This window comes from Choloepus didactylus, chromosome 11, assembly GCF_015220235.1.
Source record: "Choloepus didactylus isolate mChoDid1 chromosome 11, mChoDid1.pri, whole genome shotgun sequence".
Classification (NCBI taxonomy): domain Eukaryota; kingdom Metazoa; phylum Chordata; class Mammalia; order Pilosa; family Megalonychidae; genus Choloepus; species Choloepus didactylus.
Window position 1 is genome coordinate 63,081,640 of NC_051317.1, and position 60,948 is coordinate 63,142,587.

General features: G+C 40.6%; 1 protein-coding gene across 1 annotated transcript; it reads right to left on the bottom strand.

Moving 5' to 3' along the window:
- Nucleotides 1-10,701: 10,701 nt before the first annotated feature.
- LOC119506091 (UDP-glucuronosyltransferase 3A2-like) lies at nucleotides 10,702-56,345 on the bottom strand. Its single transcript, XM_037798967.1, has 7 exons — nucleotides 55,983-56,345; nucleotides 36,445-36,543; nucleotides 19,114-19,228; nucleotides 16,561-17,092; nucleotides 14,733-14,964; nucleotides 13,027-13,246; nucleotides 10,702-11,350 (listed from the first exon to the last, which is right to left on the bottom strand). The coding sequence occupies exons 1-7, from the start codon at nucleotides 56,071-56,073 to the stop codon at nucleotides 11,074-11,076; spliced, it is 1,566 nt and encodes a 521-aa protein (XP_037654895.1). The 5' UTR covers nucleotides 56,074-56,345; the 3' UTR covers nucleotides 10,702-11,073.
- Between the last annotated feature and the right edge of the window lie 4,603 nt (nucleotides 56,346-60,948).

Below are 60,948 nucleotides of genomic sequence, written 5' to 3' on the forward strand. Positions count from 1 at the left end.
TAATTGCTCCAAGTACTGTGTCTCCTCTGATCTTTTGATTCGGGTGTTTGGGTTTGGGTTATCCATATCATCTGGTTTTTTCATATGCTTTAAATTTTTCTGTTGTTTTTGGCCTCTTGGTATTTGCTTTACTTGATAGGGTTCCTATAGGATATATAGGATTATTCAAAGACTAATCTCTAATTTGACAGATCTACAGCTTGGTGGTTTACACTTTCTCTAACTAACCAGCAGATGGTGTCACCTATTCCCCTCAAGTCAGTTCTCCCCAACTTAGTCTTTGTGGTGTGTGGGGTTCTGATTCTTGTGGGGTCCAATTGGTGCATCAAGTTTAGGTGTGTTGTTGGTGCTGTCCGCCCTGAATGTGGGGTGTGTGTCTGAGCAGTTAGGGAGGGAGGGCAACTTTAATAATCAAACCTCCCAGGTGTTCCTGGAGATTAAAGGCTGTTGCAAGAGCCTAAACCTTCATTTCAGTCTCGCCATGGATTGTCTCTGTTGCTGACCCACAAGTCCTTGGTATTGGTGTATGGTCCCTGGGATTTCTGGGTGGGTCCCTCTTCCAAGCTGTGCCCTCCTAGGGCCTCTGCTGAGGGAAGGTTGTGCTACGTCACAAGTGCTCAATGTCCCTCAGAGGAAGTTCTGGGCCACCGGGCCATGTAGGTGCATTCCCAGCCTGCTGTAAGAATGGCTGTTAATTTCCCCCTTTTCACACAGCTCCGCCTTCCCAGCTCCAGGACAATTAGCTGTGGGAGCACAAAAGGCTATTGTCCACACCCAATATTGTGGTGTGTGCACATGTTGCTGGAAACACTTCTTGTCACACTGGGTTTTTTGGTGCAGCTCTGAGCTGTGGTGCCAGTGCTGGGCAGGGGTGTTTCCAGCCTGCCAGGAAGATGGCTGCAAGGAGTGTGGTATCTTCCCCTTTTGACTCACCTCTGCCTTCCTTGCTTGGAGACAATTAGCACCAGGTGCACGAAAGGCTATCTTCCATGCCAGATATTGAGGCGTTCGCATAGCCCATTCCTGCCATGCTTCACTGTGCAGTTCTCACTGCCATATCTGCAGCTGCTTTTGGGTTTTTTTTTTTAAAAAGAGCTAGTCTGCCTCCAAACACCAACCCACAGTTTCCCCACACCACAGCATGGATGCCGGGTATTCAGCGGGCTTACTCACTTGTTTCAGAACAAGTTTCACCAAGTCCACGGTCCCTGTGGATTTAGCAGACCTTGTCCAGCTGGTGCATCACTGGAACTGGCGTTCTGGGTCACTCTCTGGCTTTTATCTAGTATTTTTCATGGAGATGTTTTTTTGCCCTGTCTCTCCTAGCTGCCATCTTAGGTTCTCCCTCCACACCTTGCCTTTTAAGACATGGAACAAAACTATACCACCAGATAGGAACTCCCTCCCATCCTCCCAAAGTGATCCTCCAAATCTACAAAGGAATTTATCTCTTAGATCATCCTGACTTCACCTTCTCTTCTCCTAGAAGAAATGTCAAGCCTCCATGGCAGTCTGGCTTCCACACTGTCACTGTAATGAGCATACCCTTGATAAGTCATTGCTAAACTAATTGCCAAGTTCAACATTCATTATTAGTTACTATTTTGCTTCTCCCAACAGTTGACTCTATGAGTCATTCTTCCTTCTTGAAGTTCTTTTCTTTCTTCATGTCTGTGAATTTCACTTCCTCTGTTTCTCCTTGTTCCTCTCAAGACTTTCCTATTCATCTCCTCCTTGCCTTCTGCCTGCTTCTTAAATGCTACATTTGCCAGGCTTCATTTATCCTCTTCTCCCTCTCTCACCATCCCATAGTAATCTCAGCCACACTCATGAACACACTGATGACTCTCAAACCTTTTTTCCCACACATGCACTCTACTGAGCTCCAGAGCCAGATTTCTAATTCCCCAGAAAACATTTGATCATGGATGACCAAGAGACACTTCAATCCTAACATTCCAGAACCAAACTCATTATCCTTTCCTCTTTATTCCTTGCCTCAGGACATGGCAACATCACTTACACAGGTCATTCACTGAACAACATTCTAGATAGTCCTCCCCTTCCACCAATCAGGAGCCACTACCTAGACACTTTCTGCAACCCTGTTTCCTGGTCTCCATCACCATGGCTACTGCCTTAGTACAGGACCTGGTCATCACTCATTTCTACTACTGCAATTGTCTCCCATCTAGTTCCCTGCCTCCAGCCATGCCCCCTCCAATCCATCCCCCAAATCTGTCAGAGCCATCTTTATACTATGCAAATCTGAACTTTACACTCTAACATAAATCCCTTTGGTGGCTCCCCATTGCAGACTGGTAGCATCTAAACTCCCTAGCATTGGATTCATGCTTTTGTTCTACCTCTCCAGCTTCATCTCTAGTAATTCCCTGACCCCTTCAGAATCTTTTCAGCACCTATACCTACTTGCAGTTCCCCCAAACACACCACAGTATCCTAAACTTTTGTGCCTTTGCACATGCAGCCACTGCTTTCAGGAACACCCTAACTCCCTCACTGGCCTGGATGGATCCTGCTCATTCTTGTCTATTCACAGTGGTGAAGCCTCACATAAGATGTGGCCCAAATAGCACTCATATTACACTATGATGTACATACTCTCTGTTTTCAGATGCCTCCCCTACTAAACTATAAGGTCCTTAATTGCAAGGGCTATATACCCTTTGTGTCACCCATCAGCAGAACATAGCATGATTCCTACTGCCAAGTTAGGACTTGATAATTGCTATTAGAATATAAATATAATAAAAATGAATGTCCACAAATTAAATCACAATATTTAAAATACACAATAAAAAAACAAAGATATTTCTACAGTTATAGGATTTTAAGGGAAAAAATAAGACCTTTAAAAATAAGAAAGGAAAGAAGTTCCCTTGGCTAGTATGGTTTAACTCTGCCCAAGCTGAAGGCAAGGGGGTGGACAGCTGGGTAAATGGTGTTGCCATTTATTAAAGTGTTTCCCATCTCCATGATTAATGAAATCAACTCTCTGGTACAATTCTTAGTAAGCTCTGTCAGTGCACTTTAATAAGAATTCTGATTCAGATTGGATTCTGATTCCAAGTGGCAGTTCAGGAGGGTATGGCAGAAATAACACAAGCTTTGAATACTAGACAAACCAAGATCTGAATTCCAGCTAAATCTCTTAATTGCTGTGTGAATTGGAAATGTTTAACCTCTCTGATGCCTGGCTTTGTAAATAGTTGTACAAATAATATCAACTTCACTGGAAAGCTGTAAGAATTCACCCAAACACATCCCATTCAAGGACCCAGTACAGTGTGACTGTTCAATGCTGTTCTTTCCCCCTTACTGAATAACATTTATTTTTGTTGGTTTTTAACTGAGCATCTCTTTGCAAAGATTACAGAAGCTTCACTCACAGCCAAGCTATTTCCTCCCTAGACTGACAGCCTGATGATGACTCCCCCAATCCAAGAACTCTCACCAGATTTTAGGTTTTCTTTTTTTAGAGCATAAGTCATCTATGTCCTTTTTATAGCCAATTCAAAGCAAAATGTGGTAACAGATAAAGCATTGATTTAAATGCATCTTACCTAAAATGCATCTTACATTATAGGTGATATTCTTAGGGAAGTGGGGAAATCACTCTCTAAGATCTCTAAAATGGGGATTACATCTACCCTGTCAAATTCTTAGACTTGCTCTGAAGATTATTGGGGTGATATTCTTTGTAGATTTTACTGAAGACTGGATTTGGTTAAGATTTCCTACTGGGCATGATTTGAGGAGTAAAAAGGGACCACATGGTCAAAAATATCTCCTTGGTTGTTTTCTGGGGTTACATAAACTTTGCAGAATGCTCCTGCCTATGGTACTGACACCTACCAAGCAATCAGAAGGTGGCAACCTCCTCCCTAGGATAGCTGCGAGTGTCTTTTCCACGCGTCGTGAGCTGTTCCATCTAAAACATCCCTCTTTGCTTCAGCTGACCCAGTGGTTTTAAGCTGTTGCTCCCTTATTCAGTGAAATTACTAACCTAAACCAATTAGCTATTGAGGAGCAACCACTTACACAAGATGCACCACCAGCCACATATAAATCTGCCTTGTACAGATGTTGAATCAATGTTAGTTGATTGTTGAACTGGGTAAAGTGCATTCCTAATAAGGACATTTAAAACACAAGATTTGTTTTTTCAGAAAAAGCAACTTCCTCATACTCCATAGAAGTTTGTATAAGACCACACATATTCCTTTTACTTCTTTTTTCATGGCTAATTGGTTGACATTTAAATACATACTTTAACCTTTTCTCAATAACCCTCAAATTATGACGTGACAGGTGAAACAACAGAAGATTTAGATGGGGAATATTGCATTGGCAGAGCATTTAGGTACAAAGGTTGTCGCTGGTTATAATGTAGAAACAGATGAGCCAAAGAATAATTACATAATGAAAGGAAGTATAAATGACACATTGAACTTCATTTTAGAATCTTAAAATGTGCCATCAAATATACTTATTACATATGTAAATTCTTAGTGTACATTGCGTTTTATGCCAATTAAATATCTATGGTAAATATTTTGCCTGTGCTTACAATTTTTCAGCAAATGTGAAATTCCATGTCAGAGTTAGGTAAACACCCCAAGCCCCACTCACAGAATAAACTGAAATTAGGTCTAAGTATGAGAACTTGATCCCTAAGCCTAGTCTGTTTTTTATTAGCCCTCTGACTCCCTAGGAAATGGTTCTATTTCATGTACACACATATCTCTCCTTCCTCTTCAAAACTGTACCAGCTCTACTATTTTGGAAATTATTAAAATATATTCATATTTATAATCAAATTCATATGCCATACTAATTCACAAATACTAAATTTTCAGACACTTAATTAGAAAGGCCCTTAAAAACACATCTCATTCATAGAGATTTTTTAATCAATTTTATTAAGGGATAGTTAGCATAAAATAAACTGCATAGAGGTATGGAGACTTCCATTACCCCCATCTGCAGGCCACACTCCCTTGGCCCACGGAACTGTGCAACCATTGATCTGCTTTTTATCTCTGTAGTTCAGTTTTCATTTTCTCAAATTATATATAAGCAGAATCATCCAGGATTTACTCTTTTGTGTTGGCTTCTTTTACTCAGCATGATAATTTTGAGATTCACCTACATAGCTGTGGGTGTCAATAGTTTGCTCCTTTTTATTGTTGAACAGTAGTCCATTTTATGGATATACTATGACTTGTTTATTCCTTTACCTGTTGCTAGGCATTGATGTTTCTTTTTGTTTCCCTGTCTGGTGCTAATACAAATGAAGCCGCTGTGAACATATTTTCATTTCACTTGGGTAAACATCTAGAGGTGGAATGGCCAGGTCATATGGTAAGTATACATACTTAACTCTTTAAGAAATGCAGGCAATTTTCCGAAGTGATTGTACGCTGTCCCTCTCCCATTAGCAGCAGAGTGCATATTGTCTCAGGAGCTCTTTATCCTTGCCCACGATTGGCATGGTCTGCCTTTTCCATGTTAACCATGCTAGTGGATGCATTGTGGTAACTAATCGTGGTTTTATTTTGCAATCTCTGATAGTTAATGTTGTTGAGTATCGTTTCATGTGCGTATTGGCCATTTGTATCTCTTTTTGTGGATTGTCTATTGAAACCTTCTGGTCCGTTTTTTTTTAAATTCAGTTGTATTGAGATATATTTACATACCATACAATCATCTCTGGCCCATTTTTATATTAACAAATTATTGGGTTATTTTCTTCATATTATTAAATTATAAGAGTTACTATTCTGGAGACTATTTCTTTTTATGAGATACGTGTTACAAATATTTTCTCCCAATTTGTGGCTTGCCTTTTTGTTTTCTTAGTGGGGTCTTTAGAGGAGTGAAAGTTTTAATTTTTGATAAAATCCAATTTATTAACAGTTTTTCTTTTCTCAAAATGTTTTGAGAAAAGTTAAAAGAAAAAGGTGTTTCTTTCATCATATGTCTTTGTTTTTTAGCCTCAGGTTGCAAAGGTTTTCTCCTATGGTATGACGTTTGTTTAGAACTTTTATAGTCTCAGCTTTTACTTTAGGTCTATGATATACTGCATTAAATTTTGTGTATAGGGTACAGTAAGTGCTAATGTCCATTTTTTCTACTCAGATATCCAGTTGTTTCAGCACAATTTGCCAAAAAGACTTCCCTTTTCCCATTGAATTGCCTTAGCACCTTTGTCAAAAATCAATCGAACATATATGTGTGAGTCTATTTCAGAATTTTCAGTTCTGTTACTTTGATCTATATGTAGCTATTTTTCACAAATACCAGAAAATCTAAGTTACTATACCTTTGGAGTAAATTTTTAAATTATGTAACATAAAACCTCCAACTTTGTTCTTTTTAAAAATTGCTGTAGTTATTCTAGGTCATTTGAATCTCCATTGTATTAGTTAGGGTTCTGTAGGAAAACAGAATCAGAGAGATATCTATAAATATAAGATTTATAAAAGTGTTTCACCCAACTGTGGGTACTCATGAGTCCAAATTCCGTAGGGCAGGCAGCAAACTAGCAACTCCAGTGAAGATGTTCAATGAACTCCTAGGGCAGCAAACTGGCAACTTCAACAAACTCAGGAAACGCCTCACTGGTCAGCCAAAAAAGAAGTAAAGGTCCTCTATCTGTCTTGTTTAAAAGTCTTCAACTGATTGGATTAAATCCAGCTGACTGCATTTTTTCATTGTGGAAGACACACCCTTCACTGACGTCATCAGTCACAGCTGCAGCCAATTGACTGATGATTTAATAAACCAGCCTGTTCGTTTATTAACCAGCTACAAACGTCCTTGCAGCAATGGTTAGGCCAGGGCTTGCTTGACCAGACACCTGGGTACCATCATCACCTGGCCAAGTTTACACATGAACCTAGCCATCAAATCTATATAAATTTTGGGATCAGTTTATCAATTTCTATTAAAATTTCTGGATTTTAAAAATTGGAATTGCTTTAGATCTGCAGATTAATTTGGGGAGAGGAGCATCCTAACAATATTGAGCATTTCCATCATTGAACATGACAAACCGTCCATTGATTTAGGTTTTCTTTAATTTCTCTTACCACATCTTACAGTTTTCAGTGGAGGAATCTTGCACATCTTTTGCAAAAAACAATTGTAATCATTTTATGTTTTTTTTTTTAATTTTTCTAATGGCTACTAGTTTATAAAATTACAATTAACCTTACTGTATTATCCTTGAATCCTGAAACCTTGTTAAATTAACTTACTCTTTTGTAGATTATGTAGGATTTTGTTTCTAAATGATCAACTATAACTGGAGACAGTTTGACTTTTTCCTTGGCAATCTTTATGCCTTTATTTCTTATTTTTCCTTATTGCACCTACTGGGACCTCCAATACAATGTGTAATAGATGTGGTTAAAGCAGAAATTCTTGTCTTGTTCCCAATTTTATGGGGAAAGCCCTCATTATTTCACTTAGTTTTGATATTAAATGCAGACTTCTCTTCATAGATGCTTTATCAGATTAAGAAAGTTCTGCCTATTCCAAGTTTGCTGGTAGTTTTTATCACGAGTGAGCACTGAATTTTGTCAAATGCCTTTTCTACATGTATTGAAATAAACATGATTTCTCTTCCTTATTCTGTTAATACGATGAATTACATTGATTGATATTTTAAATGTCAAACCCACCTTGCTTTCCTGTTGTATGTTTTTTATATAGTTTTGCATTTGATTTACTAGTATCTTGTTAAGGTTTTTTGCATCTGTATTCTTGAAGGAAACTGATCTGTAATTTTATTTGTATGTAAAGATTTTTGCCCATTTTGATATTAGTGTCATGCTAGCTTCATGAATTGAGTTAGGAAATGTTTTCTCTATTTTTCTGAAAGTTTGTGTAAGACAGTTGTTACTTCTTGAATTTTGATAGAACTAACCTGTGAAACCATCTGTGCCTAGAGTTTTATTTGTCAGCAGGTTTTTGATAAACTCAATGTCTTTATTAGATAAATAGCTATTCAGATTGTCTGTTTCGTGTTATGATGATTTGAGAATTTTAACTTTCAAGGGATTTGTCCACTTTAACTAAGTTGTCAACTTTGCTGATGCAAAGTTGCTTAAAAATTTCTCTCATTTTCCTTTTAATGTCTGTAGAATCTGTAGTGATAAACCTTCTTTCATTCCAGATATTGATGGTTTGTATTCCCTCTCTCTTTTTTCTTGATCATAAGCCCTATTTCAGTTAGAATTTTATAAATTTTATTGAACTTTTCAAAGAAACAACTTTAGGTTTTATTCATTTTTCTCTTTGTCTTTCTGTATTATATTTTGTTGGTTTGGGCTCTTATGTTTATTATTTATTTCTTTCTAATTACTTTGGGTTTAATTTGCTTGTTTTTTCTACCTTCTTAAGAAGGAAAATTAGATCATTGATTTTAGACCTTATTTTTCTCATATAAGAATTAAAGCTATAAATTTCCTTCTAAACAGTGTTTTAGTTGCATCCCAAAATTTTAGATATGTTTTATTTTCATTATCATTCAGTTCAAAATTCAAAATATTTTCTAATTTCCTTTGCACTTTATTATTTGATTGATGGGTTATTTAAAAGTGTATTTGGAGTTTTATGAGCTATCATTTAGATAAATTGATATTTTAACTTACGTGATTTGATCCAGTGATTTTTTTCTTATTAACCATAAAGGACAGAAGATGTTACCATTACCTTCTAAAAAGAAAATCTCAAACTTGATGAATGCGCTTGGGTTTCAACCATCACGTGGATGTCAAACACATAAAAAAGTAGCTTGGTATTGCACAAGATTTGGTGGCCTTTACAAAGAGAGCTATGATTTTAATGTTCCAAGGTTTTTTTTTTTCATTTTGCATTTCAATAGTAAGTGATGAAAACTAAATTTCATGCAGTGAAGAGGAAGAAAATAAAAATACACTGAGAATCTCCTATCTTGGATACTTTGATGAGAAATATGTAGTTTAATTCCCACCATCAACCTGTGCCTCAGATATCAAATCCCCCATTCAACAAGTGATGTAACTGAACCTCAGAGAGGTTAAGCCTTCTGTCCAAGATGACACAGCAAAATTAAAACCTTGATCTGTTTGGCAATCACAGTTGTGGCCTTTCTTCTACACCTTGACACCAGAACTAATGCCCTTGAATCTGAATCATGACACTTGTTGAAAAAATTGCACTGACATTTTATCTTGATACATCAAATAATTGTCAAGTTGGAGGGACCATGAAGACTCATTATCAACTCCCCCCCCCCCCTCGTATTAGTCAGGATTCTCCTAAAAGTAGATTTATCATATGAATCAGTTTATGCAACTGAGGGGATTGGAAAAAACAAATTCTGTAGGGAGGGCACAAACTGGAAACTTCAGAAAAGGTGATTCTGAAATCTGGCACATCCAGACTCTGTAGGGCAGTTGCCAGCTGGAAATTCTGCTAAGTTAGTATTCCCTCACAAATGCCTAGTGACTGAAGAAGAGGCAGAAATTCTTTCTGACAGCTGAAATCCTCAGTTCTGCTCTAAGACCTTTGACTGGATGAGGAGACTCCCCTCACTGCTGAGGGCCATCTCCTTTGCTGATGATAGATGCAACTAGCCATAGATGTTATCACCTGACAATAGATATGAATCCATCTGCTAAATATGCTCACTGTAACAATAAGGCCCGTGCTTATATGACCAAACAACTGGACCCCATAACCTAGCCAAGTTGACACATGAAATTGTCCAGAACACCTTCCCTTCAATTAAGGCCAGAAACACACTATATTAAATGGATAAAAGTAGTTTCTGCCTCCAAAGTCTTTCTGTCCCCAACATTATTACAATTACAGAATATTTATTCACTTTCTTTTGAATTTTGAATATAATGACTTAAATTGTAGAACATTTTTATATTTGCCCACTGTATTAACATTTATGAAACCCCTTCTATGTTCAAAGCACTATGCCAGGTGCTCTAACAAGAAGTTAAATCAAACCTCACCTGACCTTAGGATCTTGTGATCTTAACATAACAAAGATATGTTAATGAATAATTTTTATATAGCAATTAAAAAATAGAAAAAAATATGGGATATTGATGACACAATGGAGCCAGCAAATCAGCCCCAGAGGGCCAGACTCCAGACTTTTCCACATGAAAAACATAAACAAAAAACAAAAATCAAAACAAAACCTTGAAGTGTTTTAACCACACTTTTTTGGGTTTCTGATACTAGTAGCTGAATGCAAACTCCTAAAGGTTACCGAATATAGGGATATGTAAGGATACTCTTTGGCAGGTAAAGTAGGGGAGATGGAATTTCTCCTAAATCAAGAAAGTCTTAGAAACTGCCATGGCCACTGACACCTGAGGCCTCATAGCCTACTTTTAGATTCCCAGTTATACATCTCATGTTCTCATTACTTCATTTATAAAAGTGGGAATCTTTAGAAGGGAATGTGAAGAGTGGAAGCAAAAGCAGCATCAGCCGTTGACCAACCTGCAGGCTCCAGGCCTGACCAGCCAAGAAGGTGTTCCCTGCAGGAGGGGAGTCAGGGAGGGATCAAATGTGCAGTCTTGGAAGGGGCTGTCCCTTCCCAAATGCACCTGGGAGAACAGGCTTCCTGAGCTTTGAGAAGAGCTTACAATCAAAGGGAAGTGGTCTGCCAAAAATGGAAAATTTGCCGAATATCGTATATGTTTATTAAAAGTGATGGAAGGAAAAATGGGGGGAAGAGACTGAGAAGTCACCTGCACAGAGAGGATGAGGTTGTCAGAGACCTGGGCCTAGGAAAAAGGAGAGAGGAGGAAGCCAGTGCTGGCTGATGAAGGCTTTATATTGAGTAGAGGTGGCCCAATTCCCACACGGGCAAATCAAGAAAGGGAGAGTGCAGCAAAAAGATTTCTGAACAGAGGCAGAAAAGAGTAAAGAACAATTTGTAGGAAAACCAGCAAGTGGAGATGATGGGGAGAAAGCCAGGTGCGGTCTGTGCTGGGGGAAACTGCCTGACACACCCAGCCCTCAGATGCATCCACATCACATCTGCTTCAGTTTCCTGGCCCCACACAGCCACCTGGCCACCATGCCCAGCAGCTTCCCACAAAGCCACAAGGAACCCAGAGTGACTGCCAGCAGGAACGACAAGACATCAAGCAAGTACTGCTCGTGCCACGGCTGCTGGAAGGCATAAGGCTTGAGGTGTGCCCCATCCCCTGTCTGGAGGATGTGGTTGATCCAGCCCACCAGCCGCTGGGAGGGGGTCAGTGGGTGGGAGCGCCTGATGATGCTGGCGGCCATGGCTGCAGATTTGAACCTGTTGACAGAGACAGAATGGTGGGGACATTACTGAAATGGACTCAGAAGACGTAGAGTGGGTGAGCTCAGAAAAAACTGAGTTTCAAGGAAGAGTGACCAGATTGGCCTTGCCACCCTCTAATTGGGTCCCTTGAAAGTTCAAAAAAGACACCTATATTCAAAGATCCATACTCAGTGCTAAAACTGGTAAACTATAAACAAGTGACTAAGCCAAGGAAGCTTATGATAACCCAGAAAAATATATATGATGCACTTCTTGTATTATTTATATATTGTACATCTTCTTTGTGCCAGGCACTGGGAAGAGACAAAAGTGACCCTAGGGACTCCCAGGCTCTCAGGAAGGGGCCAGCACTCCCTGCATCACCAGAGCTTCCAACTGCTGACCACAGCCAGCCTCACGAGCTGAGACCTGCACAAGGACCACTGCTTAGAAGGGCCAATTGCTTGGCCCTAATTCTCTGCTATAGCCATCTTGAAATTCTTAATAACGTTTGAACAACAGGTGTTAACATTATTTTGCATCGGGATCCTCATATTATGTAGCCAGCCCTGGTGCTGGTAAATGTCTGGTAGACCCAGACCAGAATAACTCCTTCAGGGAGGCAGTGGTCCTTTGGCCCCTTAGGATCTTAGACCCCTTTGAGGATCTGATAAAAGCTACGACCCCATTTTTCAGAAAATGAACAATGCCGAATCATGACTTAGCAAACATATATAAAATTTCCAGGGTTAACAGACCCCTGAAGTTTGACTATGATTCTCAGGCTAAGAAACCCCTGCTGTGTGGTTGTTTTTTCCATCATCCAGCAAAAAATGTTTGGGGTGTTTTCTGTATGTGAAGTAACACATGTTAAGCATTGAGGTCTTATTTATGTTTGTGCCCTTCCAACTCTAATAAGTTATTCATATTTCTAACACAAAAAATATTTTTTCTCTTCATAATAAAATCATTGTGCAGGATGAGCAATTAATTACCTTGAGGTCACCTGGCTCCTTTTATTGGCTCACTTAAGAGTCATTCCTCAACCACTAACTAGGGGGCAGCCCTGTGTTGGCACTGGGAACACAGTGGAAAACAAGATACAGTGCTGTCCTCAGGGAGCTTAATCTCTAGTGTCAATAACAAAAACATAAATACATGAGGCAATTACAGAGCCTGATAAGTGTGAAGAAGGAAATATTCTATTATAATTGGTGTGGACGGGAGAGAAAACTCGTTACGATGGTCAGAGGGGCCTCTCTGAGCAGGTGACATTGGAGAGGAGACCTGTGTATCATGAAAGAGTCACTAGCAGGGAAAGAAGGGAAGGAATGCTCTAGGGAGAACAAGGGCAAGGGCCCAGTGAGGAGGAAGAGCTTGGTGTATTTGGGGATCAAAAAGGTAACTTTCTGCCTCAGAATTCTCCTATAAGGACCCCAAACATGCAAAACTCTCAAAAACATGTGTGTCAATAGTTTGGATACTCATACCCCTTAAGGTAGGACATTATTCTCAGCATCTAACCTAAATTGATCTGGTCCTGTTCTCAGAGGAAACAGGTCAGGTGTTAGCATCACATGCATCTTATTATTCCACTTCCTGGATTACGAGGGAGAACCCATCAGTGCCCTTGGTATTTTAAGCAATCCTTCTTTCAGCCTAAGTGACCACATGTCCAGAGAGCTGCATACCTCTTGTCTTCTATGACTTGTTTCATCTTGAGAGCCAAAGTCTCTGCCTTGAGCTGCTTTAACTGGATAGAGACGCCAAAGTTTTTGGCTTCTACTCGGAGCATGTTTTCAGCCTGGTCTCCAAAGAAGGGAATCCCCACCATGGGCACACCATGTTGGATGGCCTCCAATATGCTATTCTGCCCACCATGGGTGACAAAAAGACGGATGCTAGGGTGAGCTGTTGCAAAAAAGAAGAAAGCAGAACATTTCAGGATGAAAGGTTTCATGACACTAGATAGAGGAACAAAAACCAAAGAAAATACCCAGGAGTCTCAAGCTATATTGGAGAGAAGGGAAATAATGACTTTGCTTGGGATACATCAAGGGTGCATGTTCCAAGATACAGGATTCCAAGGCTTGTCTCTGCATAGAGACTCCCTGCTCAGCCAGAACATAGCTAAGACCAAGAGCTCAGGGAAAGCTGCAGAGAAGAAGGTGATGCAAGGCATGTAATTCCACCCATTGACCCATCCATACACCCATCCAGACATCCAGCCATCTCTCTCCTCCCTGTCTCTCTCTTTGCTTCTCTCTCACCCCTGTGCTCTCTCTGTCTGTCTTGCTGTCTCTGTCTCTCTTCACTGCCCACTAATTTCCATCTTTTCTGAATTCCTAACACATTCACTGACATCACAACTCCTGTGGCGCTCAGAAAACTCATCCTGTACTGTCATCTTTGAAAGCCTGTATGTGTTGTCTCCAGAATTTTATGAGAAGCCCCTGAGAGCAGGAACTGGAACCCAAAACTCAGTATTTCCAATTCTTGCCTTTTCATCCCACCCTTATTTACAGGAGAATAAAATGATTGTTGATAATGAAGATTTCATCTTGACCTGCATCTGTCAACCAGGACACACATCAGAGTCTTCTGAACTTTGACAATGGGAATCATGGGTCCACCCCAGACCTTGTAAAGCACATTTGCAGATCAGATTAGGAATATGTTACTCAGATAACTCAGGTCATTCTGAGCCACGATCTTGGTTATGAGCCTCTGATCAAGGTAATGGCTGTGGCCATCAGCAGTCTCCAAGAGTCAGCACTGGGCACTTAGGAAAGCCCTTGGTATGAGGTACTATGATACCAGAGAATTCTGTAAACCCAATAACCAGCTGTGTGGTTTGTGAGCTTGGCATTTGCATATTTTGGCACATCCTACAGACATTAGAGGCATCAATGTTGTGAAAGTATGACTTATTCAACCCTTAGTAGATGAGGAGGATGTGGGTATATGTATGTGCATGGAGGGGTGGGAGAAGGTTTGTAGGGAACTTTGACTGAACTTGTCCTCAGGAAGCTACAGAGACATTGGCACTTGCCTCCTGTTATGTGTTTTCTGGGTTCACAGATTGTCTTGGATTGTGCTTCGACAACCTTGTTAAGTGCCAAATGGAGTGGGGTCAAGGTGAAATGATGATGCATATGACTTCTGGCTGCAAACAGGAGTTCCAGGATAGAAAGGCTATTTGGGCTTATGGTCTCATTGGAGACAAAACCTGATTCCCCAAACCTCCAGCTAGCTGCTCCTTTCCTGCCCTCAGGAGACTTGCCTCTAGCTATCAGCTGCTTCCTTCCTGTGGTAGGATTGCCCAACTAGAGGTCAGAGCCCTGAGAATGCTAAAGACATGGAAATGAAAAGAGAGAAGCAACCTGGAAGCCCTTACCCAAGAGGTCACTCTGAGGAAGCCAGTCCTCGATTTTCACATTTGCTGCCAATTTCACATCTTTTGGCCAATTAGAGCGCTTACACTTCCATATCACCCGCTGAGGGAGCTGAGCAAAGGCATCATTCATCTCCTTGATGACCTCCTGGGTCTGATAACTGTTCGACGTGGAGCCCAGGGCCACAAGCACAAAACCAGAGTCTCCAAACTTGGCAATGAAGTTCTCAAAGTCCTGGACCAAAGTGAAAAAAGGAAGGAAGTGAATGGAGTTTCTCGTAAAAGCCAAGATGACCACCTACTGAACGTCAGGCCACTTACTGAACACAGTCTCCCCTCAGTGCCTTCTCCTCACCCTCTGAAACCGTGTTCTTCACCCCTGGTACAGTTCAGTGCCCCTTCTTCGTGTTCATGTCCATTAACTCCAGGTAGTCAGGAAGTGAATTTTCTGAGACCTCAGTGCACATTTTCCCATATAAATATATTGTTAGATCCCAGAAGAAGAAACTAATATGTAGAAGGAGTTTCTAACCCAGGGGCCACACAGCTTATCTCACAGAAAATAGGTGCCCCATAGACTAAAGAATGAAGGCTGTTAAAAGCTGTTCAAGTGGCCCCTCAAAGGCAGATAAGGCAAGGTCAGATATGTCCACAAAATAAACAACCAAAAAGGCCTGCTCTCCCTGATTAGATAATGCAGCTGCTTTCCTAAAAAGAATATTGTCTCAGAATTCTAGCAACCAATGAGCCCAAAACTAGATAAGCACTCACCCAATCGAGGCACAGAACATCACAGCAGACACCCTACCCAATGTGGGTTCTTTTTTCATTAAAAAGTGCTGCTCTCAAATAGAGAGCGGGAGCCATTATCTTTTTCTTCTTTTCTGCTGGCTCCCACTTGCTTTCTTTCTCTAATAAATCTTAAACTTTATACTTAAACTTTGACTCGCTGCTTTGTGTGGATTCTTGAATGGCTCCGAACCTAACAAATGTTATTATTAAATCAGGAAAAGGGGTGGAGAGGGCTTTACCAGCCACCGAAAGAGCCCACATTCCACCTGAGGTGCTGATGGCACAACACAGCACTAGCATTTCTGGATCCCAAACTCTCAGGCATAATATTGATTTGGGAGAGGGCATTTGGGACACTGGGAACACCTTCCTTCCTTGAAACCCTGAGCTAGTATCAGGGATTCGTGTACCCTCCACCTACTCTAGGTCCAGAAGACATGGCAATCTGGGAGATTTCCAAGACCAGACAAGAGGGTGGTAGTTGCTAGGAGTATGAAGTTGGAAGGTCAGAGGCCCAGAGTGGGTGTAGACTTTCTGGAGGCTGAGTTGGAGAAGGTGGGAGGAAACCTCTGACAGAAGAAGAAACAGACAAAGAATGAGGCAAGGCTGTTATCCCCACACACCCAATGTGCCACTCAGCATGTTTTGTTCCAATAGTCCATGATATTCTCAGTCATTGACCTGTATCTTTCTTGCCCTGTTAGTGGTTCACAACAATGACTCTACTTTATGACAACCTGGGAAGCATTTTTAAAAATGCCAATGCCCAGACCCAACCCCAGACCTAAGTATGGTTGTTTTAACATTCCTAGGCAATTCTTAAGGACCATTGTGATTTGATGTCCAATCCTAGGGTTGTATAAGGGCAGACTCTGTACTTGCATGACCCTGAGAGTGTGGGCCTCCTTAAACAGGTGCTCTGATGCCTCTCCTGCCTCACCCTATGTCAGGCCCAGGATCCCACTGGCAGGTGGTAGCCACTGTCTCTGCCCTGAGGGCCTCCACATGAAATCCAACTGAGTGCTAAGGCTTTACTTACTTGCGGTACTGGTTTAGTAGCTTTGGCAGTTAAGCCTCCAATATAAACAGTGTTGGGAAGCAGGGGCCGAGCAAATTCAAGAGCAAAGTCAGAGTTAACAAACCACAGCTCTACTTTCAGTAGAAGATGAGACAACACTGGCCTAGAGCCTTCTGGGAAGTGCTCCCTGATGGCATCATCATACTGAGCCTGGATTTGCCTTTGCTTCATGGAAAAATCAAAGAACATCAGAAAGTTCTTCACTCGGCCCCAGAAGTCCATGCGGTCAGTTAGTAAGGAATCGAAGACTGGAACATAAGAGATGGGTTGAGGTAGCCCAAAGTCCACTACACCAAACGCATTGGGAAAGATGGACACAAATGGTTTCCCAAGCTTCTCAGCAACCAGTAAAGGACAGTAGTCAAAAGTTTCAACTATCACCAGGTCAAAGTTTTCATTCTTTAGAGAATCTATGATATCCTTCCGTCTTAGAAAAACATTGCACTGACTCCCAAGTTGTCCCATAAAATTTAAAAAGTCTTCAAATGTTAATCTGTGAGAAAGAAAAGATAAATATTCATGGAAAGTGTTAATTTTACAATACATAAAACAATCTTGGTACCCAAAGAAAACATCCCAGGTACATGAGAACGTCTGGAAGCAGCCCACCTGGTTTGGTGATGTCCCCAAAATGCCCTCTGCTCTGGTCACTGAGGTCTAGGTGGTTCAGCTCCCTGGAATGTTCTGGCTTCCTCTCCACCTTTTTCCTCCCCCAATCCAAATCCCATGCAATCCTTCAAAGCCATAAGGGCCCTTCATCTGTAGGACCTGCCTCTGGCTCTAGCAGACCTCAAAGATCTCTCTCTACTTGACAAATTCTGTGATGCTCCATTTAATCTGCTGATGTGGTAGGAGTGGCTGCCTTGTTTCTCCAGCCAAACTATGTAAGTAACTTGGTGATAGAGTTCCATGAATATTGAAGATAGAGTCTTTTTTATCACTGTGGATTCTGCATTTGATAGATTGCCTCACCCAGTGGACTCTTTGATGATTCTATTAAAACTTAATACCTCAGCTAAAAATGAGAATTCTACCTTCTTATGCCCAGGGCCTAAGCAATTTAAAGGAGCTGGTTTCGAAGCACATTGTTAACAATGTAGGTATGTGTAATCAGAGGGGATAAGGTGAAAGCTCTACTGACCGTTCATTCAGACTCTTGTCTATGGCACTAATGCAGGAGCCATTCTACTTACAGTGCTTTCCCATCTTTGCCTGCATAAAAAATGACCCTGTTTGTAAGTGTAATAGAATATTAGATAAGGGTAACTGGGGGACTGCAACAATCAACACCCATACCCAGGACAGCTGTAACCCATATGCCACTGCACCAAAGTGTCCCAGTTCCAGAAGGCCCTGTCGCTGAGACCTCATTACCAGCATGCAGATCTCTGCCTGGTCTTTAGGATCAACTTCAAGTACCAAAATGGGGGTAACTGGCTGAAATTGTGTTCTGCTTTGTATTTTTACAGATTTCATATAACAAAGAGAATTGCCAAATCTTTTCAGTAATTTCAGTAATGCTGCAAAAATTCCTTCAATATAGTTCATTAATAATGTTTAAAGTTAAGTTAATAAACAGGAAAAAATTCACAAAGATACTCTTATCTGTTCTTATTCTTTAAAATATCAAACTAGAGGAAAAGAGACAGGAGCTGTACTTTCAAACATAGCTAATGACACCAATGACCTAGAATAAATGTGGAATGAATGGATTAGATCAGTCTTATAGAGGAAGGAATGTGGTCTTTCCAACTTGGGTGAGGGAAAAAGGCTTTATGGAAAAAGTTGCAGTTAAGTAAGACTTTGACAAGTGAGTAGAATTTTCTAGCAAATAGGGAGAGTATTAGGATGCCATAATTAACAGAGACAGGCAAATCTTTTCTTTTTATGTCTAAAATGAAATCATTACTTGTTCCTTTGCATTCCAGGGGGGAGCAAAAGGGTCAGCTTCATATCTCTCTGTGCACCGGGATAACTGATTTTAAAAGAACTTTAAAGGTCAGCTGTCCTGACCCTTAAATCAGTGTTTGTAACAGTTTCCCCCATTAACGTATCTATGTGGAAAGAGCAGAGAAAATTAGTGGAAAATGGTGGCTCTAATTTCCCTACCAACAATGAGAATTGGAAATGTCTAAATGGACTTCTGTGCTGGGGAGATTATAGACAAAGATTGTAGGTGAAGAGTTGCAATGAAGGCCTTTTATAGAAATTCCATCATGCTTATAGTGAAGAAGGACAATACCCAGATATTGAAGACTCTCCATCCACTGGACCAGATAATTGGGCACACAAAACCCGTCTGCTCCTTCTACCCAATAATCCACCCATCATCTACCCCTCTATGCCTCCATTTATCCATCCATTCATCCGCCTCTCAGTTCATTCCTCCATTCATCTATTTATCCATCTAAGCATCCCTTTCTCTTATCCTCAATCCAAGCATCCATGAATCCTTTCATTCATTTGTATTATTAAAATAGTGATTCTTTGGTTCAAAGAATAAAATGAAATTACCTGCCATGCAAAGCTTCTTCCAAAAATAAATTTAAATGCTTCATAAATTCTTTTCTATAATATTCAGGTGGATGCCAAGTGATCATTTGGTATGATTTTTCCTCCCCTTTGAAGTCTAAGAAAATGTTAATGGGGGAAATAAGTCAAATATGTCACACAACCTGGATTAATATTACCATAATTATATAGAAGTATGCTTATTCCAATAATTTTATATTTATTTGAATGTTTATTGAATATTTGAAGGGAGTTTTGTTTATTTTCTTTCTCATTAATTCAATAATACAATTAGGAGGATCCAAGATGGTGGATTAGGAGAGACAGAGCAAAATTCTCCTCCATGAAAAACACTAGATAAAATACAGAAAGTGCTCCAGAACAGCAGTTCCAGGGTTCCACCAGCTGGACAAGGACTTCTAAATCCATAGTGACTGTGCACTTGGAGAAACCAACAGACTGCATTTGGAATCGTGAGGTGTTTGATCTAGAGACTGCTGGGATAAATGGCTGCCAGAGCCATGCTGCAGTGGGGAGAAACTGAGAGACAGTGGTTGTAGGTGGGTTAGTGTAAAACCTGGAAAACAACAGGGGGGCCAGCAGTGAGAGCCACAGTAAACCACAGTGGGGAGTGCCTTCCACGCCCCAGGCACCTGCCTCAGTATCTGGGTTGGGTGATAGCCCTTCACACACCTGCAGCTAACAGCCCCCAAGCCAGGAACGGGCTGCTGCAGCAGGTGGAGGACCACAGAAGTGGGTAGTTTCCACACCCCATTCAGCCATCTTTGCAGAGGGCTAGGAGACACTCCTTCACAGCATTGCAGCCAAGAGCTTCCTTAGGGATTCTGCGGGCCTTTGGCAGTGTGCACACCTCCTCTGCAGAAGCCTGTAGAGTGCACAGCCTAGAGGCAGGGGTGCCACACAGAAGTGCCAGGAGCCCTACACCAATCCCAGGGACTTGTGGGCCAATGGCAGAGAGGACTGTGGGGAATCTGAGCTGAAGGGTTAGACATGTGCTGCAACCCCAAGGTATTCCAGCTGCAGTCCTAAGAATGGCTGGGAGTTCTGGGCCTTAAAGCTGTCTTCCTGCCAAACTGCACAGGGCACAACCCCCAGCCACAGAGCTGGTGGCCCTCACTGCACATGGAAAATAGGTGCACTGATCGGACCTCCACAAGGTTTGGACCCCACTTACTGCACAGATGAAGTTGGGGAGAACTGGCTCGAGGGTAAGAGGTGGCATGGGAGTACCATTTGCTGGTAGGTCAGGGAAAGTGTACTCTACCAAGCTGTAGCTCTGTCAAATTATAGATAATTGTTTAAATAAGCCTGAATATCCTAAAAGAACCCTATCAAGATAAGAAAATGCCAAGAGGCCAAAAACAACAACAACAAAAATTTAATCAAATGAAGAAACCAGAAGATATGGATAACCTACACATCAAAATTTAAAAACCAGAGGAGACAGAGAACTTGGAGCAATTAACGAAAAAAGTAATCACAAACATCAGTGTCATGGCTCAGAATATAGAGAACATCAGAAAGATGCTAGAAGGGCAGAAAGAAAAGTTTGCAAGAGTAAATAAAAAAAAAAACAGAGGATCTTATGGAAATAAAAGAAACTGTTGATCAAATTAAAAAGATTCTGTAAACACACAACACCAGAATAGATGAAGCAGAGGAATGAATAAGTGAACATGAAGAAAGTGTTTTGGAGAATGAAAGCACAAAAGAACAAATGGAGAAAAAATCTATAAATTTGAAATGGATCCCAGGGATATGATGGACAACATGAAGCACACAAATGTAAGAATCATTGGTGTTCCAGCAGGAGAAGAGAAGGGTAAAGGTCTAGAAAGAGTATTCAAAAACATTGTTGGGGAAACTTCCCAACCCTCCTAAATGACATAAACACCCAAATCATACACCCAATGAACTGCAAACAGAATAAATCCAAATAAGCCCACTCTGAGATATAATCTGATCAGATTGTCAAATACTGAAGAGAAGGAGCAAGTTCTGAAAGCAGCAAGAGGGAAGCAATTCACCACACACAATGGAAACAACATAAGACTAAGTAGTGACTATTCAATAGCCACCATGGAGGCAAGAAGGCAATGGTATGACATATTTAGAATTCTGAAAGAGAAAAATTTCCAAACAAGAATACTTTATCCAGCAAAGCTCTCCTTCAAATTTGAAGGAGAGCTGAATATCTTCAAAAACAAATGCTGAGAGAATTTGCTAACAAGAGACATGCCCTGCAAGAAAAACTAAAGGGAGCCCTACCAGCAGAGAAAAAAGAAAGGAAAGAGAGGTCTGGAGAAGGACACAAAACTGAAGAGTTTTAGTAAGGGTACATTAAAGGAAATAAGCAAAGAGAGGGGGAAAAATATACCTAACAAATAAAAACCAAGGGATACAAGGGCTGATTCAAGAACTGCCTTCAGAGTAATAACATTGAATGTGAATGGATTAAAATTCCAATTAAAATACATAGACTGGCAGAATGGATCAAAAAATATGAACCATCAATAAGTTGCTTACAAGAGATTCATTTAGAACCAGAGAAACAAAGAAATTGAAAGTGATAGGATGGAAAAATATTCCATGCATGCTACAGCCAAAAGAAAGCAGGAGTAGCAATATTAATCTCAGATCAAATAGACTTTAAATGCAAGAATGTCACAAGAGACAAAGAAGGACACTATATACTAATAAAAGGGACAATTCAACAAGAAGAAATAACAAACATAAATGTCTAGGCACCCAATCAAGGTGCCCCAAGGTACATGAGATAAACATTGGCAAAACTGAAGGAAGTAATAGATGTTTCCACGATAATTGTAGGAGACTTCAATACATCACTCTCTCCTATAGATAGGTCAACCAGACAGAAGACCAATAAGGAAACTGAAAATCTAAACAATTTGATAAACCAATTTTACTTAATAAACATATACAGAGCATTACATCCCAAATCACCAGGATACACATTCTTCTCTAGTGCTCACAGAACTTTCTCCAGAATAGATCTATACTAGGGCAAAAAACAAGCCTCAATAAATTTAAGAAGACCGAAATTATTCAAAGCACATCCTCTGATCACAAAAGAATACAACTAGAATAACTATCGAAAATTTAGAACATTCACAAATATCTGGAGTTAAACAACATACTCCTAAACAATCAGTGTAGGAAGAAATAGAAAGAGAAATTGCTAAACATCTACAGATGAATGAACATGAGAATACAACATATCAAAACTTATGGGATGCAGTGAAGGCAGTATTGAGGGGGAAATTTATAGCTAAAAATACATACATTAAAAAAGAAGAAAGAGCTAAAATCAAAGAACTCATGGAACAACTTAAAGAGCTAGAAAATAAACAGAAAACTAATCCTAAACCAAGAAGAAGAAAAGAAACAACAAGGATTAGAACAGAAATAAATGATATGGAGAACAAAAGAACAATAGAGAGGATAAATAAAACCAAAAGTGTTCTTTGAGAATATCAACAAGATTGACAAGCCCCTAGCTAGACCGACAAAATCAAAATGAGAGAAGACACAAATAAACAAAATAATAAATGAGAGAGGCAACATACTGCAGATACTGAAGAAATTTTAAAAACCATAAGAGGATACTATGAACAACTGTACGTCACAAACTAGATAATGTAGAGGAAATGGACAATTTCCTGGAAACACATGAACAGCCTAGACTGACCAGAGAAGAAACAAAAGACCTCAACAAACCAATCAAAAGCAAAGAGATCCAATCAGCCATCAAAAAGCTTTCCACAATAAATATCTAGGGCCAGATGGCTTCACAGAGGAATTCTACTAACCTTTCCAATAAGAACTGACACCGATCTTACTTAAACTCTTTCAAAAAATTGGAGAAAATGGAACACTACCTAACTCATTTTATGAAGCTAACATCACTCCAATACCAAAACCAGGTAAAGATGCTACAAGAAAGGAAAATTACAGGCCAATCCCCCTCATGAATATAGATGCAAAAATTCTCAACTAAATACTTGCAAATCAAATCCAAAGACACAGTAAAAAAAATCATACACCATGATTAAGTGGGGTTCATTCCAGGCATGCAAGGAATCAATCAATGTAATACAACACATTAACAAATCAAAAGGGAAAAATCAAATGATCATCTCAATAAATGCTGAAAAAACATTTGACAAAACCCAGCATCCTTTGTTGATAAAAACACTTCAGAAGGTAAGAATTGAAGGAAACTTCCTCAATATGAGAAAGGGCATAAAAGAAAAAATTCACAGCAAGCATAGTACTCAATGGTGAGAGACTGAAAGCCTTCCCTCTAAGATCAGGAAAGAGACAAGGAAGCCCACTGTCACCGCTGTTATTCAACATTGTGCTAGAAGTTCCAGCCAGAGCAATCTGGCAAGACAAAGAAATAAAAGGCATCCAAATTGGAAAGGAAGAAGTAAAACTGTCATTATTTGCTGATGATATAATCTTATATTTGGAAAACCCTGAGAAATTGATGACAGCTACTTGAGCTAATAAACAAATTCAGCAAAGAGGTGGGATACAAGATTAATGCACATAAGTCAATAATGTTCCTACACACTAGAAATGATCTAACTGAAGAGACACTCAAGAAAAAGATACCATTCTAATAGCAACTAAAAAAATCAAGTACTGAGGAATAAACTTAACCAAGCATGTAAAATTCCTATACATAGAAAATTACATAACTTTACTAAAAGAAATAGAAGAGGTCCTAAACAGAAGGAAAAATATTCTGTGTTCATGGATAGGAAGGCTAAATGTTGTTAAGAAGTCAATTCTACCCAGACTCATATACAGATTCAATTCAATTCCAATCAAAATTCCAACAACCTAATTTGACGTCTTGGAAAAGCTAGTTATCAAATTTATTTGGAAGGAAAAGGGAACTCAAATTGCTAAAAACATTCTAAAAAAGAGAAAAGAAGTGGGAGGACATACACTTCCTGACTTTGAAGCTTACTCTAAAGCCACAGTAGTCAAAACAGCATGGTATTGGCACAAAGATAGACATAGTGATCAATGGAATCAAATTGAGAATTCAGAAATAGACCCCCAGATCTACAGTCGACTGATTTTTGATAAGGTCCCCAAATCCACTGAACTTGGACATAATAGTCTCTTCAACAAATGGGGCTGGGAGAACTGGATATCCATATCCAAAAGAGGACCCCTACCTCACACCCTGCACAAAAATTAACTCAAAGTGGGTCAAAGACCTCAATATAAGAGACAGTACCATGAAACTCCTAGAAGATAATGTAGGGAAACATTTCCAAGACCTTGTGTTAGGAGTTGGCTTCTTAGACCTTACACCAAAGCACAAGCAACAAAAGAAAAAATGGAAAAATGAAAACTCCTCAAAATTAAAAACTTCTGTACCTCAAAGGAATTTGACAAAAAGGTGAATAGGTAGCCAACTCAATGGGAAAAAAATATTTGGAAACCATGTGTATTAGACAGGGCTCTCTAGGGAAACAGAATCAACAAGAGATATCTGCAAATATAATATTTTATAAAAGTGTCTCACACAACTATGGGGATGCATGAGTCCAAATTCCATAGGGCAGGCAGCAAACTGGCAACTCCAATGAAGGTTTCGATGAACTCCTCAGGCAGGAAACTGGCAACTCAATGAAGGTGTTCAATGAACTCCTCAGGAAACTCTTCACTGGCTAGAAGAAGTGAAGGTCCTTGCTCTCTCTCCCTTAAAAGTCTTCAACTGATTGGATTAAATCCAGCTGATTGCATTCTTTCATTGCAGAAGACATCCCTTTATTGATGTAATCAGTCACAGCTGCAGTCAATTGATTGATGATTTAATAAACCAGCCTTCTGGTTTATTAATCAACCACGGATGTCCTTGCAGTCACAGTTTGGCCAGTACTTGCTTGACCAGACAACTGGGCACCTTTACCTGGCCAAGTTGACACTTGATCCTAACCATTACACCATGTGTCTGATAAAAGAGTGATATATTGCAAATAAAAAGGAATCCTACAATTTAACAACAATAGTACAAACAACCCAATTATAAAACGGGCAAAAGTTATGAAAAGATATTTCTCTGAAGAGGAAATACAAATGGCTAAAAAACACATGAAAACATCGTGGGATGGAGAACATTTTCTTGACCAAAAGGGGGAAATGAAAGGAAATGAAATAAGCTTCAGTGGCAGAGAGATTCCAAAACGAGCCGAAAGGTCACTCTGGTGGGCACTCTTACACACAATACAGACAACCCTTTTTAGGTTCTAATGAATTGAGAGCGCTGGTGATAGATACCTGAAACTATCAAACTACAACCCAGAACCCATGAATCTTGAAGATGATTGTATAAAAATGTAGCTTATGAGGGGTGACAATGGGATTGGGAAAGCCATAATGACCACACTCCCTTTTGTCTAGTTTATGGATGGATGAGTAGAAAAATGGGGGAAGGAAACAAACAAACAAACAGACAAAGGCACCCAGTGTTCCTTTTTACTTTAATTGCTCTTTTTCACTTTAATTATTATTCTTGTTATTTTTGTGTGTGTGGTAATGAAGGTGTCAGGGATTGATTTTGGTGATGAATGTACAACTATGTAATGGTACTATGGACAATCAAATGTACGATTTGTTTTGTATGACTGTGTGGAATGTGAATATATCGCAATAAAATGAATATTAAAAAAACGTGAAAAAATGTTCATCTTCACTAGCTATTAGGGAGATGCAAATTAAGACCACAATGAGATACCATCTCACACCAATTAGAATGGCTGCCATTAAATAAACAGGAAACTACAAATGCTGGAGGGGATGTGGAGAAATTGGAACACTTATTCATTTTTGGTGGGACTGTATAATGGTACAGCCACTCTGGAAGAGAGTCTGGCAGTTCCTTAGAAAACTAGATATCGAGTTACCCTTCAATCTACCAATTTCACTTCTTGGAATATACTCAGATGACCTGAAAGCAGTGACAAGAACAGCTATTTGCACACTGATGTTCATAGCAGCATTATTCACAATTGCCAAGAGATGAAAACAATCCAAATGCCCATCAACAGATGAGCAGATAAATAAAATGTGGTATATACACACATTGGAATATGACACAGCAGTAAGAACGAACGAGGTCATGAAACATATGACAACATGGATGAACCCTGAAGACATAATTTTGAGTGAAATAAGCTTGGCACAAAAAGAGAAATATTGTATGTTACCACTAATGTGAACTCTGTGAAAAATGTAAAATAAATGTTTTATATTATAGAATATAGGGGACCTAGCCATACTAAGTGAAGAAGGAACAATAATCTAATAAGAACAGACAAGTTATGGAGGGTAATCTTAATGTTATAAGAATGCTCAGGAATGACTGTGGTTTGTTAATTTTTGTGGGATATGGAAGGAACATGTTGGAAGTAATGTAGTTATTTTAGGTTATTTGTTTTTCTTATTCCTTTGGTTATGGTTTGTTAATTTTCTTGGGGTATGGTAGGAATATGTTGGAAGCAATGTATTATTGTAGGTTAATTGTTTTTCTTATTGCTTTGTTCTTGTTTCATTTGAAATGTTTTTTACTGTTTGTTTTAATTTTTTTGATAAAGTTTAAAAAAAGTTAAAAAAAATCAGATGACATTTATTCAGACCTTATAAAGATTCAGGCACTTCTATTCTACTTGATGTTGTAGAAGCTTCCATTTAAAACTTTCCTTTAGAAACAAACAAATAAACAAATGAAGGCACCCAGTGTTCTTTTTTACTTTAATTGCTCTTTTTCACTTTAATTATTATTCTTGTTATTTTTGTGTGTGTGCTAATGAAGGTGTCAGGGATTGATTTTGGTGATGAATTTACAACTATGTAATGGTACTGAGAACAATCGAATGTACAATTTGCTTTGTATGACTGCGTGGTATGTGAATATATCTCAATAAAATGAATATAAAAATAAAAAAATTGAATGCAAGCTGAATCAAATGAATAACTATATTTAAAATAAAAACATAAATGTTTAAAAGAAAAAAATTGCATTCCAACTAACTTTTGAGAAGAGTAACTTCAGTATGTTTCCTTTGTCTAGGGGGAGGAAAAGAACTACAAATATATCTTCAAATATTTTAAGTAGGTCTGTTTTCATGGTGGTATGGTTGTAGGACTTCTAATATCATGTCATATATACTTTAGAAAAAAAAACAAAAAAAACTTTCCTTTAAGGAAAGAGCTATTTGTTCTGGATTGCGGGTGAGAAAACAAAAGTTGATTGAGTTTAAGATCATTTATTGAGGTTACACACACAGTGAACAGTATGTTTGTATTTAAGTATAGGTCTGTTTGATTCCAGAGCCAATACTCCTTCTGTTTTAAAAAACTTGGTTTTCATTTGTGATACACGCAAATAGTTCAATTCAGTAAAAAGTAAGAAAAGGTAAATTAAAACACCATCCCAGTCATACCTGCTCGGCCTCTCTCTCGCCACCCATGTGTAATAGTCTGACTCCACGTTTTATGCTTGTTAAAACCTCTCAAGCCCCACCTCCCCCTTCTTCCTCAGGGACCCATCCGGATAAACTGGTAAGAATGCTCAGGAGCTCCCTCTGTGGGCATCTGTGAGAATTTCAAGCTATGCAAGTACAGACCCAAGTGCAGGAATCCTCACCCCATCTCAAGCCGTAACCGCAATAAAAACTCAAGGAAGTCGTCCCTTTCTACCTGCTCTCTTAAGCCATTTTCATACCTGCTCGGAAGCCTGCCCTGCTCTCCAAAAAAGACCTTGTTGTGTGACTACTAAACCTTTTCATACCCTCTTGATATATGTGTGCTGTCATCAGTCTCAACATGTGAGCCAAGTTTTGAGTGGCTGGAGATTCCACGCCCCACAGGCAAACACAAGACAAGTGACATGTGTAATAGGATGTGTAGGAATGACCGCCACCAAAGACCTCTTTCTGTTGCTTTGACCGGCTATCTGTCTCTGCTGGCTGGGCATGGCACTTTGAACTGTGCAGCTTTATGCTGCATTTACTAAGTCCTACTGAGCCTCTGATGTACATTTAACCAAAGTCTGAGGTCAGAAGGTTCGATAATTGGCATATAGTAGGCCTGGGTCCTGCATCTTGCCCAGGCCAATCTGTATGTCTCAGAGTGACTCGTGTATCTCAATTCCAGCATAATCTGTGGACTTACCCTGCAACCACTGGTTGTTAGTCTCACTTAGACTTCAACCCCATTCTATAGAGCACTTGGAGTGTAACATACAGGGACAGCGGTCGCCATGTGATGTACTGAGTTCCTCACTGCCAACGGCAGATGGCCCACGAGAACCCTATGAAAAGCCTTTGCAGCTGTTGCTGTCTACACCTCTGCAACTAAAACATATTCCAGTTCTTATATTAATAGGGAGAAATACCCAAGGCACCCAGGAGGTCCCTCAACAATTGCAATAGGGTAGGCCACTACATCTGACAGTACTGATTTGGGACTCTCTCATGGGAGAAACTTATAAATATGAGCAGGCAAGAGAGGACCACCACACCCACCCCCCAACAAAGTACATCCAGGAATCACCAAAAGGAAAAAACAGAGTGAGAGAAAGAGAGGGACAAAAAAGGAGGGGGAACAGGGAACAAAACAGAGGTCTCCTGTTGGAAATCCAAAATGTACTTTACAAAATTATATAACAGGAAAATAAAGGGTAACAATTGGCTTTTGTGCCTTTATATTGCAGGTTCTCAATTAGCTTTAACATCTGCTGAGATGCACCAATTGTCAAATTTTCCTGACCTTAATCAATACTGGGGCTCATGTTACAGTCATACTTGGCAATCCTACTAAATTAAAGCAAGGCACCTGTGTTGGTTTGGAGCTTTTATGTACCCCTGAAAAGGCCATGTTCTTTTAATTCATTCCTGTGTGTGCAAACCTATTGTAGGTGAGACCTTTTGGTTAGGTTATTTCAATTGATATGTGACCCAGCCCATTCAACGCAGATCTTAATTGTTTTACTGGAGCCCTTTATGAGAGGATAAAGAACACACAGAAGAAAACAAAAGAGTGCTTAGAAAGAAAAAGCCCCCACAGGAGGTGAGAGAGGAAGCTGCTGAAGCCAGAAGCTGAAAGCAACAAAATCTGGGAGAGAAGGACCAGCAGATGCCGGCCATGTGCCTTCCCATTTGACAGAGGCATCCCAGATACTGGCAGCCTTTCTTCAGAGAAGGTATCATCCTATTGATGCCTTAACTTGGGCATTTTCATGGCCTTAGAACTGTAAATTTGTAAGTTAACAAATCCTCATTGTAAAAGCCAATCCTTTTCTGGTATATTGCATTCTGGCAGCTTTAGCAAACTGACACAGTTCCCTCTATACCCTTAGAGGATCTACCAAATATAAAATAGAGGGCAAATGAGAAGAAACCCAGAGTTTGCTCTGGAAAAGCTAAGAGAGGACCCCCAGATGCTTAGAAAGAAATGTCCTGAGAGAAACAAGGAAGGATCTGAGAAAGAGAAGTTGAGACAGAAGTCCAGAGACATTTTGGAGAAAGCAATGGAAACCAGAGGCTAACCCTGGGGAGAAAGATCAGCAGAGCCAGCCATGTGCCTTCCCATGTGACAGAGGAACCCCAGATGCCATTGGTCTTTCTTCAGAGAAAGTATCACCCTACTGATGCCTTAACTGGGACATTTTCATGGCCTTAGAACTGTAAATCTGTGACCTAATAAACTCCCATTGTAAAAGTCAATCCATTTCTGGTATTTTGCATTCCAGCAGCTTCACAAACTGCAGCGCAGCTGTTGCACATAGTCTGTTCAGGCAAGCTCTTAACCACATCCAACTTTCTCCAGGAGCCCAGACATGATGCGACCTTGAACATCCTCCTCCAAAGAGATTCATTTAACACAACCATTCAAGACAAGCAAACATTGGCCAAGTTGCTAAGGAAAAGGATGGACCATGGCCCCATACAAAGTACAAGGCCCAGTGCCTCAGCTGAATGGCAGGGAATTATTTGGGCAGTTGAGGGTCTCTATCTCTGACACTGCCAAGAAACAATTATTGATCTTCTCAGCACCCACAACATTAAAACACATCCAACATCTTTTAGGCTTTTGGGGGTTCTGGAAACAACATAGTCTTCATTTACATATTTTACTTAAGTCCATTCATGCCGTCACTTGAAAATCAGCTCACTTTGAATAGGGCCCCCTATAATAATAGGCTCTAAAAGCTGTCCAGATTGCAATACAACAAGCACTCCCATTAGAATCCCCCAGGATTACTTCACTTTCCAGTATTTAGCAACATTGTCGCAAGCCTCCTGGAATTCTCTTGACCAATCTTGACAGCTGCATTACTTCCTGCTATAATACTATTATTGTTGCTGCTGTAAGAGTTACTGCACACAACACAAATATATCATCCTACTGTTCAGGAGGTAAGAAATCCAAATGAACCTCAGCATTCCTTCTGGAGACTCAAAAGAGAGGAATCTACTTTCTTGCTTTTTCCAACTTCTGGAGGCTCTCTGCATTCCATGGTGTATGAACCTGTTCTAGCTGACAATCATATCACTCTGACTTCTCCAACCACTGCACATCTTTTCTGACTCTCCAGCCTCCTATCCCTTACAAAGACCATTGTGAAGACATTGAGCCCACTGTGATAATCCAGGATAATCTCCCCATCTTGAGATCCTTTTCTTAATCACATCTGCAAGTCCCCTCTGCTATGTGTATTAGTTAGGGTTCGCCAAAGAGAAAGAACTGACAGAATCTATCTATCTGTTTTAGTTTGCTAAAGCTGACAAAATGCTGTAAACTAGAAATGGACTGGCTTTTAACAATAGGGGTTTATTAGCTTACAATAAGTTTACAGTTCTAAGGCCATGAAAGTGTCCAATTTAAGGCATAAACAGATGATACCTTCTCTCTGAAGACTGTCTAATGGCAATCCACAGCTCCTCTGTAACATGGTCAGGCACATAGCAATGTCCGCTGGTCTCTCCCTTCTCTGCTGGGTTTTGTTGCTACAGCTTCTGGCTTCAGTGGTTTCCTCTGTGAGCTTCTGCATGTTTCTCTCTTTTAGCTTCTGTCTCTCTTAGCTTCTGTGGGAGTTTTTCTATAACTTCTGTCTGTCTTTTATCCTCTAATAAAGGACTCTAGTAAGAGGATTAAGACCTATCCTGGAGCATGAATCAACTGAAATAACTGAATCAAAAGGTCTCAGCCAAACCAGGTCCACACCCTCATGAATGGATTAACACCTTTTCTGAACATGAGCTTTTCTGGGTACGTACAACTTCAAACCATCACACTATCTATCTATCAAATGTAAATATGTACATAATATCTATGTAAATATTAAGAAATACATTATAGGAACTGGCATACACAATCATGGGGATTGGCATGTCTGAATTCCATACAGCGGGCCACAAGTTGGAAAGTCTGATGAAGGTGAAGTTGAATTCCCCAGCAGAAGTTGACTAGCTGAAGTAGAGACAGAAATTCTTTGTTCTGACTTCTGAGATCCTCAGTTCTCTTTCTTAACAGTGCTAACTGATTGGAAGGTGAGACTTCCCCCATTGCTGAGGATGATATCCTTTGTTGACTGTAGATGCAATCAGCCACAGATGCAATCAACTGACTGCAGATGAAAATCCATCTACAAAATACCCTCAAGTAACAATCAGGCCAGACCTTCTTTGAACAAATGACTGGACACCATAACCTAGTCAAGTGGACACATGAAAGTAGTCATTGCAAGATGTATGGAAACCCGTGTATACAAGTTCCATGGATCTCTTTGAAGGGACATTATCTGCCTACCACAATCTGCCCTCTGGCCCCCAAACTTTCATAACCACCCCAAATGCATTCACCCCATCCTGACATCACTTGAAGTCTCAATTAATTATAATATCAACTCAGAGTCAAAAAATCTCCTCTAAATTTCATCAGTTCAAAAGTCTTAAATCTCATCATCCAAATAATCTAAATCAAGTGTGGATGAGACTCAGTATGATCTACCTGGGAGCAAAATTTATCTCTTTGGACATATGAAACCAGAAAACAACTTATCTTCTCCAGAACACAACAGTGGAACATGCATACAATAACAGTTACAGACATTACTGCTCAAAAAAAGAGAAAATGGAAGGGACAAAGGAGTCACCAGACCCAAGGAATTTCAAAATCCAACCTGGAAGACAATATTAGGTTTCAAAGCCAGGAATAACTCTCTGTGGTTTGGAGCTCAGCCCCCTAAGCGTTAACTCCAACCTTAGAGTTATCCTTCATTCTTCATAAAGTACAGCATGTGTTTGCAGCTGAGTAGCTGATCATCCTGTTTCCTGCCTGTACAGTTTTGGGAGTCTGAGAGCCTTTTTTCATTTTATCCTTTCTCTATCCCCTTTCAGCCCAAATTGGCAGTGTTTCTGCTAGTATAAAATTCTCAAGCACCTGGTGAGTTTGCCATGCATTATAATGGGAATTCACTCTATTATACAAGAAGCTGCTCCACAGATCCCTCCTAGATACTCCAATCTCTATTTTTGTCTTCTGTTGACATGGCTGAAAGAATCCAAAAAGCACACACGTAATATCTTTGAACAGCCCTCTATGTGACTGAATACTCTGATCTTTTGATCCTTCAGCGGCAATAGCAAAAGGTTGTCCAGCCACATCCTTGTCTTTCTTTTCAATGCATGATTTCCTAAGAATGAATCCCCTAACTTTAGCAAATATCATAATCTGAACAGGCTAACAATTTCCAAATCATGAAGTCCTTGTTCCAATTGCTTGATAATTCTTCCCTGAATTTATCTCCTACCTCTTACATTTTATCATACCCATCAAGGAAAAATAAGGTCACAGTTTCCTTAGAAAGCAACTCAGCTACACATCCAAGTTCATCATTTACAAGTTCTGCTTTCCACATAACCATAGGACTCTGTTGAGTTAATCTTTCTGTCACTAAAAAACAAAGATTCCATTTCAGCCTGTTTACAATAACATATTTCTAATTTCCTTCTCAGCCCTAGCCAGAGGCACTTTTAACTCTGTATTTCTCCCAAAACTCCATTTATGATGGTTTATATATTTTCTAAGACAATATAACTTTTCTCTACCATGCTCCTCACTTCCATCTGAGTCCTCACTAGCAGATTTCTTAAGATTCATGTTTCTACTAACAGTCTGTTCAATACAATCTAGGCTTCTTCTATCACATTGTTCAAAATTCTTCCAGGCTCTACCCATTAACCAATTCCAAAGACCCTTCAACATGCTGAGGCATTTGTTACAGCAGTACCCAATGCCAAATAACTAAATTTGTATCAGTAAGGGTTCAACCACTAAACACAACACATGGGACGTAGATTTTAAGAGATCCATTGCAAGGACTCAGCTTACATAACTGTGGGAGACAGCAAGCCAAGTCTAAAATTCACAGAGCAGGACATTAGGAAGGGTAGCCTGGAATGCCCAGGTGTGAGCTGACACTGCTCCCTCCATGGGTAATTTCTTCTTCCTCAGGGAAGTTGCAGCTGTGCTCCCAAGGCCTTTCAACTACCATCCTTAAAGTCAAGTTATTATGGACTTTAATCACATCTGCAAAATACCTTCACAACAACATCTATAAAAGTGCTTGACCGAATAATTGGGGACTCTAGGCTAGTTAAATTGACACATAAAACTGACCATCATAATGGATATAGATCAACCATAGAATTTTGGTGCAAAAAACTGCCCTTCTACACTCCGCACATAACAAAATCAGAGCAAAACTTGCTGGCCTCATACTGGGCCTTTCTGGAGAGAGAGGCTCTCAGGATTGCTTGCACCCAACTACCCATTATACCCTGGGTCATGAAGGCAGCATCCTGCAGGCTCAGCCACAGAAACCTCCTTGCTAAAATAAAAATATCTTTAGGAAAACACAAGACAAGGTCCATCTGGCATATCCACAGTCTTCAATCTCTTGCCAAATGAAATGGCTCAAAAGGACATCACCCTTCTCCCAGATTTACTGGCCACTGGGAGCCCCCAGGAACAACTCAAGTTTCTGTACTTTACAGAAACATCACCACCATCACACATAATGGAGCACACTGGAGAGCTGCTTCTTTATAGCCCTTAACCATAATGACCCTGATAAAGGATGAGACCCAAGATCAACAAAATTGGCAGAACCTCAGACAGTTACCTAGGCACTGATGTTCTGGCCAAACACTGGCCCAAATGCACATTTTAACAGACTCCTGAGTCACTGCCCATGGCCTGGCTGTCTTTCCAGCCAATGATAGTAAAAACAATTTTTTATCAAGTTTTCACCTTTGGGCTAAAGATCTCTGGGAATCTCTTGCCTCACAGGTACTCAAAAGACACATATCAAAGTCAAACATGTTTCTACACTTATGTGTCACAAAAAAGATGGCCTCACCAAGCCCTATCCCCTTCAGAAACCCAAACATTGCAAATAGTGTCCCGGGTGCCTGATCAGAAGACTGGGTGCCAGGTTAGGGGCTTCCTCTAGCTGCTGGTCTGCTCTTACCTTCTCACCCAAGACGTCAGAACTGACCCTGCTAGAAAGGGTGGGAGTTGTTTGGGGTGGAGGAGCTTTCAGGACTGGCCTGAGAATTTAGAGGCAGACTGAGGATCAATGATGTAACTAGGACAGTCCCCCAAGGACAAAGACCTGTCACTTGGGAGAACGTCCACCTGGCAGACAGAGGGTACAAGAGGCTGTTGCAGGGAAAGGAAAGGAGTCAGGACTTTAGTATATTAACTCCTCTTTTGGAGTATGATTCCAGATATGCTTTGGAACAGTGGTACATAGGAGCATTAGAAACCTTTGCCTCTTCAGTGTCCCTGATGTCACTTATTTATTAAAGTAGTAAATAATTAAACACAATGGGAAGTTATCTAACCAAGTAGTTACAAAGGGTTCTAATGTTTCAATACACTGAGTTGGGCATCAGGACAGCAATAATAACACAGTCACGAGCTTTCCTTCTTAGAGAACTCTAATCACATTCTACTGTGGAAGAGGAGGAAAGCCTCAGAATAGAGGAATATTGAGAGAAACTCTGGATTATGAAACCTGGGACCCAAGATAAACTAAAGATAAACCCATGAATCCTTGAAAATGTTTGTAAATTGCAGTGTGTATATGTTCATTAAAGAGGTAGAATGGCTAGAACTTTCAGCAGTTTCTCAAAGGCCATAGGAACCACCAAATGTAATTATTTTAATGTAAATTTTAATTAATTTTGCATTTAAAATTTAATTTAATGTTTAAGCATTTAAAAATAGTAATATTTTTAAATTAAAAATTAATATGCTATGGCTAAGAAATCAGGATTGTGGTCAAAGCAGATGTAAAGGGATATGTATACAAATGATGTTCAGTGAAGAATACAGAATCAGCTCTAGAAGGTGATTAAAACTGTTTTAAAACAGTCTGAACAAGAACAAAGCTAGAAGTTCAATTTTAGAGTATAATAATTGCTCAGACTTTTTTTTTTAACTCAGACATGCTTAATTTGGGGATTTTTTTTTTTAAACAAAGTCTCAGCAATACTTTCAGACTGAGCGAGCCAGAACTTAAAGTCTCAGACACACATAGCTCTGTTAATAACCCACCACTTCACCCTGAACAAATTATGTTTCTCATGGCCTCTGTTTCCTTGCCAGTCAACAGTGAACAGTTGACAAGATTTATGAGATTCATTTTAGCTAAAATTCTTTGGATTAAAAGACTCACTGAAGAACTTCTGATCATTAAGCATGAATTCTTGGGCAGCCACTGATTTTTCTAGAATATGAGCTCATCTAAATGACAGGTCATGACTTTAGATGCATAAAAAGGGGGCTCCCTTTACATTTCACATCTTGTAATAGGAGAGGCAAGTAATCTATGAGAGTGGAAGAAAATATATCCTTACATATTAGAACTCTTACATATGGCTGAAGACTTCCGTTCAATATATTTTTAAGCCACATGATAAAGCAGTATTTATCAAAATGATCTGTAATTTCATAGCGGAGTGTTGTCTGGGGTGGAGCTGATATCCAGGTAAGGGGGTAAAATAAGGAGGTATGGAGTATGGAGGCCAGGCCAACAGAGCCTAATAAGTTGTCCAACACTTTACATAAACACACACATCTTTTTCATTCTTTCAATCAAATTAGATTCAATACAGGTCTTTGCTAAGCCCTTCTACACAAAAAGTGTTGTCTATTGCCAGGGGTAGGAAGACTCCAAGAATTAGTAAGAAAAAATACCTGAATACAAAGATCCTCCCTGGTAAAGCAAGGTCACATCATGACCATGATCTTGAAGAATCTGAGATACCCGGTCCATCAGTAGATAGTGGCTTCCACCTAGGAACAATGCACAACTTCAGTTTTGTAAAGGCAGGAATAGTGTCTGAAGTGGATGAGGAGGAAATCCAGGAGAGGGAAGGTGGGGAAACAGTGGAAGGTGAGCAGATGAGGGCAGCTCCCTCAGTCCTTCCACCTCTCTTTGGGTAACCCCATGCCCAGCACCCAGAGCCTGACTGCCCACTCCCTTCACCTGTAGGAATCCTCCATCAAGGATCCCTCTTGTGATCCATGGTCTCCATGAGAGGACAATCAGCCTCTCTGTGCTTGGAAGTGAAGGATTCCCCATGCTCGGGAGTGTGCTGCAGTTTAACAGAGGCTTGTGGAGACCTCGGGTCCTAAAGAAATAACTGCCCTGGTGGAAATTTGGCACGGTGGTGTGCCTGTGAGTTCCTAATGGACAATCAGTCAGACCTATTTCTGGGATCCTTCTCTTTGGAAATTGATGTCACTATAGGACCCAAAAACCTAGGAGCTAAAAGTTGAGCCTGAGACACAGTCATTGGAGTTTGAAAAGGATGTAAAGAAACCATAAACCAAAAATCTTTGATGTTTATAAGAATTTAGCAGGAGCCAACTTGAAAGGTGAAATCACTGCCCTCCCCCCTACGTAGGATCAGACACCCAGGGGAGTGAATCTCCCTGGCAACGTGGAATATGACTCCTGGGGAGGAATGTAGACCTGGCATCGTGGGACGGAGAACATCTTCTTGACCAAAAGGGGGATGTGAAAGGAAATGAAATAAGCTTCAGTGGCAGAGAGATTCCAAAAGGAGCCGAGAGATCACTCTGGTGGGCACTCTTACGCACACTTTAGACAACCCTTTTTAGGTTCTAAAGAATTGGGGTAGCTGGTGGTGGATACCTGAAACTATCAAACTACAACCCAGAACCCATGAATCTCGAAGACAGTTGTATAAAAATGTAGCTTATGAGGGGTGACAATGGGATTGGGAAAGCCATAAGGACCACACTCCACTTTGTCTAGTTTATGGATGGATGAGTAGAAAAATAGGGGAAGGAAACAAACAAACAGACAAAGGTACCCAGTGTTCTTTTTACTTCAATTGCTCTTTTTCACTCTAATTATTATTCTTGTTATTTTTGTGTGTGTGCTAATGAAGGTGTCAGGGATTGATTTTGGTGATGAATGTACAACTATGTAATGGTACTGTGAACAATCAAAAGTACGATTTGTTTTGTATGACTGCGTGGTATATGAATATATCTCAATAAAATGAAGATAAAAAAAAAACAAAAACAAAACCAAATTAAAAAAAAAAAAAAAGAATTTAGCAGGAAGTTTCTCAATTTGGGCCTGAATCTTGCTCATCTTAGAATTAAGACATCCCAGAAAAACTATGAGGCTCATGTGTTGAAACTGTTGGATCCTATTTGCTTGAGAGACTGAGAGATCACTTATCCTTGAGCATCCCAAGATCCTCAGGAAAGAGACACTCAGTCCTCTGGGGAATTACATGTTCCATCACACCAGAGGGGCCTTTTTTCTGGAATCATAGAGTCTCAGAAGCAGAGAAAGCCCAATGAGGACAGAAGGAAATGGCAAATGCCAAGAGTTGGGGGGTAGGGGTGTTGGGGAGCTGAAGGTCCCACAATGAATTGGTGGAAGGAAGAAGGGATAATGCTAGAGAACTAGAGTGTAGCTTTTGGAGTGACTCATTTTTTACATCCAGAATGTGTTGTGTTTGATAGCAAAGAATACGCAAACTCCAATTCCCCCTGCTCAGACAGCCTGCTCTTGCTCACATTTAATTGATGTAAGAAAGGGTCCTGGGGAAGGGCGCAGAGACACAAGATTTATGGAGGCATTGGAAAGCAATCATGCATTCTAGGGAAAAGCAGGGCTTTCAGAACTTTATAAACGACATCATCCCTGCCTATGGTCTGAATCGGAGAAGTTCTTTATATGTTGTAGATATTCAGGGTCTGGTATCAGGAGTGTTAAAATGTTAGTTACTGTCAGAGGAGAGGGATGGTTTCTTCATTTCTCATCAGTGGGGGGAAAAATAGGTTTTGAATAGAGACACCAGGTTTTTAAAACTGATTTTAAAAAAAAATCCCAACTGTAAAGTGTGTGAAAGTGGAAGATTTGGAGTGGATAGTTTTGAGGTAAGAAAGCAGGAGTAAACCCTTGGGTGTGCTCTTACTGTCAGAAGTGATCTTGCAAAAGACACTTCACTTCCCTGACTCTGAGCTTCCTTCTCATTCCCTCTTAGGAAAACAGAAGGGGCAGGTGAATCAGAGCAGTTCACTGTGTCCTTCCAGCTCAAGGATACCCAGATCCTTGGAATCTAAAAGTGACCTCAATGGAATTGCACTATAAAAATAAATTTAAAAATTTAAGAAAAAAAGTGACCTCAAGGAGCCCACTCTCCTCTTAAAATGGGTGAACAAGGGCCTTGGAAGCTCTATCCTATGATGACACCTTTATCCTGATATATTTCCCCCTTCATCCTCATTACACACACAGATACACATACACACACACACACACACACACACACACACACACAGAATAACAGCCACACTTCCAAGAGAACTAATAAAAAGAAATGAGACTCTGAAAGAGCTGATTATTCCTGGGATATTCTCCTTCGTCATGATCAGTTCTCCAAGTTCCTATGGAAGAAAACACTCGCCTTCCTAACTGTCATGAAATACTTTCCCCGCAGTATTTCTTTGTTCTGGATGCAGCCTCAGAAAATTGTGGTGCGGCCCCATGAGCACCTTCCCCAGCGGCAACGAACCTGAGAAAGCTCGCCAAGGTATCTACCGGCAAGTACTTTGCACTCCCAAGTGAGCTCCAGATCGTCCTGCCAGTGCCTCATGCAAGGGGCTGGATCTCAAACTTCTGGGCCACTTTTGGGCCCAGCCCAGAGAGCGTCCTGAGCAGGGAAAGCAAGGGAAGTATATGTAAGAAAGGAATAAGTTTCATTTTCACATAGAGATAGAATGAAATAAGGGAAATGGAGGCAAAACCAGTTTAAACAAGCCCCAGACAAAGAGAAGAGAGAATCTGCCTGCTCCTTATATGGAAAAGTAACCATAGTTACTGGAATGTAAAGAGATATGAGGTAATATCAGAGGCGGGAACTCACAGCAAAAAAATAAAAATAAAAATTTGGGGGGGGATAGGCTGATCAGTTCAAAATCTCAATAATGAGCTAGTTGGCTCTCTGGGATTGGCTGATCAGTTCAAAATCTCAATAATGAGCTAGTTGGCTCTCTGGGATTGGCTGTACAAATTAAAATCTCAAAAGATGAATTAGTTAGTGTTCTCAGATAGGCTGTAACCTCTGTAGTACCCTGTCAATGGGGAAACAGGGGAGGGACTTGCGAATTAGGAGTAAGAGATTGAAAGATCACCATTCTCTTCCTCTGGCGCGCCAGCCTTCCACGTGTTTGGCTGGACGCCCTATCTTGCAAGATCATAAATAAATTCTTTTCTCCTCCAGAACTGAGAGAGCGTTTATTCCCTTACAGGTACCGCTTTATTTCCGACAACTGGGGGGCTCGTCCGGGACCCAAAGCTTCGGAGGGGGACCCCCGAGGTGGACAAAGGGAAGGCGCACCCCGCTGATTGAGCAGTCTCAGACTCCACCATTGGGGGCCCATCTCTGGCAGCTAAAGGGCCCAAGACCAGACGCTTGGATCTGCCGGTTGTGGATGAGAAAAGGGGGAAAAGGAAAGGCTTGCCTCTGTTTGACCAGGCAACTCCGTGCACTGACCAAGGTAAGGAAAGTAATAAATTGCCTTGGTGGTCAGGAATTCCTGATGAGTCTAGACCTGCTTGTGTGTGACTCAGACGTGCGACATACTACACGAAGCGAGTGTGGAGTCTCAACCTGCGGTTCCCTTCTCCCGCGAGGGAAAGGGCCAGAGACGGATGAAGCGAAAGGAACTGAGAGAAAGAAGCCCAGACAAGACTCAGGATGGGAAATAGAGGCAGTTGGCCGGCCGGGGAAGAAGAAAAGGGGGCACCTATAGAGTCCCTCGGGGACATCCCTCCAGATAGCCCACTAGGTAGGATGTTAAAATATTGGACCAATAGCAATCAGACCAAGGGAAAGGACCAAAAGAAAATGATTAAATATTGTTGTTACATTTGGACTGAAGAAAGCATTTCACCGCCAGATGTATTCTGGCCAAAGTATGGGACAGAGGAGGACTGGCTCTGTGCCAACCTTGTAATTTATGTTAATGAGAAGAAACCCTTTTCTAAGGAGGAGTCTGATTATGCCACATGCTGGCTAAAGAAAAAAAAACTCCCCTCTACCCTGTGAAAGATAAAAACCCAAACTTGGAAGATGAGTTGGTAGAATCTAAACCCTGGGACCCCTTATTAAGCCTTCCTCCTCCCTACTATTCCCCTCCTCCCCCAGGGCAGAGATTGTTAGAGTCTGAGAACCTAATAAAGTCCGCACAGGTTCCAGGGGAATCAGGAGGCCCATTGGCGCCAACTGCCCCACCAGATATGACCCATCAATGGTTGAGGAAAGAATTAACATAGTGCAAAAAGGATGTACAGAATTTTCCATTTCCAAAAAACTCTTGAAGGAAAGAGAGTAAGGGAACATCACCCCGTTAAATCCCTTTACCCCTTGAGGGAGGTGCCTATGGGGCCAAAGGAAGTCAGGTATGTAAATGCCCCATTAATGAGTGTAGAAGTAAGAAATTTTAAGAAGGAGATGAAATCACTAACAGAGGACCCAATGGGGCTGGCTGAGCAAATAGATCAGTTCCTAGGCTCTAGCCTATACACGTGGTCTGAACTTATGTCCATATTAAACATCCTCTTTACGAAAGAGGAGAGAGGAATGATAAGAGGGGCTGCTATGAAAGAATGGGAAAGGCAACACCCATCAGGGCAAGGGGTGATGGCAGCAGAGCAAAAATTTCCAAATACTGAACCTGATTGGGATAATAATGATAAAGAGGATAGGGCACAAATGAAGGATCTCAGAGACCTCACTGTAGAGGGAATAAAATTGGCGGTACCCAAATCTCTAAATTTGGATAAGGCCTTTGAGGTAAATCAAGAGAAAGATGAGTCTCCCTCTGCTTATCTACAAAGATTGAGAGAACAAGTAAGGAAATATTCAGGTATGGACCCTGATGACCCTGTAGCCCAGGGAATGTTAAAGGTCAGCTATATGAAGGGATCTTGGCCTGATATTTGGAAAAAGATCCAGAAAATAGATGGATGATGAATAAGCCATTGGAGGAGTTATTAAGGGAAGCACAGAAAGTATTTGTAAGAAGGGAGGATGAAAAACAAAAGCAGCAGGCTAAAGTCATGATAGCCACTGTTGACCACTTGGTCAAGAAAAGATTAGAAACAGGAAATGGAGGATGCAGACAGAGGCGAGATAGGGGAGGGGGCTGGGCTGATTTAAAAAAAGGAGCAAGGAAAATGCAGAACTCTGCAGGGTGTTATCATTGTGAAAAGCCTGGCCATTTCAAAAGGGAGTGCCCAGACTTACAGAAGGAGGGTCGAGTTATACCGCTAATGAATTCTGAAGACTAGGAGAGTCAGAGGCTCCTCATCTCAGAAGCCCACCGGGAGCCTTTAGTAAATTTAAAGGTGGGCCCATATCAAGAGGAAATTACATTCTTGGTAGACACTGGAGCAGCTTGCTCCTCTGTAAATCATCTTACAAAGGGGGCCAGGCTCTCTGGCAGCTCCCTCACCATCACAGGGGTAAAAGGGGAGGGATTTAAAGTTCCCATTCTTGAACCTACTAACATTTGTTGGGAAAATAATCAAATCATAGCTCCCTTGTTGCACATCCCAGAAGCTGGGAGTAATTTATTAGGAAGAGACCTAATAATACCTATGGGACTGGATTTAGAGGTAAGGAATGGACGGATTGAGGTTTTGGCCCTGCTCACTGAAGAAGATGAAAAAGACATTAAGGAGGAGGTATGGGTAAAAGAAGGAAACAGGGGAGGGTTGCAAATTCCCCCAATTAAAATCAAGTTAAAAAAGGAAGGGGAGGTTGTATGCCAGAAACAATATCCTATTCCTCTTAAAGGAAGACAGGGACTCCGACCCATCATTGAGGGTCTCCTTCGAGATGGACTCTTGGAAACCTGTACGTCCTCTTTTAATACTCCCATTCTCCCCATTCAGAAACCAGATGGTAGCTGGAGAATGGTGCAGGATCTAAGGGCCATTAATAAAATTGTCCAGGTTCGACACCCTGTAGTTCCTAATCCTTACACTCTCCTGAGTAAAATTCCCTTCCATCATAAGTGGTTTAGTGTAGCAGATTTAAAGGATGCCTTCTGGGCCTGTCCCCTTGATCCAGAAAGTAGAGACCTGTTTGCCTTTGAGTGGGAAGATCCCTTCAATGGGCGAAAGCAGCAATACAGATGGACGGTCTTACCTCAGGGTTTCACAGAGTCCCCCAATCTCTTTGGGCAAGAGTTAGAGAGGGTACTGGAAAAATTTCCAGTCCCACCTGAAATCACCCTTCTGCAATATGTAGATGATCTATTAATATCAGGTAAAGAAAGGCAAGTGGTGGCTCAAGCTATGAAAAATCTACTGAACTTTTTAGGGGAACGAGGATTAAGGGTATCTAAAAGTAAACTGCAATTTGTAGCAAGGGAAGTTAAGTACCTAGGCCACCTCATAAGTGAAGGAAAAAGAAAAATCCATCCAGAAAGAATCCAGGCCATAGTAGAGTTGCCTCTTCCTCAAACAAAAAGAGAGCTAAGAAAATTCCTGGAATTGGTAGGGTACTGTAGATTGTGGATAGATTCTTTTGCATCTCGAACTAAAGGGCTATACCAAAAATTACTAGAGGAAGAGCCTGACAAGATAGAATGGGAGGAAGTGGAAATAAAGGCATTAAATGAACTCAAGCAGGCACTGGTGCAAGCTCCTGTTCTAGCACTTCCTTCCCTCGAAAAACCCTTTCACCTGTTTGTTACAGTAGATAAGGGAACAGCTTTGGGGGTCCTAACCCAAATCTGGGGAGGCCAAAGAAAGCCGGTGGCTTTCCTTTCAAAGGTTTTAGATCCAGTCTCTAGGGGGTGGCCTAGGTGTGTTCAAGCCATTGCAGCAACTGCCCTTTTAGTAGAAGAAAGCAGGAAATTAACCTTTGGAGGGGCATTAGTAGTTAGTACTCCTCATCAAGTGAGAACTATTCTGTCTCAAAGGGCAGGGAAATGGTTAACTGATTCCCGAATCTTAAAATATGAGGCAATCCTAATGGAAAAAGATGATTTGGTCTTAACAACAGATCATAGCCTAAACCCGGCCTCCTTCCTCTGGAAGGGGCCTGAGCAAGTAGAGACCCCTGAGCATGACTGTTTAGACCTAATTGAATACCAAACTCGAGTCCGACCTGACCTAAGGGATTTTCCCCTGCACTCGGGGGAAAGACTGTTCATAGATGGATCCTCCAAAGTCCTAGGAGGAAAAAGGCACAATGGCTATGCAGTTGTAGATGGGATAACTTGTGAAGTAAAAGAAGCTAGCCGATTGCCCAATAAGTGGTCAGCTCAAACTTGTGAGTTATATGCACTAAATCAAGCTCTCAAATTATTAGAAGGAAAGGATGGTACAATATGCACTGACTCTAAGTATGCCTTTGGGGTAGTCCACACCTTTGGAAAGATCTGGGAAGAAAGGGGATTAATCAATAGCAAAGGAAAAGAACTGGTTCATGGGGAATTGGTGAAACAAATATTAACCAATCTACTCTTATCTAGAGAAATATCAGTGGTGCATATAAATGGACACCAGAAGGGACCTACTTTTGAGGCAAAAGGCAATAGGTTGGCTGATGAAAAGGCTAAGGAGGACTCTCTCTACCCCCCTTTAAAAATAATGGTCCTAATACCCTCTATCCCTAAGGAATTTGGGGTCCCTACATTCTCTGCCAAAGAAGTAAAAGAGTTGAAGCAGTTAGGAGCAACCTTAAATGATCAAGGGAAATGGTTTCTCCCAGATGGCAGACAAATGTTAAATAAACAAATAATGAGGAAGACATTAGCAGTCCTATGCCAGGGGAGTCATTGGGGGGTACAAGCCATGTGTGATGTAGTACTTAAACAATTTGGATGTGTAGGCCTTTATACAGTTGCTAAACAAATCTGTGAATGGTGCATAATTTGTCAAAAAATTAATAAAAACGTTTTAAGAAAACAGGTACAAGGGGGAAGAGAGCCGGGCCTGAGACCATTCCAGAGCATTCAAGTTGATTATACTGAAATGCCACCAATCGGTCATTTAAAATATATTTTGGTAATTGTCGACCACCTCACTGGATGGGTGGAAGCCTACCCTCTATCCTCAGCTACAGCACTGGGAACTTCTAAAGTTATCCTTGAACAAATCATTCCCCGTTATGGGTTAGTGGAAAATATAGACTCTGATAATGGCAGTCACTTTACCTCCCGTGTATTGCAGAATGTCATGAGAAGCCTGGGTGTCACTTGGGACTTCCACACTCCCTGGCATCCACCATCCTCTGGGAGAGTGGAAAGAATGAATCAAACCATAAAGAAACATCTTTCTAAATTAGTTTTGGAAACAAAGTTACCTTGGATCAAGTGCTTACCTATAGCTCTACTAAGAATCAGGACTGCCCCTAGAAAAGAACTGGGAATTTCCCCTTATGAAATGCTTTTTGGTTTGCATTTTCCCAGGAGGACTGGAGAGCTCCCCTCCCTAGACACAAAGGATCTTTTTCTTAAGAATTATATACTGGCCTTGTCTTCTACTTTATCATCTCTCAGGCACCATGGACTGCTGGCTCAGACCCCACCTCTTAAATTTGCTGCCCATCGACATCAGCCTGGCAGCTGGGTTCTGATCCAGTCGTGGAGAGACTCCAAACTTCAACCGATCTGGGAAGGACCCTATCAAGTCTTGCTGACAACTGAGATGGCAGTCCGAACGGCAGAAAGAGGCTGGACTCATTACACACGAGTGAAGGGACCAGTGCCTGAACCAGATGATAAGTATCCAGCAACTCAACCTGAATCCTGGAAAGTGACTCCTACCTCAGATCCCCTAAGGATCACTTTAAATAGGCAACAGTTGAAAGAACATACTAGGAGGGAGGGAGGGCTGGATTAAGCCCTGTGTTTGCATTGTGCTCTGTGTATAGCTTAATGATGAAATTGCTTATACTGATCATAATGTTCTATATTCAAGGAGTAACAGGTTCTGCTAAGCTAGTTATAAGTGTAGTCAAAGGCTTAAAGTCTCAAACTGTACAATTTGATGTTTGTCAAGTAATGAGCCGTAAAAATCTAAAACATCAGCAAAAACTGAGGGAGGAATACAAGCATTTATGTAAGCAGACTGTTCAAATAGAAAGCAAGATTGTTGGGGGGCGAACATTTGAGAGTATAACTTATGAGACACCTAACCCCTGTTATTCTTGAAACACTGCTTGGTGGACCACACAGTATGAGGGATGGGTCTTACCCAGGTTGGAGGAAAAACCATTAAGAGAAACTTGGCTGGAATTTAACTCTCCAGTTCAAATTGACCCCAAGGTCATTAGAATACTTAAGGCCAAAGACTTAAAGCAAACCACAGAAATAGAGACAGGTTATGGAAATACAAATGCCTGGGTAGAATGGGGCAAACATACCATCCAGAGTCTAAACAGAAGTGACTGTTATGCTTGTACAACCAAACAACCCACTGTTCAGATTATGCCCTTCCCCTTGGGGATGAAAAAGCATGAAAGGGAGTTTAAATGCATAACACTCCTCTTTCAAAATGCTACTCCTGGTGAAAGTTGTAGTACGTTGTCCTCCCTTTTCCCTCCAGTCCAGAAGGGAAGTGTCAAAGCCATACCAGCGTCTCACCTTGGTCCCGGAAACCACTCTGCCTGTCTCTCCAGATGGGAAGAAGGGCTCCAGGATCTTGGTACCATGGCTTTGTGTACACAGGTGTGGAATGTGAGCAAGGATAGTACTGGCAACTTCTCCAGCCTAACTATACCCCGAGCAGACCTCTGGTGGTACTGTGGGAAGGGCATCCTCTGGCCAACACTACCTGAAAGGTGGGGAGGAACCTGTGCTCTGGTTCAATTGGCTATCTCATTTACCCTGGCATTTGAAAGTAATAAGAAAGTACCAACCCAAGGCAAAGGAGAAAAGAAAAACATACAAAATGTACCTAGTTCCTTCAATAAAAAAAATGTTTGTAGATAGTATAGGGGTTCCCCAGAAAGTTCCTAATGAGTTTAAAGCTAAAAATCAATTAGCTGCAAAATTTAAATCGTCCTTATTCTGGTGGGTCACCATCAATAAAAATGTCAATCATCAGCTAAAATTTATCAACTATACCAGGGATGTCATTAAAGAAATAGCAGAACAGTTAGATGCCACTAGCCGAATGGCATGGGAAAACAGAATGGCCCTAGACATGATGCTAGCTGGAAAAGGAGGCGTCTGTGCTACAGTTGGGGGAAATTGTCGCACATTCATCCCCAATAATACCGCACATAATGGAACTATCACCAAAGCCCTACAAGGCTTAACAGCCTTATTTCAGAAACTAGAAAAGAATTCTAGCATTAACAACCCACTCACAGAATTGTTGGAAAATTGGTTCGAGAAATGGAAAGGAATTGCAACATCTATTTTAATTTTCCTTATCATTCCAGCCAAAATGTTTATAACAGCTGGGTGCTACATAATCCCGTGTGCTCAAAGGCTAGTTCAAAAACCAATCGAGATGTCGGAGGGCGGGGCAAGATGGAAGACTGGTGAGCTGTATGTTTTAGTTACTCCTCCAGGAAAGTAGGTAGAAAGCCAGGAACTGCGTGGACTGGACACCACAGAGCAATCTGTCTTTGGGCATACTTCATACAACACTCATGAAAATGTCGAACTGCTGAGATCAACGAAATCTGTAAGTTTTTGCCGCCAGGGGACCCGCGCCCCTCCCTGCCAGGCTCAGTCCCATGGGAGGAGGGGCTGCCAGCTCCAGGAAGGAGAAGGGAGAACTGCAGTAGCTGCTCTTATCGGAAACTCATTCTACTGATCCAGACTACAACCATAGATAGACTGAGACCAGACACCAGAGAATCTGAGAGCAGCCAGCCCAGCAGAGAGGAGACAGGCATAGAAAAAAAAAACAACACGAAAAACTCCAAAATAAAAGCAGAGGATTTTTAGAGTTCTGGTGAACACAGAAAGGGGAAGGGCGGAGCTCAGGCCCTAAGGCGCATATGCAAATCCCGAAGAACAGCCGATCTCTCTGCCCTGTGGACCTTTCCTTAATGGCCCTGGTTGCTTTGTCTCTTAGCATTTCAATAACCCATTAGATCTCTGAGGAGGGCCTTTTTTTTTTTTTTTTTTTTTTTAATCCTTTTTTCTTTTTCTAAAACAATTACTCTAAGAAGCCAAATACAGAAAGCTTCAAAGGCTTTCAATTTGGGCACATCAAGTCAAGAGCAGAACTAAGAGAGCTCTGAGACAAAAGGCAATAATTCAGTGGCTGAGAAAATTCACTAAACACCACAACTTCCCAAGAAAACGGGGGTGTCCGCTCACAGCCACCATCCTGGTGGACAGGAAACACTGCTGCCCATCACCAGCCCCATACACCAGAGCTGCCCCAGACAACCCAGTGTGACGGAAGGGCTTCAAATAACAGGCACACACCACAAAACTGGGCGTGGACATTAGCCTTCCCTGCAACCTCAGTTGATTGTCCCAGAGTTGGGAAGGTGGAGCAGTGTGAATTAACAAAGCCCCATTCAGCCATCATTGCAGCAGACTGGGAGCCTCCCTACACAGCCCAGCAGCCCAGAACTGCCCTGGGGGGACGGCACTCACCTGTGACATAGCACAGTCATCCCTCAACAGAGGACCCGGGGTGCACAGCCTGGAAGAGGGGCCCACTTGCAAGTCTCAGGAGCCATACGCCAATACCAAGGACTTGTGGGTCAGTGGCAGAGACAAACTGTGGCAGGACTGAACTGAAGGATTAGACTATTGCACCAGCTTTAAAACTCTAGGATCACCATGGAGATTTGAATGGTAGGGCCACCCCCCCTCCCCGACTGCCCAGAAACACGCCCCACATACAGGGCAGGCAACACCAACTACACACGCAAGCTTGGTACACCAATTGGGCCCCACAAGACTCACTCCCCCACTCACCAAAAAGGCTAAGCAGGGGAGAACTGGCTTGTGGAGAACACGTGGCTCGTGGACGCCACCTGCTGGTTAGTTAGAGAAAGTGTACTCCACGAAGCTGTAGATCTGATAAATTAGAGATAAGGACTTCAATAGGTCTACAAACCCTAAAAGAACCCTATCAAGTTCAGCAAATGCCACGAGGCCAAAAACAACAGAAAATTATAAAGCATATGAAAAAACCAGACGATATGGATAACCCAAGCCCAAGCACCCAAATCAAAAGACCAGAAGAGACACAGCACCTAGAGCAGCTACTCAAAGAACTAAAGATGAACAATGAGACCATAGTACGGGATATGAAGGAAATCAAGAAGACTCTAGAAGAGCATAAAGAAGACATTGCAAGACTAAATAAAAAAATGGATGATCTTATGGAAATTAAAGAAACTGTTGACCAAATTAAAAAGATTCTGGACACTCATAGTACAAGACTAGAGGAAGTTGAACAACGAATCAGTGACCTGGAAGATGACAGAATGGAAAATGAAAGCATAAAAGAAAGAATGGGGAAAAAAATTGAAAAAATCGAAATGGACCTCAGGGATATGATAGATAATATGAAACGTCCGAATATAAGACTCATTGGTGTCCCAGAAGGGGAAGAAAAGGGTAAAGGTCTAGGAAGAGTATTCAAAGAAATTGTTGGGGAAAACTTCCCAAATCTTCTAAACAACATAAATACACAAATCATAAATGCTCAGCGAACTCCAAGTAGAATAAATCCAAATAAACTCACTCCAAGACATATACTGATCACACTGTCAAACACAGAAGAGAAGGAGCAAGTTCTGAAAGCAGCAAGAGAAAAGCAATTCACCACATACAAAGGAAACAGCATAAGACTAAGTAGTGACTACTCAGCAGCCACCATGGAGGCAAGAAGGCAGTGGCACGATATATTTAAAATTCTGAGTGAGAAAAATTTCCAGCCAAGAATACTTTATCCAGCAAAGCTCTCCTTCAAATTTGAGTGAGAGCTTAAATTTTTCACAGACAAACAAATGCTGAGAGAATTTGCTAACAAGAGACCTGCCCTACTGGAGATACTAAAGGGAGCCCTACAGACAGAGAAACAAAGACAGGACAGAGAGACTTGGAGAAAGGTTCAGTACTAAAGAGATTCGGTATGGGTACAATACAGGATATTAATAGAGAGAAGGGACAAATATGGCAAACATAAACCAAAGGATAAGATGGCTGATTCAAGAAATGCCTTCACGGTTATAACGTTGAATGTAAATGGATTAAACTCCCCAATTAAAAGATATAGATTCGCAGAATGGATCAAAAAAAATGAACCATCAATATGTTGCATACAAGAGACTCATCTTAGACACAGGGACACAAAGAAACTGAAAGTGAAAGGATGGAAAAAAATATTTCATGCAAGCTACAGCCAAAAGAAAGCAGGTGTAGCAATATTAATCTCAGATAAAATAGACTTCAAATACAGGGATGTTTTGAGAGACAAAGAAGGCCACTACATACTAATAAAAGGGGCAATTCAGCAAGAAGAAATAACAATCGTAAATGTCTATGCACGCAATCAAGGTGCCACAAAATACATGAGAGAAACACTGGCAAAACTAAAGGAAGCAATTGATGTTTCCACAATAATTGTGGGAGACTTCAACACAGCACTCTCTCCTATAGATAGATCAACCAGACAGAAGACCAATAAGGAAATTGAAAACCTAAAGAATCTGATAAATGAATTAGATTTAACAGACATCTACAGGACATTACATCCCAAATCACCAGGATACACATACTTTTCTAGTGCTCACGGAACTTTCTCCAGAATAGATCATATGCTGGGACATAAAACAAGCCTCAATAAATTTAAAAAGATTGAAATTATTCAAAGCACATTCTCTGACCACAATGGAATACAATGAGAAGTCAATAACCATCAGAGACTTAGAAAATTCACAAATACCTGGAGGTTAAACAACACACTCCTAAACAATCAGTGGGTTAAAGAAGAAATAGCAAGAGAAATTGCTAAATATATAGAGACGAACGAAAATGAGAACACAACATACCAAAACCTATGGGATGCAGCAAAAGCAGTGCTAAGGGGGAAATTTATAGCACTAAACGCATATATTAAAAAGGAAGAAAGAGCCAAAATCAAAGAACTAGTGGATCAACTGAAGAAGCTAGAAAATGAACAGCAAACCAATCCTAAACCAAGTACAAGAAAAGAAATAACAAGGATTAAAGCAGAAATAAATGACATAGAGAACAAAAAAACAATAGAGAGGATAAATATCACCAAAAGTTGGTTCTTTGAGAAGATCAACAAGATAGACAAGCCCCTAGCTAGACTGACAAAATCAAAAAGAGAGAAGACCCATATAAACAAAATAATGAATGAAAAAGGTGACATAACTACAGATCCTGAAGAAATTAAAAAAATTATAAGAGGATATTATGAACAACTGTATGGCAATAAACTGGACAATGTAGAAGAAATGGAAAATTTCCTGGAAACATATGAACAACCTAGACTGACCAGAGAAGAAATAGAAGACCTCAACCAACCCATCACAAGCAAAGAGATCCAATCAGTCATCAAAAATCTTCCCACAAATAAATGCCCAGGGCCAGATGGCTTTACAGGGGAATTCTACCAAACTTTCCAGAAAGAACTGACACCAATCTTACTCAAACTCTTTCAAAACATTGAAGAAAATGGAACACTACCTAACTCATTTTATGAAACTAACATCAATCTAATACCAAAACCAGGCAAAGATGCTACAAAAAAGGAAAACTACCGGCCAATCTCCCTAATGAATATAGATGCAAAAATCCTCAACAAAATACTTGCAATTCAAATCCAAAGACACATTAAAAAAATCATACACCATGACCAAGTGGGGTTCATTCCAGGCATGCAAGGATGGTTCAACATAAGAAAAACAATCAATGTATTACAACACATTAAAAACTCGAAAGGGAAAAATCAATTGATCATCTCAATAGATGCTGAAAAAGCATTTGACAAAATCCACCATCCGTTTTTGATCAAAACACTTCAAAAGGTAGGAATTGAAGGAAACTTCCTCAACATGATAAAGAGCATATATGAAAAACCCACAGCCAGCATAGTACTCAATGGTGAGAGAATGAAAGCCTTCCCTCTAAGATCAGGAACAAGACAAGGATGCCCGCTGTCACCACTGTTATTCAACATTGTGCTGGAAGTGCTAGCCAGGGCAATCCGGCAAGACAAAGAAATAAAAGGCATCCAAATTGGAAAACAAGAAGTAAAACTGTCATTGTTTGCAGATGATATGATCTTATATCTAGAAAACCCTGAGAAATCGACGATACAGCTACTAGAGCTAATAAACAAATTTAGCAAAGTAGCGGGATACAAGATTAATGCACATAAGTCAGTAATGTTTCTATATGCTAGAAATGAACAAACTGAAGAGACACTCAAGAAAAAGATACCATTTTCAATAGCAACTAAAAAAATCAAGTACCTAGGAATAAACTTAACCAAAGATGTAAAAGACCTATACAAAGAAAACTACATAACTCTACTAAAAGAAATAGAAGGGGACCTTAAAAGATGGAAAAATATTCCATGTTCATGGATAGGAAGGCTAAATGTCATTAAGATGTCAATTCTACCCAAACTCACCTACAGATTCAATGCAATCCCAATCAAAATCCCAACAACCTACTTTGCAGACTTGGAAAAGCTAGTTATCAAATTTATTTGGAAAGGGAAGATGCCTCGAATTGCTAAAGACACTCTAAAAAAGAAAAACGAAGTGGGAGGACTTACACTCCCTGACTTTGAAGCTTATTATAAAGCCACAGTTGCCAAAACAGCATGGTACTGGCACAAAGATAGACATATAGATCAATGGAATCAAATTGAGAATTCAGAGATAGACCCTCAGATCTATGGCCAACTGATCTTTGATAAGGCCCCCAAAGTCACTGAACTGAGTCATAATGGTCTTTTCAACAAATGGGGCTGGGAGAGTTGGATATCCATATCCAAAGAATGAAAGAGGACCCCTACCTCACCCCCTACACAAAAATTAACTCAAAATGGACCAAAGATCTCAATATAAAAGAAAGTACCATAAAACTCCTAGAAGATAATGTAGGAAAACATCTTCAAGACCTTGTATTAGGCGGCCACTTCCTAGACTTTACACCAAAAGCACAAGCAACAAAAGAGAAAATAGATAAATGGGAACTCCTCAAGCTTAGAAGTTTCTGCACCTCAAAGGAATTTCTCAAAAAGGTAAAGAGGCAGCCAACTCAATGGGAAAAAATTTTTGGAAACCATGTATCTGACAAAAGACTGATATCTTGCATATACAAAGAAATCCTACAACTCAATGACAATAGTACAGACAGCCCAATTATAAAATGGGCAAAAGATATGAAAAGACAGTTCTCTGAAGAGGAAATACAAATGGCCAAGAAACACATGAAAAAATGTTCAGCTTCACTAGCTATTAGAGAGATGCAAATTAAAACCACAATGAGATACCATCTAACACCGGTTAGAATGGCTGCCATTAAACAAACAGGAAACTACAAATGCTGGAGGGGATGTGGAGAAATTGGAACTCTCATTCACTGTTGGTGGGACTGTATAATGGTTCAGCCACTCTGGAAGTCAGTCTGGCAGTTCCTTAGAAAACTAGATATAGAGCTACCATTCGATCCGGCGATTGCACTTCTCGGTATATACCCGGAAGATCGGAAAGCAGTGACACGAACAGATATCTGCACGCCAATGTTCATAGCAGCATTATTCACAATTGCCAAGAGATGGAAACAACCCAAATGTCCTTCAACAGATGAGTGGATAAATAAAATGTGGTATATACACACGATGGAATACTACGCGTCAGTAAGAAGGAACGATCTTGTGAAACATATGACAACATGGATGAACCTTGAAGACATAATGCTGAGTGAAATAAGCCAGGCACAAAAAGAGAAATATTATATGCTACCACTAATGTGAACTTTCAAAAATGTAAAACAGATGGTTTATAATGTAGAATGTAGGGGAACTAGCAGTAGAGAGTAATTAAGGAAGGGGGAACAATAATCCAAGAAGAACAAATAAGCTTTTTAACGTTCTGGGGATGCCCAGAAATGACTATGGTCTGTTAATTTCTGATGGATATAGTAGGAACAAGTTCACAGAAAGGTTGCTATATTATGTAACTTTCTTAGGGTAAAGTAGGAACATGTTGGAAGTAAAGCAGTTATCTTAGGTTAGTTGTCTTTTTCTTACTCCCTTGTTATGGTCTCTTTGAAATGTTCTTTTATTGTATGTTTGTTTTCTTTTTAACCTTTTTTTTCATACAGTTGATTTAAAAAAGAAGGGAAAGTTAAATAAAAAAAAAAAGAAAGAAAGAAAAACAAGGAAAAAAAAATGATGTAGTGCCCCCTTGAGGAGCCTGTGGAGAATGCAGGGGTATTCGCCAACCCCACCTCCATGGTTGCTAACATGACCACAGACATAGGGGACTGGTGGTTTGATGGGTTGAGCCCTCTACCATAAGTTTTACCCTTGGGAAGACGGTTGCTGCAAAGGAGAGGCTAGGCCTCCCTATATTTGTGCCTAAGAGTCTCGTCCTGAATGCCTCTTTGTTGCTCAGATGTGGCCCTCTCTCTCTGGCTAAGCCAACTTGAAAGGTGAAATCACTGCCCTCCCCCCTACGTGGGATCAGACACCCAGGGGAGTGAATCTCCCTGGCAACGTGGAATATGACTCCCGGGGAAGAATGTAGACCCGGCATTGTGGGATGGAGAACATCTTCTTGACCAAAAGGGGGATGTGACAGGAAATGAAATAAGCTTCAGTGGCAGAGAGATTCCAAAACGAGCCGAGAGGTCACTCTGGTGGGCACTCTTACGCACACTTTAGACAACCCTTTTTAGGTTCTAAAGAATTGGGGTAGCTGGTGGTGGATACCTGAAACTATCAACTACAACCCAGAACCCATGAATCTCGAAGACAGATGTATAAAAATGTAGCTTATGAGGGGTGACAATGGGATTGGGAAAGCCATAAGGACCACACTCCACTTTGTCTAGTTTATGGATGGATGAGTAGAAAAATAGGGGAAGGAAACAAACAGACAAAGGTACCCAGTGTTCTTTTTTACTTCAATTGCTCTTTTTCACTCTAATTATTATTCTTGTTATTTTTGTGTGTGTGCCAATGAAGGTATCAGGGATTGATTTAGGTGATGAATGTACAACTATGTAATGGTACTGTAAACAATCGAAGTACAATTTGTTTTGTATGACTGCGTGGTAAGTGAATATATCTCAATAAAATGATTAAAAAAAAAAAAACCCATCAAAACCACTAAAATCAAAAATAAGAAAGATCCCTATGATGAGGAATGTGAAAAAGCCCTTAGCAAATTTGAGAATCTAAAATGTGAAAACTAAAAGTGTTTAAAAAGAAAGAAGAGGGAATCTATAAGAAAGGAATAAGTTTCGTTTTCACATAGAGACAGCATGGAATAAGGGAAATGGAGGCAAAACCAGTTTAAACAAGCCCCAGACAAAGAGAAGAGAGAATCTGCCTGCTCCTTATATGGAAAAGTAACCATAGTTACTGGAATGTAAAGAGATATGAGGTAATATCAGAGGCGGGAACTCACAGCAAAAAAATAAAAATAAAAATTTGGGGGGGATAGGCTGATCAGTTCAAAATCTCAATAATGAGCTAGTTGGCTCTCTGGGATTGGCTGTACAAATTAAAATCTCAAAAGATGAATTAGTTAGTGTTCTCGGATAGGCTGTAACCTCTGTAGTACCCAGTCAATGGGGAAACAGGGCAGGGACTTGCGAATTAGGAGTAGGAGATTGAAAGATCGCCATTCTCTTCCTCTGGCGCGCCAGCCTTCCACGTGTTTGGCTGGATGCCTTATCTTGCAAGATCGTAAATAAATTCTTTTCTCCTCCAGAACTGAAAGAGCGTTTATTCCCTTACAGGTACCGCTTTATTTCCGACAGTATACTAATGTTTCCTCCAGAACTATCTTCTCCAATCCTGCGGAAGGAGGCCCCTCTCCGCCCACAGCCCGCCCTCCTCCTCTCTCACACCCCCTCCAGCAGCCGCAACCAGCCCGGAAAACAACCTGGAACGGCGCTCCCCCGAGCGCTGTTTGCTGCGCAGGCGCGGTGCCCGGACGCGCCTGACTTACTCCCCCGCCAATACTCACCCACCAAGGTGACAGTTAGAATTTTGGCGCCGTCTGAGAGCAGCATCCCAGGCAGAAGGAAGCAGAGGAGAAGAACAGGCTGCCCATCCATGTTCCCCACTATAGAAGCAGCGGAGCTGAGTCCTGGGGTGCGCGCCTTGGGCTGAGCAAAATGATCCGGTGCGCCCTTTTGTGGCACTGAGCGCAGTGCAGTGTGAACTTTGGAAGGAGTTAAAGGCTGGGTCACGCCTGTCTTTTTCTGTCCATTCCCTATAAATAATCCACCACTCCTGCCGCAATTCGTGCTCCATTGGCTATTCTGTCCCCACTCTCCCACACCACGGGAAAGGAAAGGAGGGGTGGGCGAGCTGGACCCGGCTCTGTCCTTGGAATCATCGCCCCTTAACGAAGTCGCGTCGATGACATCTCCACCTCCAAGTGACGAGGACCCAGCTCCCTTTATGGACTCCCTCCCAAACTTATGGTACACCACCTCCTTCGAACTGTCTCTGATAACCTCATATTGTTGTCCCTATTCCCAGTTTCCCTAGGTAACTACTTAAAACTCTCTAGGTAGTGTCCAAAGCTCAACATCTCCCCAGAAACCAATCCACAAGGGAAAACGACCTATCAGTCTTGGATTGTTTCTCTGCAGCCTATTTAGATTGTAACATACCCATGCAAAGGTGCTAGGGTTCTTAAAGAGTTAAACACATCTGAAAGTCCAGGTCTTTTTCTGGAGGACTGAACCTTTAAAGCTGAGAAAACCCTCCTGGATGAACATCTGAAAATAGAATTGGGATCTTTCACAGCTGTAAACTTTGTAAGGCTAGCCCTGAGCAGGGGAGGGCAAGCAAGCCCCGGAAGTTATTTGCATCCTCTGTCCTCAAAACAGGGCTGGCTTTAGGAGAGGGCGGAGAAACTGCTTCAGGGGATTCCCTGTGACTAGGTTGAAGAAGCCCTCTGTATTCTGCATTGTACTATTCGTTGTCTTCTGTCTAGAGGTCTCTTTTTTTATATATAAATATAAAGCATTGGATTCTGATACAATTGTTGATCATTCACATACCATGTCCATTTATTGAGAAAGAGAGAGTGAGAGAAGGGAAACCCTTAACAGTCATTATGAGGCTCCAGCCCACCTGTTATTCTATTACTTTTTGTAATTCATTAGCAAAGATAAGGGATTTGTGAACTAACTCCAAAGGTATTCATTTATTCAAGATTATATTGATAGCTAATTATATACCAGGCACTGTTCTTCTGTCTGGCAGACAGATGCTAAACATGATAACAAATAAAATATATAGTACGTTAGTGGCAAATGCTACAAAGAAAAACAAAGCCAAAAGGAAATATGAAGGGTCAGGTAACAGGAGTGTTAAAACTTTAGATACTTGATTCAAACAAATTCTTAAAAACTATATGAATATCAGAGAAATGAGAGTACAATGCTTGATGATATTAAGTAGTTGTTTTTGATTTGAAGAGGTGTAATAATATTATTGAGGATATGTATGAAGGGATTCCTTGTCTCTTTTTTAAATGCATTTTTTATTGTGAACTTTAACATATATACATATACATAACTTTCAAAGTACGAGTCAACAAGTAGTTAGAGAGCAAATTTCAAAGAACTTGAGCTGTTTCCATTACTGTAAAATATAACATACATACAGAAAGGTGATAATTTTCGATGTACAGCTCAACAAGCAGTTACATAGGTAATTTCAAAAATTGTTATGGGTTACAGTTTCACAGTTTCAGTTTCTTTCCTTATTATGAATTATAGGGTATATAGAGAAAGGTGAAGACTTTCAAAGCACAATTCAATGAGCAGCTATAGAGCAAATTTCAAAGAATGTTATAGGCTACAGTTCCACCATATCATTTACCTCCTTCCAGCTATTCCAACACCTCAGCATCTAAAAAAAAGTATATATATTTACATAAAGTTTCAATATTCATAAAATTTTGTTAAATCTTATCTTGTTTGTTGCTACCCCTTCCCCTCAATCTCTTTCTCCCTTTTCAGGGATGTCTGGGTAGTAACAACCCTAACTTGTTCATATTGAAAGAGGGTGTCAATGGTATGGGGAAGGGAGCTGTATCTGATTGTTCTTAAAGAGTCTGTTGGCTCTGGGTTTTAGAACTTGTCTGGCATAGGAAACTCTGGTGGATTTAAGTTTCTGAGAGATAAAACTCAGTGAGTGAATCCTTTATAGACTCTCAGGTAGGGACCTAGGAATTTGGGGACCACTTTTGGTAAGCGCATGGCTTACTATGGCCATTTGGGATGTCTAGCTGGAGCTTGCATAAGAGAAACCTCCAGGAAAGCCTCTCAACTCTATTTGGGATCTCTCAGCCACTGTAACCTAGGCGTGTTACCTTTCTTTTTCCCCCTTTTGGTCAAGTAGGCATTTTCAATCCCTTGCTGCCAGGGCCAGGCTCATTCCTGGGAATCATGTCCCAGGTTGCCAGGGAGATTCATTCCCCTGGGAATCATCCATCATTGGGGGATGAGGAGGATGGGGATGGTGGGGGGGCGGTTAGTTAATGAGTTTATTTGCCGAGTTGGGCTTAGAGAGAGAAAGGCCACATCTCATCAACAAAAGAGGTTCCCTGGAGGTGCTTCTTTGGCATAATTGTAGGAAGACTCAGCCTCCCATTTACAGCCCGAAGTTTCACAAGAGCAAGCCGCAGGTCAAGGGCCTGATTTTTTAAGTAGTGGGTTTCTAATTTCACTTAATATATGTTCTATCCCAAGAAAAATGGTCAGTTTCTTACATTATCTTCACTTAGTTGTACCATCATCACTCTCAACTTTAAACAATTATCATTACATAAAACTTCCTAGAGCTCTTATCAGCTGCTAATTATTCATCCCTAGTATTAGTGCAGTGTTGGTAAGATATTCCTATTAAATATAGTCGATAATATGTAATTGGTAGTTTTTCCATACACCACTCTGTTGTTAACCCTCTGCACCAGTGTCTTACCTTATAAGTATATCATGCTAATACTTACTTAGGTTTGTGGTGCTACTCTGTGGGTTACATGCCCTTAAACAACCATTTATGAACATGTTCACCTTCCATATGTCACTGATACTTGTAACCCCATTAACGAACCATAGTCACACCTGACCATTTCCATACCATTAAGTTCACCATCATTATCATATCTGTATATCTTAGATTATCATTCCGCCATCGCTAACTTCTGTCTATCTCTTGGTACCCTATATTCTACATTATAAGACACTTATTTTACATTTTTCACATAGTTCACATTAGTGGTAACATACAATATCTCTCCTTTTGTGCCTGGCTTATTTCACTCAGCATTATGTCTTCAAGAGTCATCCATGTTGTCATATGTTTCATGACCTTGTTCCTTCTTATTGCTGTATGGTATTCCATCATATGTATACACCCCATTTTGTTTACCCACTCATCTGTTGGAGGACATTTGGATTGTTTCCATCTCTTGGAAATTGTGAATAATGCTGCTATGAGCATCAGTGTGCAAATAACTGTTCATGTCACTGCTTTCAGATCTTCTGGGTATATACTGAGAAGTGAAAATACTGGATTGTAACACAACTCAATATCTAATTTTCTGAGGAGCCACCAAACTGTCTTGCACAGTGGCTGTATCATTATACAGTTCCATCAGCAAAGAATAAGTGCTCCAATTTCTCCACATCCTCTGTAGTATTTGTAGTTTCCTGTTTGTTTAATGGCAGCCATTCTCATTGGTGTGAGATGATATCTTATTGTGGTCTTGATTTGCATTTCCCTAGTAGCTAGTGAAGATGAACAATTTTTTATGTACTTTTTTAGCCTTTTGTATTTCCTCTTCAGAGAAATGTCTTTTTGTATCTTTTGCCCATTTTATAATTGGGCTGCACAAACAGTTGTAGGATTTCTTTATATGTGCAAGATATCAGTCTCTTATCAGAGACACGGCTTCCAAATATTTTCTCCCATTGTGTTGGCTGCCTCTTCACTTTTTTGACAATTTCCTAGAGGCACAGAAGCTTTTGATTTGAGGAGTTCTCATTTATCTATTTTTTTCTTTTGTTGCTTGTTTTTGGGTATAAGGTCTGAGAAGCTACCTCATAATACTAGGTCTTGAAGATGTTTCCCTACATTATCTTCTAGGAGTTTTATAGTACTGTCTCTTATGTTGAGGTCTTTGATCAACTTTGAGCTAATTTTTGTACTGGGTGTGAGGTAGGAGTCCTCCTTCAATCTTTTGGATATGGATATTCGATTCTTCCAGCCCCATTTGTTGAAGAGACTCTTCCGTTCCAGGTCAGTGGATTTGGGGACCTTATCAAACATCAGTTGACTGTAGATCTCTGGGTATATTTCTGAATTCTCAAAAAAATTCCGTTTATCAATATGTCTATCTTTGTGCCAATACCATGCTGTTTTGACTGCTGTGGCTTTAGAATAAGCTTCAAAGTCAGGAAGTGCAAGTCCTCCCACTTCATTTTTCCTTTTTAGAATGTTTTTAGCAATTCAAGACCCCTTTTCCTTCCAAATAAATTTGATAACTAGCTTTTCCAAGTCTGAAAAGTAGGTTGTTGGAATTTTTTTGAATTGCATTGAATCTGTAGATCAGTTTGGGTAGGATTGACATCTTGATGATGTTTAGCCTTCCTATCCATGAACACAGAATATCTTTCCATCTCTTTAGGTCCCCCTTTATTTCTTTTAGTAAAGTTTTGTAATTTTCTGTGTAGAGGTCTTTTATGTCCTTGGTTAAGCTTATCCCTAGGAACTTGATTTTTTTAGTTGCTATTATGAATGGAATTTTTTTCTTGAGCATCTCTTCAGTTCGGTCATTTCTAGTGTGCATTAATGCTGTATCTTGCCACTTTGCTGAATTTATTTATTAGCTTAAGTACCTCTGTCATCAATTTCTCAAGATTTTCCAAATATATGACCATATCATCTGCAAATAATGATGGTTTTAC

Excerpts from the sequence above, each read along its gene's own strand:
- LOC119506091 (XM_037798967.1), bottom strand. The coding sequence starts at position 56,073 with ATGGATGGGCAGCCTGTTCTTCTCCTCTGCTTCCTTCTGCCTGGGATG. Across the intron at positions 36,544-55,982 it reads TCTAACTGTCACCTTGGTGG|GTGGAAGCCACTATCTACTG; the intron begins GTGAGTATTGGC and ends CATTGTTCCTAG. Across the intron at positions 17,093-19,113 it reads GAAGAAGCTTTGCATGGCAG|ATTAACATTTGAAGACTTTT; the intron begins GTAATTTCATTT and ends TCTTTCTCACAG.